Source organism: Zea mays, chromosome 9 (genome assembly GCF_902167145.1).
Source record: "Zea mays cultivar B73 chromosome 9, Zm-B73-REFERENCE-NAM-5.0, whole genome shotgun sequence".
Taxonomy (NCBI): domain Eukaryota; kingdom Viridiplantae; phylum Streptophyta; class Magnoliopsida; order Poales; family Poaceae; genus Zea; species Zea mays.
Window position 1 is genome coordinate 160,179,357 of NC_050104.1, and position 71,382 is coordinate 160,250,738.

General features: G+C 46.1%; 4 protein-coding genes, 1 long non-coding RNA gene and 1 pseudogene across 6 annotated transcripts; 2 read left to right on the forward strand and 4 right to left on the reverse strand.

Moving 5' to 3' along the window:
• Positions 1–21,602: 21,602 nt before the first annotated feature.
• On the forward strand, positions 21,603–40,887 carry LOC542042 (MADS1). The gene is given in 7 exon segments (NM_001111682.1): positions 21,603–22,011; positions 39,210–39,288; positions 39,734–39,795; positions 39,870–39,969; positions 40,111–40,152; positions 40,273–40,314; positions 40,474–40,887. Coding segments are annotated over 7 exon segments (699 nt in total). The 5' UTR covers positions 21,603–21,829; the 3' UTR covers positions 40,666–40,887.
• LOC103639600 (uncharacterized) lies at positions 30,246–39,922 on the reverse strand. The gene is made up of 2 exons (XR_002265039.3): positions 39,835–39,922; positions 30,246–30,479 (listed from the first exon to the last, which is right to left on the reverse strand). It is a non-coding gene; the product is annotated as an uncharacterized lncRNA (long non-coding RNA).
• A 3,897-nt stretch (positions 40,888–44,784) lies between the features above and the next one.
• On the reverse strand, positions 44,785–46,029 carry LOC100280777 (uncharacterized). The gene has a single exon (NM_001366635.1). It carries the CDS (start codon positions 46,005–46,007, stop codon positions 44,964–44,966), a length of 1,044 nt encoding a protein of 347 aa, NP_001353564.1. The 5' UTR covers positions 46,008–46,029; the 3' UTR covers positions 44,785–44,963.
• A 4,663-nt stretch (positions 46,030–50,692) lies between these two features.
• LOC103639602 (bHLH transcription factor pseudogene) lies at positions 50,693–53,331 on the reverse strand (annotated as a pseudogene). The gene is made up of 3 exons (NR_163593.1): positions 52,975–53,331; positions 51,588–52,489; positions 50,693–51,314 (listed from the first exon to the last, which is right to left on the reverse strand). The product of NR_163593.1 is annotated as a bHLH transcription factor pseudogene (transcript).
• Positions 53,332–56,294: 2,963 nt separating this feature from the next.
• LOC100281315 (nascent polypeptide-associated complex alpha subunit-like protein) lies at positions 56,295–57,604 on the reverse strand. The gene is made up of 3 exons (NM_001154233.2): positions 57,201–57,604; positions 56,959–57,083; positions 56,295–56,775 (listed from the first exon to the last, which is right to left on the reverse strand). Exons 1-3 carry the CDS (start codon positions 57,415–57,417, stop codon positions 56,431–56,433), a joined length of 687 nt encoding a protein of 228 aa, NP_001147705.1. The 5' UTR covers positions 57,418–57,604; the 3' UTR covers positions 56,295–56,430.
• Positions 57,605–60,215: 2,611 nt separating this feature from the next.
• LOC100194226 (uncharacterized) lies at positions 60,216–65,810 on the forward strand. The gene is made up of 11 exons (NM_001139267.1): positions 60,216–60,554; positions 60,859–60,949; positions 61,058–61,110; positions 61,195–61,287; positions 61,368–61,439; positions 63,791–63,863; positions 64,625–64,670; positions 65,012–65,075; positions 65,164–65,217; positions 65,296–65,373; positions 65,532–65,810. Exons 1-11 carry the CDS (start codon positions 60,420–60,422, stop codon positions 65,622–65,624), a joined length of 852 nt encoding a protein of 283 aa, NP_001132739.1. The 5' UTR covers positions 60,216–60,419; the 3' UTR covers positions 65,625–65,810.
• Positions 65,811–71,382: the final 5,572 nt, after the last annotated feature.

Consider the following 71,382-nt stretch of genomic DNA (forward strand, 5'->3'; position numbering starts at 1 on the left):
CAAGCAAGACCAAATCCAAGGGGAAGCGCTCATGCTTCAAATGCGGTAAGCTTGGTCATTTTATTGCTAACTGTCCCGACAATGATAGTGATCAGGATCAAGGGAACAAGAGGGAGAAAAAGAAGAACTATAAGAAGGCAAAGGGCGAGGCTCATCTTGGCAAGGAGTGGGATTCGGACTGCTCTTCGTCCGACTCCGACAATGAAGGACTCGCCGCCACCGCCTTCAACAAGTCATCCCTCTTCCCCAACGAGCGTCACACTTGCCTCATGGCAAGGGAGAAGAAAGTAAGCACTCATAACACTAGTACTTATGCTTCTTCAAGTGAGGATGAGTCTAGTGATGATGATGAGATAGATTACTCATGCTTATTCAAGGGATTAGATAGAACCAAGGTAGACAAAATTAATGAATTAATTGATGCCTTGAATGATAGGAATATACTCTTAGAAAAGCAAGAGGATTTGTTGTATGAAGAGCATGATAAATTTGTAGAAGCTCAGAAATCTCTTGCTCTAGAAATTAAGAGGAATGAAATGCTCTCCAGTGAATTATCTTCTTGTCATGAAACTATTGCTAAGTTAAAAGGTTTTAATGATGATTTAAATGCTAAACTAGAAGTAGCCTGTAAATCTAATTCTTGTGTAGAGATTGTTGAAACTTGCAATAGGTGTGAAGATTTTGACATTGATGCTTGTAGTGAACACCTAGTTTCAATTTCCAAACTTAATGATGAATTAGCTAGTCTTAATGCCCAACTTAAGACTAGCAAAAGCGAATTTGATAAATTAAAATTTGCAAGGGATGCCTACACAATTGGTAGACACCCCTCAATTAAGGATGGACTTGGCTACAAGAGGGAAGCCAAGAACTTGACAAGCCATAAGGCTCCTATCTCCGCCAAGGAGAAAGGGAAGGCTCCTATGGTTAGTAGTGCTAAAAAGAACCATGCTTTTATGTACCATGATAGGAGACAAACTAGAAATGCTTATAGGAGTTATAATGCTTATGATGATTTTGATTCTCATGCTATGTTTGCTTCTAGTTCTTCCTATATGCATGATAGAAATATTGGTAGGAGAAATGTTGTTCATAATATGTCTAGGAAAAATGCTGTCAATGTTCCTAGAAAAGTTATGAATGGTCCCTCTACAATTTATCGTGCCTTAAATGCTTCCTTTGCTATTTGTAGAAAGGATAGGAAAATAGTTGCTAGAAAATTAGGGGCAAGATGCAAGGGAGACAAAACTTGCATTTGGGTCCCTAAGGATATTTGTGCTAACCTTGTAGGACCCAACATGAGTTGGGTACCTAAGACCCAAGCCTAAATTTGCCTTGCAGGTTTATGCATCCGGGGGTTCAAGCTGGATTATCGACAGCGGATGCACAAACCATATGACGGGGGAGAAGAAGATGTTCACCTCCTATGTCAAGAATAAAGATTCCCAAGATTCAATTATATTCGGTGATGGGAATCAAGGCAAGGTAAAAGGGCTAGGTAAAATTGCAATCTCCAATGAGCACTTTATCTCCAATGTGTTTTTAGTAGAGTCTCTTGGATATAACTTGCTATCTGTTAGTCAGTTATGTAATATGGGATATAACTGCTTATTTACAAATGTAGATGTGTCTGTCTTTAGAAGATGTGATGGTTCATTAGCTTTTAAGGGTGTACTAGACGACAAGCTTTACTTAGTTGATTTTGCAAAAGAAGAGGCCGGTCTAGATGCATGCTTAATGGCTAAGACTTGCATGGGCTGGCTGTGGCATCGCCGCTTAGCACATGTGGGGATGAAGAACCTTCACAAGCTTCTAAAGGGAGAACACGTGATAGGACTAACCAATGTTCATTTCGAAAAAGATAGACCTTGTGCAGCTTGTCAAGCAGGGAAACAAGTGGGAGGCTCTCATCACACCAAAAATGTGATGACAACATCAAGACCCCTGGAGCTGCTACATATGGACCTCTTCGGACCCGTCGCCTATCTGAGCATAGGAGGAAGTAAGTATGGTCTAGTTATTGCTGATGACTTTTCCCGCTTCACTTGGGTGTTCTTTTTGCAGGATAAGTCTGAGACCCAAGGAACCCTCAAGCGCTTCCTAAGGAGAGCTCAAAATGAGTTTGAGCTCAAAGTGAAGAAGATCAGGAGCGACAACGGGTCCTAGTTCAAGAACCTTCAAGTGGAGGAGTTTCTTGAGGAGGAGGGGATCAAGCACGAGTTCTCCGCTCCCTACACACCACAGCAAAATGGTGTGGTAGAGAGGAAGAACAGGACACTCATTGATATGGCGAGGATGATGCTTGGAGAGTTCAAGACCCCCGAGTGCTTTTGGTCGGAAGCCGTGAACACGGCTTGTCACACCATCAACAGGGTCTACCTTCACCGCCTCCTCAAGAAGACGTCGTATGAGCTTCTAACCGGTAACAAACCCAATGTATCTTACTTTCGTGTATTTGGGAGCAAATGCTACATTCTAGTGAAGAAAGGTAGAAATTCTAAGTTTGCTCCCAAAGCTGTAGAAGGGTTTTTGTTAGGTTATGACTCAAATACAAAGGCGTATAAAGTCTTCAACAAATCATCGGGTTTGGTTGAAGTCTCTAGCGACGTTGTATTTGATGAGACTAATGGCTCTCCAAGAGAGCAAGTTGTTGATTGTGATGATGTAGATGAAGAAGATGTTCCGACGGCCGCTATACGAACCATGGCGATTGGAGAAGTGCGGCCACAGGAACAAGATGAACGAGATCAACCTTCTTCCTCAACAACGGTGCATCCCCCAACTCAAGACGATAAACAGGTTCATCAACAGGAGGCGTGTGATCAAGGGGGAGCACAAGATGATCATGTGATGGGGGAAGAAGCGCAACCGGCACCTCCAACCCAAGTTCGAGCGATGATTCAAAGGAATCATCCCGTCGATCAAATTCTGGGTGATATTAGCAAGGGAGTAACAACTCGATCTCGATTAGTTAATTTTTGTGAGCATTACTCCTTTGTCTCTTCTACTGAGCCTTTCAGGGTAGAAGAGGCCTTGCTAGATCCGGACTGGGTGTTAGCCATGCAAGAGGAGCTCAACAACTTCAAGAGAAATGAAGTTTGGACGCTGGTACCTCGTCCTAAGCAAAATGTTGTGGGAACCAAGTGGGTGTTCCGCAACAAACAGGACGAGCACGGGGTGGTGACGAGGAACAAGGCTCGACTTGTGGCAAAAGGTTATGCCCAAGTCGCAGGTTTGGACTTTGAGGAGACTTTTGCTCCTGTGGCTAGGCTAGAATCAATTCGTATCTTGCTAGCATATGCCGCTCACCATTCTTTCAGGTTGTACCAAATGGATGTGAAGAGCGCGTTCCTCAACGGGCCGATCAAAGAGGAGGTGTACGTAGAGCAACCCCCTGGCTTCGAGGATGAACGGTACCCCGACCACGTGTGTAAGCTCTCTAAGGCGCTCTATGGACTTAAGCAAGCCCCAAGAGCATGGTATGAATGCCTTAGAGACTTTCTAATTGTTAATGCTTTCAAGGTTGGGAAAGCCGATCCAACTCTCTTTACTAAGACATGTGATGGTGATCTGTTTGTGTGCCAAATTTATGTCGATGACATAATATTTGGTTCTACTAACCAAAAGTCTTGTGAAGAGTTTAGCAGGGTAATGACGCAGAAATTCGAGATGTCGATGATGGGCGAGTTGAACTACTTCCTTGGGTTCCAAGTGAAGCAACTCAAGGACGACACCTTCATCTCCCAAACAAAGTACACGCAAGATCTGCTAAAGCGGTTTGGGATGAAGGACGCCAAGCCCGCAAAGACGCCGATGGGAACCGACGGACACACCGACCTCAACAAAGGAGGTAAGTCTGTTGATCAAAAAGCATACCGGTCAATGATAGGGTCTTTACTTTATTTATGTGCTAGTAGACCGGATATTATGCTTAGCGTATGCATGTGTGCTAGATTTCAATCCGATCCTAAGGAGTGTCACTTAGTGGCGGTGAAGCGAATTCTAAGATATTTGGTTGCTACGCCTTGCTTCGGGCTCTGGTATCCAAAAGGGTCTACCTTTGACTTGGTTGGATACTCAGATTCCGACTATGCTGGATGTAAGGTCGATAGGAAGAGTACATCAGGGACGTGCCAATTCTTAGGAAGGTCCCTGGTGTCGTGGAACTCTAAGAAACAAACCTCCGTTGCCCTATCCACCGCTGAGGCCGAGTATGTTGCCGCAGGACAGTGTTGCGCGCAACTACTTTGGATGAGGCAAACCCTCCGGGACTTTGGCTACAATCTGAGTAAAGTCCCACTCCTATGTGATAATGAGAGTGCTATCCGCATGGCGGAAAATCCTGCTGAACACAGCCGCACAAAGCACATAGACATCCGACATCACTTTTTGAGAGACCACCAGCAAAAGGGAGATATCGAAGTGTTTCATGTTAGCACCGAGAACCAGCTAGCCGATATCTTTACCAAGCCTCTAGATGAGAAGACCTTTTGCAGGCTGCGTAGTGAGCTAAATGTCTTAGATTCGCGGAACTTGGATTGAATTGTAGCATACATATGTTTATGCCTTTGATCATGTTCATTCTGCATTTTGTTGCTTATTGTGGTGCTCAAGTTGTACAAACATTCTCTGGACCTCACAAGTCCTTGTGTAAGTGATGCACATATTTAGGGGGAGTTGTGTTACAACTTGACCCTTTGAGACTAACCATATGCTTGAGTTTACTTGATTTAGTCTCGAAGGAGAATTGAAAGGGAAAAGGTGGACTTGGACCATGAAAGACTTCCACTGCACTCCGATGAGAGGGTAACTTATTCCAAGTTCATCTCATGAACTCTCATTGCCATTTGCTCTTAATTGAAGATTTTGGTGAGGCAATGGGGTTATGGGGCCAAGATTGATCCCGTTTTGGTGCTTGATGCCAAAGGGGGAGAAAATAAAGGCCAAAGCAATAAATGGATCAGCTACCACTTGAGAAATTTTGAAAATAGTAGAATAGAGCTTTTGGTTTGTCAAAACTCTTGCATTGTCTCTTTTGTCAAAAGTTGGCCTCTTGTGGGGAGAAGTGTTGATTATGGGAAATAGGGGGAGTTTTTGAAATCTTTGATCAATCTCTTTTGGAATGACTCTCTTTATGCTTCAACATGTGTGTTTGACTTAGAGATAGAGATTTGAGTTTGATTTGCAAAAACAAACCAAGTGGTGGCAAAGGATGATCCATATATGCCAAAAATGAATCAAAATAAATTTGAGTTTTATTCGAAGTGATTTTGCACTTATTCTAGTTGCTTTATGTTGTGTTGGCATAAATCACCAAAAAGGGGGAGATTGAAAGGGAAATGTGCCCTTGGGCCATTTCTAAGTATTTTGGTGATTGAGTGCCAACACAAGTGCTTAAATGTGAATTCATGCTTATGGATGGACAAAGTGCAAAACAAGAGCAAAGGTATGTTTCTAAGTCTTGGTACATTGGTTTTGTGTACTAATATACTTGTCTAAGTATTAGAAACAGAAAGAAAAAGAAAAGAGAAGAGTTGGCTGTGTACAGCCAAAAGGCTGTTTCGGTCTGGGGCACCGGACTGTCCGGTGGTGCACCGGACAGTGTCCGGTGCGCCAGGCTGCCTCGAGCGAAGTGGCCGCTCTCAGGAATTCGCCGACGGCGTACGTCTATAATTCACCGGACTGTCCGGTGTACACCGGACTGTCCGGTGAGCCAACGGTCGGCCGGGCCAACGGTCGGCCGCGCGATCTGCGCGGGACACGTGGCCGAGCCAACGGCTAGAAGGGGGCACCGGACTGTCCGGTGTGCACTGAAAGGGAATTAGGCTTACACCTAGTCCCTAAATAATTTTGGTGGTTGAATTGCCCAACACAAATCTTTGGACTAACTAGTTTGCTCTAAGTGTATAAATTATACAGGTGCAAAAGGTTCACACTTAGCCAATAAAATGACCAAGAGTTGGGTTCAACAAAAGGGCAAAGGAGCAACCAAAGGCTCCTCTGGTCTGGCGCACCGGACTGTCCGGTGTGCCACCGAACAGTGTCCGGTGCACCAGAGGACTTCAGCTCAAACTCGTCGCCCTCGGGAATTTCCAGAGGCCACTCCGCTAAAATTCACCGGACTGTCCGGTGTACACCGGACAGTGTCCGGTGCTCCAAGGGAGGTCGTCCTCATGAACTCGCCAGCCTCGGGTTTTCACTCCAGCCGCTCCGCTATAATTCACCGGACTGTCCGGTGTGCACCGGACTGTCCGGTGCATCTGCGGAGCAACGACTACTTCAGGCGCCAACGGCTACCTGCAGCGCATTTATTGCGCGCCAGCGCGCGCAGAAGTCAGAGACGCCCATGCCGGCGCACCGGACAGTGAACAGTGCATGTCCGGTGCGCCACCGGACATCAAGGCGGGCCCAGAAGTCAGAACTCCAACGGTCAATTTCCAACGGCACTGGTGACGTGGCTGGGGCACCAGACTGTCCGGTGTGCACCGGACTGTCCGGTGTGCCATCGAACAGACATCCTCCACCAACGGTCAAGTTTGGTGGTTGGGGCTATAAATACCCCAACCACCCCACCATTCATTGCATCCAAGTTTTCCACTTCTCAACCACCTACAAGAGCTAGGCATTCAATTCTAGACACACCCAAAGAGATCAAATCCTCTCCAATTCCATACAAAGCCTAAGTGACTAGTGAGAGTGATTTGCCGTGTTCATTTGAGCTCTTGCACTTGGATTGCTTTCTCTCTTTCATTCTTTCTTGTGATCAATACTCACTTGTAACCAAGGCAAGAGACACCAATTGTGTGGTGGTCCTTGCGGGGAGGTTTTGCTCCCGGTTGATTTGAGAAGAGAAAGCTCACTCGGTCCGAGGGACCGTTTGAGAGAGGGAAGGGTTGAAAGAGACCCGGCCTTTGTGGCCTCCTCAACGGGGAGTAGGTTTGAGAGAACCGAACCTCGGTAAAACAAATCCGCTTGTCTCACTTCATTATTCGCTTGCGATTTGTTTTGTGCCCTCTCTCACGGACTCTATTACATTTCTAACGCTAACCCGGCTTGTAGTTGTGATTATTTTGAGAATTTCAGTTTTGCCCTATTCACCCCCCCTCTAGGCGACTTTCAATTGGTATCAGAGGTCGGTGCTTTATTAGAGCCTAACCGCTCGAAGTGATGTCGGGAGATCACGCCAAGAAGGAGATGGAGACCGGCGAAAAGCCCACTACAAGCCACGGGAGCACATCATCGGAAGAGTCCCGCACCAAGAGGAAGGAGAAGAAGAAGGACTCCTCCAAACGGAAGGAGAAAAAGTCTTCCTCTTCTCACCACAAAGATAAGAAAGAAAAATCTTCTTCCCACAAGCCGCATCGGAAAAGCGACAAGCACAAGAGGATGAGGAAAGTGGTCTACTACGAGACCGACACTTCATCAACATCGACCTCCGACTCCGATGCGCCCTCCGTCACTTCTAAGCGCCAAGAGCGCAAGAAGTATAGTAAGATCCCCCTACGCTACCCTCGCATTTCCAAACATACACCTTTACTTTCCGTCCCATTAGGCAAACCACCAACTTTTGATGGTGAAGATTACGCTAGGTGGAGCGATTTAATGCGATTTCATCTAACCTCGCTCCACAAAGGTATATGGGATGTTGTTGAGTTTGGTGCACAGGTACCGTCGGTAGGGGATGAGAACTATGATGAGGATGAGGTGGCCCAAATCGAGCACTTCAACTCTCAAGCAACAACAATACTCCTCGCCTCTCTAAGTAGAGAGGAGTATAACAAAGTACAAGGGTTGAAGAGCGCCAAGGAGATTTGGGATGTGCTCAAAACCGCGCACGAGGGAGACGAGCTCACTAAGATCACCAAGCGGGAAACGATCGAGGGGGAGCTCGGTCGGTTCCGGCTTCGCAAAGGGGAGGAGCCACAACACATGTACAACCGGCTCAAGACCTTGGTGAATCAAGTGCGCAACCTCGGGAGCGTAAAGTGGGATGACCACGAGATGGTTAAGGTTATTCTAAGATCTCTTATTTTCCTTAATCCTACTCAAGTTCAATTGATCCGTGGTAATCCTAGATATACTAAAATGACCCCCGAGGAAGTTATCGGGAATTTTGTGAGTTTTGAGTGCATGATCGAAGGCTCGAGGAAGATCAACGAGCTTGATGATGCCACCACATCCGAAGCTCAACCCGTTGCATTCAAGGCAACGGAGGAGAAGAAGGAGGAGTCTACACCAAGTCGACAACCAATAGACGCCTCCAAGCTCGACAATGAGGAAATGGCGCTCATCATCAAGAGCTTCCGCCAAATCCTCAAGCAAAGGAGGGGGAAGGATTACAAGTCCCGCTCCAAGAAGGTTTGCTACAAGTGTGGTAAGCCCGGTCATTTTATTGCTAAATGTCCTATATCTAGTGACAGTGACCGAGGTGACGACAAGAAGGGGAGGCGAAAGGAGAAGAAGAGGTACTACAAGAAGAAGGGTGGTGATGCCCATGTTTGTCGGGAGTGGGACTCCGACGAAAGCTCAAGCGACTCCTCCGACGACGAGGATGCCGCCAACATCGCCGTTACCAAGGGACTCCTCTTCCCCAACGTCGGTCACAAGTGCCTCATGGCAAAGGACGGCAAAAAGAAGAAGGTTAAATCCAACTCCTCCACTAAATATGAGTCTTCCAGTGATGATAATGCTAGTGATGAGGAAGATAATTTGCGTACTCTTTTTGCCAACCTTAACATGGAACAAAAGGAGAAATTAAATGAACTAATTAGTGCCATCCATGAGAAGGATGATCTCTTGGACTCCCAAGAGGACTTCCTAATCAAGGAAAATAAAAAACATGTTAAGGTTAAAAATGCTTACGCTCTACAAGTTGAAAAATGTGAAAAATTGTCTAGTGAGCTAAGCACTTGCCGTGAGATGATTGACAACCTTAGAAATGAAAATGCTAGTTTAAATGCTAAGGTTGATTCTCATGTTTGTAATGTTTCAATTCCCAATCCTAGAGATAATAATGATGATTTGCTTGCTAAGATTGAAGAATTAAACATTTCTCTTGCTAGCCTTAGATTAGAGAATGAAAATTTGATTGATAAGGCTAAAGATTTTGATGTTTGCAAAGTTACAATTGCCGATCTTAGAGATAAAAATGATATACTTCGTGCTAAGATTGTTGAACTTAATTCTTGCAAACCATCTACATCTACCATTGAGCATGTCACTATTTGTACTAGATGTAGAAATGTTGATATTGATGCTATTCATGATCATATGGCTTTAATTAAACAACAAAATGATCATATAGCAAAATTAGATGCTAAAATTGCCGAGCATAACTTAGAGAATGAAAAATTTAAATTTGCTAGAAGTATGCTCTATAATGGGAGACGCCCGGGCATCAAGGATGGCATTGGCTTCCAAAGGGGAGACAATGTCAAACTTAATGCCCCCCTAAGAACTTGTCTAACTTTGTTAAGGGCAAGGCTCCCATGCCTCAAGATAACGAGGGTTACATTTTATACCCTGCCGGTTATCCTGAGAGCAAGATTAGGAAAATTCATTCTAGGAAGTCTCACTCTGGCCCTAATCATGCTTTTATGTATAAGGGTGAGACATCTAGCTCTAGGCAACCAACCCGTGCTAAGTTGCCTAGAAAGAAAACTCCAAATGCATCAAATGAACATAGCATTTCATTTAAAACTTTTGATGCATCCTATGTTTTGACTAACAAATCCGGCAAGGTCGTTGCCAAGTTTGTTGGGGGCAAACACAAGGGCTCCAAGACTTGTGTTTGGGTACCCAAAGTTCTTGTTTCTAATGCCAAAGGACCCAAAACCGTTTGGGTACCTAAAGTCAAGAACTAAAATTGTTTTGTAGGTTTATGTATCCGGGGGCTCAAGTTGGATACTCGACAGCGGGTGCACAAACCACATGACAGGGGAGAAAAGGATGTTCTCCTCATATGAGAAAAACCAAGATCCCCAACGAGCTATCACATTCGGGGATGGAAATCAAGGTTTGGTCAAAGGATTGGGTAAAAATGCTATATCTCCTGACCATTTCATTTCAAATGTTTTTCTTGTTGATTCACTAGATTACAATTTGCTTTCCGTATCCCAATTATGTCAAATGGGCTACAACTGTCTATTTACTGATGTAGGTGTTACTGTCTTTAGAAGAAGTGATGATTCAATAGCATTTAAGGGAGTGTTAGAGGGGCAGCTATACTTGGTAGATTTTGATAGAGCTGAACTCGACACTTGCTTAGTTGCTAAGACTAACTTGGGTTGGCTCTGGCACCGCCGACTAGCCCATGTTGGAATGAAGAATCTTCATAAGCTTCTAAAGGGGGAACACATTTTAGGACTAACCAATGTTCATTTTGAGAAAGACAGGATTTGTAGCGCATGCCAAGCCGGTAGGGCTGGGCATTTGGTTTTTTTCTAAACTTCGGTTCGGTTTTTCGGTTTTAAAAAACTTTGGTTTTTCAAACATTAGAAACCGTTCGGTTTTCTAGAAAATGAAAAACCGAAAAGTTCGGTTTCGGTTTTTTACTTCGGTTTTTCGGTAAAAACCGAATACCAAACTTATAATCAAGACAATACATACAACAAGTTTACATGATAGGTTACATATAATTTTAAAAAGTAAAAATTATATAGGTACAAATATTTAGATATACATCATACATCTCATACAAATAAGTGAATAACAATTTAATTATATCACACAATTAGTTCACATAATCGAATAGTCAAATTTGAGAATTGATAAAGTTTGGTATTCGGTTTTTTCGGTTCGGTATACAGTGAAAACCGATTACGATACCGAAAACCGAACTTCTTAGATACAAAAACCGAAACCGAACCGAACTACCAAAAAAACCGAAATTTCGGTTCGGTTCGGTACGGTTCGGTTCGGTTTTCGGTTTATGGTAAAAATGTGCCCACCCCTACAAGCCGGGAAGCAAGTTGGCACCCATCATCCACACAAGAACATCATGACTAGTGACAGGCCACTGGAACTCCTTCACATGGATCTATTCGGCCCGATCGCTTACATAAGCATCGGCGGGAGTAAGTACTGTCTAGTTATTGTGGATGATTATTCTCGCTTCACTTGGGTGTTCTTTTTGCAGGACAAATCTCATACCCAAGAAACCTTAAAGGGATTCTTGAGACGGGCTCAAAATGAGTTCGGCTTAAGGATCAAGAAAATTAGAAGCGATAACGGGACGGAGTTCAAGAACTCTCAAATTGAAGGCTTCCTTGAGGAGGAGGGCATCAAGCATGAGTTCTCTTCTCCCTACACTCCACAACAAAATGATGTAGTGGAGAGGAAGAATCGAACTCTATTGGACATGGCAAGGACCATGCTTGATGAGTACAAGACACCGGACCGGTTTTGGGCCGAGGCGGTCAACACCGCCTGCTACGCCATCAATCGATTATATCTTCACCGAATCCTCAAGAAGACATCCTATGAACTCCTAACCGGTAAAAAGCCCAATATTTCATATTTTAGAGTTTTTGGTAGCAAATGCTTTATTCTTGTTAAGAGAGGTAGAAAATCTAAATTTGCACCTAAAACTGTAGAAGGCTTTTTACTAGGTTATGACTCAAACACAAGGGCATATAGAGTCTTTAACAAGTCCTCAGGACTTGTTGAAGTTTCTTGTGACGTTGTGTTTGATGAGACTAACGGCTCTCAAGTAGAGCAAGTTGATCTTGATGAGATAGGTGAAGAACAGGCTCCATACATAACGCTAAGGAACATGTCCATTGGGGATGTGTGTCCTAAGGAATCCGAAGAGCCTCCACATGCACAAGATCAACCATCCTCCTCCATGCAAGCATCTCCACCAACTCAAATTGAGGATGAGGCTCAGGATGTTGAACAAGAAGATCAAGAAGATGAGCCACCTCAAAATGACGGCAACGATCAAGGGGGAGATGCAAATGATGAAGACAAGGAGGATGAACAACCAAGGCCGCCACACCCAAGAGTCCACCAAGCAATCCAACGAGATCACCCCGTCGACACCATCCTCGGCAACATTCATAAGGGGGTAACTACTCGATCTCGGGTTGCACATTTTTGTGAGCATTACTCTTTTGTCTCCTCTATTGAGCCGCACAGGGTAGAGGAAGCACTCCAAGATGCAGATTGGGTGATGGCGATGCAAGAGGAGCTCAACAATTTCACAAGGAATGAGGTATGGCATTTAGTTCCACGTCCTAATCAAAATGTTGTAGGAACCAAGTGGGTCTTCCGCAACAAGCAAGACGAGCATGGTGTGGTGACAAGGAACAAAGCTCGACTCGTGGCCAAGGGGTATTCACAAGTCGAAGGTTTGGATTTTGGTGAAACCTATGCACCCGTAGCTAGGCTTGAGTCAATTCGCATATTATTAGCCTATGCTACTTACCATGGCTTCAAGCTTTATCAAATGGACGTGAAGAGTGCCTTCCTCAATGGACCAATCAAGGAGGAGGTCTATGTTGAGCAACCTCCCGGCTTTGAAGACAGCGAGTATCCTAACCATGTCTATAGGCTCTCTAAGGCGCTTTATGGGCTCAAGCAAGCCCCAAGAGCATGGTATGAATGCCTTAGAGATTTTCTTATTGCTAATGGCTTCAAAGTCGGAAAAGCCGATCCTACACTCTTTACTAAAACTCTTGAAAATGACTTGTTTGTATGCCAAATTTATGTTGATGATATTATATTTGGGTCTACTAACGAGTCTACATGTGAAGAGTTTAGTAGGATCATGACACAGAAATTCGAGATGTCTATGATGGGGGAGTTGAAGTATTTCTTAGGATTCCAAGTAAAGCAACTCCAAGAGGGCACCTTCATTAGCCAAACGAAGTACACTCAAGACATTCTAAACAAGTTTGGGATGAAGGATGCCAAGCCCATCAAGACACCCATGGGAACCAATGGGCATCTCGACCTCGACACGGGAGGTAAGTCCGTGGATCAAAAGGTATACCGGTCGATGATTGGTTCATTGCTCTACATATGTGCATCTCGACCGGACATTATGCTTTCCGTATGCATGTGTGCAAGATTCCAAGCCGACCCTAAGGAATCACACCTTACGGCCGTAAAACGAATCTTGAGATATTTAGCTTATACACCTAAGTTTGGGCTTTGGTACCCTCGGGGATCCACTTTTGATTTGATTGGTTATTCGGATGCCGATTGGGCGGGGTGCAAGATTAATAGAAAGAGCACATCGGGGACTTGCCAGTTCTTGGGAAGATCCTTGGTGTCTTGGGCTTCAAAGAAGTAAAATTCGGTCGCTCTTTCTACCGCAGAAGCCGAGTACATTGCCGCAGGCCATTGTTGCGCGCAATTGCTTTGGATGAGGCAAACCCTGCGGGACTACGGTTACAAACTAACCAAAGTTCCTCTTCTATGTGATAATGAGAGTGCAATCCGCATGGCGGATAATCCCGTTGAGCATAGCCGCACTAAACACATAGCCATTCAGTATCATTTTCTTCGGGATCACCAACAAAAGGGGGATATCGAGATTTCATACATTAACACTAAAGATCAATTAGCCGATATCTTTACCAAGCCACTCGATGAACAATCTTTTACCAGACTTAGGCATGAGCTTAATATTCTTGATTCTAGGAATTTCTTTTGCTAAACTTGCACACATGGCTCATTAAATGTACCTTTGATCATGTCTCTTTCATATATGCTATGACTAATGTGTTTTCAAGTGTATTTCAAACCAAGTCATAGGTATATTGAAAGGGAATTGGAGTCTTCGGCGAAGACAAGGCTTCCACTCCACTCTACTACTCATCCTTCGCCGTCACTCCGCTCCACTCTCCGTCTTTGGTATAATCCTCACTCATATGTTTCATTTGCCAAAGGGGAGAAAATAGTCATCTATAGGGCTCTAATGATTCCGTTTTTGGCGATTCATGCCAAAGGGGGAGAAAATATGAGCCCAAAGCAAAAGGACCGCACCACCACCCTAATTTTAACATATGTTTTTCAATTGGTTGAAAATTTCAAAATTGGTATCTCTTTGTGTTCTAAAGGGGGAGCAAGTAGTATTTTCAAAACTTAATACCTTAAAACCCTCTTGAACACTAAGAGGAGAATTTATTTGAGGGGGAGTTTTTGTTTAGTCAAAGGAAAGGCAATTGAAACAGGGGGAGAAAATTTCAAAACTTGAAAATGCCTTGCAAACTCTTATTCTTTTACCTTTGACTATTTGCAAAAAGAACTTTGAAAAGATTTAATAAAGATTTTTGCAAAAACAAAACATAAGGTGCAAATGTGGTCCAATATGTCAAAAACAAAGGAACAATCCATGAGCATCATGTAAGTATTCATATTGGCTCAATTCCAAGCAACCTTTGCACTTACATTATGCAAACTAGTTCTTTTATGCACTACTATATTTGCTTTGGTTTGTGTTGGCATCAATCACCAAAAAGGGGGAGATTGAAAGGGAATTAGGCTTACACCTAGTCCTTAAATAATTTTGGTGGTTGAATTGCCCAACACAAATCTTTGGACTAACTAGTTTGCTCTAAGTGTATAAATTATACAGGTGCAAAAGGTTCACACTTAGCCAATAAAATGACCAAGAGTTGGGTTCAACAAAAGGGCAAAGGAGCAACCAAAGGCTCCTCTGGTCTGGCGCACCGGACTGTCCGGTGTGCCACCGGACAGTGTCCGGTGCACCAGAGGACTTCAGCTCAAACTCGTCGCCCTCGGGAATTTCCAGAGGCCACTCCGCTAAAATTCACCGGACTGTCCGGTGTACACCGGACAGTGTCCGGTGCTCCAAGGGAGGTCGTCCTCATGAACTCGCCAGCCTCGGGTTTTCACTCCAGCCGCTCCGCTATAATTCACCGGACTGTTCGGTGTGCACCGGACTGTCCGGTGCATCTGCGGAGCAACGACTACTTCAGGCGCCAACGGCTACCTGCAGCGCATTTATTGCGCGCCAGCGCGCGCAGAAGTCAGAGACGCCCATGCCGGCGCACCGGACAGTGAACAGTGCATGTCCGGTGCGCCACCGGACATCAAGGCGGGCCCAGAAGTCAGAACTCCAACGGTCAATTTCCAACGGCACTGGTGACGTGGCTGGGGCACCGGACTGTCCGGTGTGCACCGGACTGTTCGGTGTGCACCGGACTGTCCGGTGTGCCATCGAACAGACAGCCTCCACCAACGGTCAAGTTTGGTGGTTGGGGCTATAAATACCCCAACCACCCCACCATTCATTGCATCCAAGTTTTCCACTTCTCAACCACCTACAAGAGCTAGGCATTCAATTCTAGACACACCCAAAGAGATCAAATCCTCTCCAATTCCATACAAAGCCTAAGTGACTAGTGAGAGTGATTTGCCGTGTTCATTTGAGCTCTTGCACTTGGATTGCTTTCTCTCTTTCATTCTTTCTTGTGATCAATACTCACTTGTAACCAAGGCAAGAGACACCAATTGTGTGGTGGTCCTTGCGGGGAGGTTTTGCTCCCGGTTGATTTGAGAAGAGAAAGCTCACTCGGTCCGAGGGACCGTTTGAGAGAGGGAAGGGTTGAAAGAGACCCGGCCTTTGTGGCCTCCTCAACGGGGAGTAGGTTTGAGAGAACCGAACCTCGGTAAAACAAATCCGCTTGTCTCACTTCATTATTCGCTTGTGATTTGTTTTGTGCCCTCTCTCGCGGACTCTATTACATTTCTAACGCTAACCCGGCTTGTAGTTGTGATTATTTTGAGAATTTCAGTTTCGCCCTATTCACCCCCCCTCTAGGCGACTTTCATGCACCGGACATGTCCGGTGCGCCAACGGCTCCAAGTCTGCCAACGGTCGGCTTCGCTATTTAAGGAAGGAAATCGGGCACCGGACAGTGTCCGGTGTGCACCGGACTGTCCGGTGCACCCGACGACAGAAGGCAAGAAAGGCCTTCCAGATTTGCTCTCAATGGCTCCTAGCTGCCTTGGGGCTATAAAAGGGACCCCTAGGCGCATGGAGGACAACACCAAGCAACCTTAGAGCATTCTTGATCATCCACACTCAGTCTTTGCGCATTCGTTTGTCATTCGCAGTGATTCGAGCTCCGTTCTAGTGAGAACTTTGAGATAGTCTTTTGAGCTCGATTCTTGGCCGTGTGTGTGCGCATTTTGCTGTGGATTTGTGTGTGTTGCTTCCCTCCCTTACTCCGTATTTCTTTGTGAATCTCAATTGTAAGGGCGAGAGACTCCAAGTTGTGGAGATTCCTCGCAAACGGGATATTGAAAGGCAAAGCAAAACACCGTGGTATTCGAGTTGGTCTTTGGACCGCTTGAGAGGGGTTGATTGCAACCCTCGTCCGTTGGGACGCCACAACGTGGAGTAGGCAAGCGTTGGTCTTGGCCGAACCACGGGATAAACCAATGTGTCACCTCTGTGTTTGATCTCTTGTGGTATTGTGTTTTGTTGAGACTCCTCTCTAGCCACTTGGCGATTATTGTGCTAACACTTAACAAGTTTTTGTGGCTACAAGTTTAAGTTTTTCCAGGATCACCTATTCACCCCCCCTCTAGGTGCTCTCAGTCCCCTAGCGGTGCCTTCTTGCGTACGCGACCACTCACACGCGCGGTTGGAAACAACAGCTTTCGCTCCCGTTGGCTTCGACGGTACTGAGGCGTCACAGAGAACTCTGACCATCTCCCGAAGTCGTGGCCCTCGGAAGGTCGATTCGGAGCCGTTACTCGTCCCCAGCAACGAAGTCGTGGCCAATGGGTTGTCGGTGTCAAAGCAGGTTTCAATCGAAGTTCTTGTTCCATTTGTGTGTACACCAGTTGTGAAGAACCAAATCTAAGCTCTTGTACACTCTTTTGGTATATAGATCTGGTTCCCCACTCTTGCGAGGTACATCTGCTTTCATATTTTTTGTGCACACTTTTGCTAATAGGCATCGTTGTAAGTAGTAGAGCAAATTAGGTTTTAGGGATTATATACCATCAGTGAACAACCAAATCCAAGCACTCGTGCTTAGTTTTGCATGGTAGATCTAGATTTCCCTCTTCAATCTTCACCGTGTACCAATTTAGTAATTTGTATCGGTTCCTATTAGTTTCTTTGAAGTCGTGTATTTCGTTGAGGTAGTTAAGCTAACTGGCTTCATTACAAGTAGCTGTTCTCTTTGTTTATGATTTCATTAAGCAGAATACGACACTAACTATTCCCATTTTTACAATACCTTTTAGCATACTGTCATCCAACTTTAGACATCGGCAAAGCCATGTTCATATATTTTCATTTCAATGTTATGTGTGCAATTACATTTGTTCATCTACTCATTCTTCCATGCATATTTATATAGTAAATCTGAACTAGTGTTCATATCAACTTAGCTTAGGAACATACATGAATTATTTGTACTACAAGCCGAACTATAGGTTGTATATACTTTCATGTCTATACCATTAGTGAGGGAAGTAATAAACATATTGCGAATCTCACATTCCTCCACTTCAATTGTAGGAGGAATGACTAACGATGATGTGAAGCTGCTTAGAACCAGGTTGTGTAACCTATGTTCCTCGATCGAGCATGGTGTTTGTAAAATTCGTTGGTTGGTTTACTATGCGTTTAATCATTTCAGCAACGACCTGACCCTTATTATGACTTTAGGAGCTATTCTCGAACAGTTGGCTGTCATTGAGCAACCTGCCCTGGTGTTGAAGGACAAGACTAGCCTAGAGCTGGAAAGGTTGGAAGAAGAAATTGAAAGCCTTGAAAAGGTGCCTCCAAGCCTCGCACACCTACTACGAACCCTCTAACTCACTGATCCTAAAGATGATGATTTTTTACCCTGAGATATATTCAGCTTTTGATGACGACTTGTTCTACGATTCCGACATGGAAACCAGATACAACATCTGGCGCTAGACGTACTATGTGGACCTAGGAACATGTCATCGTCCTGACTGCTTTTGTGCAAGTCGTTGTTCTACCGTTCAAATAATTTGTAATTGTCCTAGTCGAACTTCAAACTTTGTTGTCCACCACTTCAAACTTTCTAAGTTGAAGTTATGTATTGTGTCCACCTAAGTTTGGACTCATTTGTGTCCTGTATGTTGAATTTGAATGAATCTGATACAATATTTGCATGTTTAATTATTACTTCATGTGTTACTTGTTCTCCTCGTTGCCATCTTAATAATGTGTTCTATCTTGTTTGCACATATTGAAGCATGGACACATCAAACCTCCCAAACCAGGCTCAAACTAGGAGACATTCTAGTTACAACTAATCCTCAACATGTGCACCGTCCTATTTGGTCTTCTCCTTTGTTCTAGCATCAATGTGTGGACTCAAACCTGCGTGGTACTATGCCTTTTCAAGTGAATCCCCTCTGATAGTTCTCAATCACACTCCACAAATGTTTTGGACCCCTTACGGTGGTACGAGGACTAATCCATATGGTAGCCCAACAACAAGCATGCTTCATGGGGATGTTGGCCCTTCTAGCACTAGTACCCCACTACAAGGTTCGAATAGCCAACTTGGTAAACATGTTAACCTGGATTCCAATTCTGAGCATAATGTCCAACAAATTGATAGCCCTAGCAAAATTGCACCAACAACTACAAGAATCAAGGAGGCTAAAGAGCAGAATTTCACAGCTAGTGAGGATATTCTTTTGTGCAAAACATGGTTACCAACTAGTAGTGATCCAGTTGTCCACACTGGTCAGAGAAGGGAAGGACTTTGGGCAAGAATATAAATGAGGTACAATTCAAAGGGGGATGACTACCCTACCAGAATGAATCGAGCACTCAGTAGCTGATGGGAAAAATGTGAGTGTGGCAAATTCGTGGGGTACTTTGCTAGAGTACTTTGAGACAACCAAAGTGGTGTCACTAACCATGACAAGGTATTCCTCCTAGTGTACTTTATCATTCTTAGTTATCCCTCCTATCTATATTATTCTTGTGTTTAAACTTGTATGTATTTGTTGTGGATTGGCAGGCAATTCGAGCAACAACCATGTATGCCATCGAATAAAACAAACCATTACGGTTAATGCGTTGTTGGGATATACTAAAAAATGAGCCAAAGTGGGAATCCATAGCACACGATAATTATTTAGAGGTGTCCATGTGGGTGCACAAGGTGGCGGCTTAGGGCCATCTTTCAAAGTTGATCAACTGGACAGTTCTAGTCATGTTCTTATTTCAAAGAGACCATTGGGGAGAGATTCATCCAAATCTAAAAAGACGAAACGAGTTTCAGCTTCTTCAGATGCTAGTGACTACTTGAGCAAGCTCCACGACATTGCTACTGCAAAATTTGAGCAGAACCTAGCCAAGGAAGAGAAGATGGAAATCTAGCAAGACAAAGAAAGAGAAATTGAGTTAAAGAGGTTGGATATAGAAGCGGAGAAACTGGAAATTCGAGTAAAGGAGTTGGAGCTTGAAGAGAAAAAGGTAGCGCAAGAAAAGTTGAACAAGATAGTTGCAACTAGATTGGATGATGTTGATGACGATGTGAGCCACATCCTACTAGAGAGGAGGAAGTAGTTGATGGGGTTCCTTTTCAAAGTCGGTTAGTTGTTGGCGAGCCACACTTACCTACTATGTATTGTGGCATTTTAGAGTACTCTCAAGTTTGTTTTGAACATCATTATCAGGTTTCATGCTTTGTCGTGTCATGCTAGACATGGAATAAGTTGTATTCTTCGAACACGTAATGCATGTTGATTTGTGCTAGTCGATATGAACCTGTTATCAGAATGCATTGTGCTTCAGCCTCAATTGTTTTGACTAGCATAAGACATTTTAGTAGAACATCTAAGACATCATAAAACGACATAACATACTGTAGTACAAGATCTTAGACAACCAAAGACACTGGAGTAGGCCACCTTACATAACATAAGTCAATACATTATATCTGTCAACTAAACATACTAATAGTACCACATCATCACTCGAGACTAATTTTATTTAGCTGACTCCGTCGTGGACGCGAAATGTCCTACCCCATAGCGCCACGACGTGCCCATAGATGTTTGACAAGATCATGTTGTAAACCGCAATAGGTATCCCGGTTAGTGATTTCCTGGTGTTGGATAAGCCAGTCCATGTCCTAGATACAGTTAGGGAGTTGTTGTGGTATAACAATATCACCGAATTGGACATCAGCTGCATCTTTTCCTTCATCTTTGACAATCATATTGTGCATCATAATACATGCAGTGACGATTTATGCAAGACGGTTCTGATCCCAACCGTAAGCGGGCCCTCGGAGCACTGTCCAACGTGCTTGTAAAACACGAAACACACGTCTGATATATTTGCGACACTTTCTCGCATCTGCGTGAAATATATCTTCTTCTCATCCCATGGTCATCTAACGACTTTGACAAATGTTGGCTAGTTTAGGTAAATGCCATCAGCTAGATAATACCCAAATCTATGTGTTTTCTTTCACTGTGTACTAAACAAGAGGCATCCAACCAGCTGTCAACGGGTCGAAAACAGGGGATCTGTGAAGGACATTGTTATCGTTGTTCATCCCCGACATTCTAAATAATGCATGCTAGACCATAAGTCATATGTAGCTACAACCTCGAGGATCATACTAGGACATGAGTTCCTCCCACAAAATGACATCTTCACGCGGCGGGACAATTCCTGCACTCCCAATGCATGCAATCAATAGATCCTAGCATACATGAGTTCCTCCCACACAAAAAAGTAGTTGATGGTAGCTGAAAAGAAATATATATTTTATATGTATAGTCGATAGTGGAAGATAGGAGAATGTTTAGAGGAGCCGTTACAGAAGGAGTGAATATAGAAAGGAAATCTTGATAATGTGGCTGCATAATAAGATATATAGTAGAAATTTAGGGTTGAGAACAGTCTTAATGACGCACTCCCTTCTGCAAATAGGCAGACAGTGCGTGCGCACCCGACCAATGGCGGCTGGGGTAGGAGAATGTTTAGAGGAGCCGTTACAGAAGGAGTGAATATAGAAAGGAAATCTTGATAATGTGGCTGCATAATAAGATATATAGTAGAAATTTAGGGTTGAGAACAGTCTTAATGACACACTCCCTTTTGCAAATAGGCAGACAGTGCGTGCGCACCCGACCAATGGCGGCTGGGGTCGATATTTTTTCATCGGATGGGAAATTCCAGGCTTCACTTTCCTCCCTCCCCAACCAACCACCCCCGGCCACCCCTGACCCCTCCCGCGCTCTTTTCTTTTACTCTCCCTATTTTTTTAGGTGGTGGTTCGTCTCCGCCCCGTCCAGCACCGCCCGCAGCCGGAAACGGCACCCCTACCGAATCCGCCCTCCTCTTTCCGTTCGTTCCGCCTCGTCGCTCTCGCTCTCGCTGCACCGCCCGGCCCCAGCCTGCCTTGTTCACGGCAACACCGGCAGGGACGGAAAAGGAAAGCCCAGGTGTGCAAGGCAGGCACACATAGCCACAGGCCACGGCACAGGCAGCGCGGCGCTGGCTACGGCCAAAAACCCTACGCGGCCCCTCGGCCCAGCTGCTTCCCCCTCCCTCTTCTCTCTCCCACCAACCAACGCCCTTTCCCTTGCCATTTTTGGTGAGTGCGCCCTTTCCCTTCCTCCCCAGATCCCCGTCCCCGTTTTCCACTTTTGCCTCCGCCCCAATTCGGATAACAAACCCCTCCGCCTCGTCGCGTCTCCTCCCAGCCGAGCCGATCCGGTAGAGAGAGGGAGAGGGAGGGACTGAGGGAGGAGGAGCTGGGTTCCGGTCCCGGCCGCCCGGCCGGCTGCGCGATTCGATTGCAGCTCTCGTCCCCGGGCGGCGTCCAGGATGGTGCGGGGCAAGACGCAGATGAAGCGGATAGAGAACCCGACCAGCCGCCAGGTCACCTTCTCCAAGCGCCGCAACGGCCTGCTCAAGAAGGCGTTCGAGCTCTCCGTCCTCTGCGACGCCGAGGTCGCCCTCGTCGTCTTCTCCCCGCGCGGCAAGCTCTACGAATTCGCCAGCGGAAGGTACCACCAATCCCCTTCCCCCAACCCGTCTTCCCTTCGAGTTCGAGAATACCTCGTTTTTTATGGTCTTTCTTTAGGCCTTAGCTATCCTTTTTTTTGCATGGGGGTATTCCTGGGAGTATAATCCTTGGCTGCGGGTGTGTCGATTGGTAAATGAGCTGATTCGAGACTCGGATTACTTCATTGTTCTCCGTTGGGGGCTGATATGGGAGTAATTCTTGCGCGCTCCCTGCGCAAAGCCCTGCAGCAACCGCGTGGCCTCGCCTCTCTCGTCCTTTTGAGTTTTTGGGGACGAACACATCTCTTCCGGTGAATATAAAAGATACCACGCACCCCACTCCCTCCCTTCTCCCCCTCTCCCGTGAACAGATCGGTTTGAAGATTTTGCGCCCCGAAGATCTTTACATCAACTTTACCGTGGTTTCAGGCGGAAAGGACAGTTAGTACATGTACGCAGTTCATTTCTCCTATAAAAAAAACTAGTGCAGCCGTCGAGCCAATAGGAAAATTCGACCTGATAACATGGCAAAATATATGTTCACGTACGGCGATCTACGGATCAGGCAGGCTACGACCTACGAGTGGTCACGCTAAATGCACTGCAGAAGGTTGTTCAGCTATCTTTTCTTTAGTGATTCCTTCAAATTCTTTCTTTGTGTCAGCTAAATCCGTTTTAAGTTAAACCCGTTTTATTTAAACCATGGAGCGATCTGGAGGTCCGTTTCTACTTCTGCATCGGTCTTCTTTGTAGTACGGCTGGCACCATCTGAGGAAGTTCTTGTTTTGCTGTTCAGACACAAAAACCGATGCATGCGATATTGTGTACTATGCCTTCCACTGTGCATATATTGTTTTTATTTTTTCGGCTTTTATTGCCACATAGTTAACACAAAGAAGGGATTTCTCACTCTTACCACACACTGCGGCGCCCTTTATAAAGCTACTGCTGACTGCAGTTAATCTCATCCACGTTTCATTAGATTTTGGGGCTCACCCCCGTTTCTTGCGTGCCTTGTGCAAGTAAAGAAATGGATTCTAAACACGGCTACCATCTCTAACAGAGATGAATGAATGACATAAGAAATCACATGCAAATATGACGAGAAGCACTGTAGGTTACCCATCACTCCTTGAGATACATCTTTAGCTGTGGTTTTGCCAAGTAAACTGTCACTGAAAATAGGTGATTTCTAGGGATGGTTTTATTAAGTACACCCTTCCTAGAAATCAATTTTCAAGGCCAGTTGACTAAGTCAACCACCCTTAAAATAGCCACAGTACAAATAGATTCATTTTTTCCAAATAGATTGAGTTTATATCAAAATTGTAGAGTTCAATAAGATCTAAAACTTTGTGGTTGATAGTTTTTTTTATTTGAGGTTGCTCTATGTCAAAGTTGCAATTCTCGATGAGATCTAAAAGTTTCTAAGATTCTTACAAAGAACAGTATCATATGTATAGTCATGGGTGACAGTCTGTGTGTTGGTAGGAGGTGGTATGCATGAGTTCTAGTTCCCTGCGGCTGCACTTGTGCAAAACAAGCAGGCCAAAATAAGTTTTTCTTGTTTTTTGTAACTTCTACATGGTTTTTTTTAAAAGCCAAAAAAACATTTTTTAATGGTGGTTGTCTTGAGGGAACTAACCTCCTATTAAAATTAACTTCTAGGAATGGTTTCAAAACTGCCCATTAAAATGATTTCTTTTAATTTTACGATAGATAGCATCGCAGCAGTATTTCAAGATAAAAACTCGGCCGAGAGGGAAAGACTGCCCTCCCAGTATTATATTAAGAAGAGACCGAAACATAGTCCTGGCCGAGAAAATCCCCGAACTCTGGCCCCTATCACTAGCGGGCCGTCACCGCCCATTCTGCAACGACCCATCCGAAGGGTAGCGCGCAGGACGTAACCCGGGAGTGGGCGGGGCACAACGAGGGGACTTTTTTTTAATCAAGCCAGAAATTCGCCCCCGAGGGGGATCAAACCTAGGACCTGGAGGTGCTACTCGAAAGCCTTAAACAAGATCGTTTTCACCGTTAGCAAAAACTATGTCTGTACTAGTGGTGATGGCTTCATAGATTTGGTTTATGTGCTAGATCTATTATAGTAATACAACCTGTTGATTTTTTTGCAACATAGTTAACCTAGAAGTTAATTTTGTATTCAAACCACATTGTGGCCTTCGTCAGTTTGATGGCCAGTGGTGCTCTCTTGTTTACCGCTGGCCGTAGTTTCATCAACGTTTCATTAGATTTGGGCCTCACCCATCTTCTCTTGCCTTGTGATGGCTTCATAGATTTGGTTATGTGCTGGATCTACAAGTAATATAGTCTGTTGTTTTCCCCACATAGTTAAACCAAAAAGGAATCTTCTACTCAGATCACATTGTGACCTTTGTTAGGACGATGATAGTGGTGCTTTCTTGTTTACTGCTGGCTGTAGTTTCATCCACCCATCTATCTGCCTTGTGATGGTTTAAGAGATGTGGTTATGATCTACTAGTAGAATAAGGTCTTATTTGGAACCTTTATAGCTAATAGTTACCTGCTAAAGTTAGATATAGAGGTTTCAAACACACCTACCTAATACCCCAGCTAATTGTTAGCTAAGTAATAGTTAATAATTAGTTCATTAGCTGGTTTAACCCAGCTAATAATTTGTTAGCTGGCTAACTACTAGCTTTAGGGGTTCCAACTTCCAAATAGGACCTAAACTGTTTGCATAGTTAAGTTTTCTGCCCTAAGCCCCTAACAGCCCAGACCATGGTGCAAAAAAAAAAATATATAGTTGATGCCCAGTAGGGTTCAAGCATGTTAAGCCTTTGGAAACCTAGGGGACTAGACACAGAAAATAAATATACTTGTTTCGGATTATAATTGTTGAGAGAATTGTGTCATGCTACCATAGCCAAATTGATCTAACTTCCATTCATACTGCTCAGCTTTCTGTTAAGGTGATACCAAGGACTGATTCATTTCTTTTAGATGCGATTAAGTTACCAGATATAATCGAGATAAACAATTCAATGAGTATAATTTCAAATAAAGAAAAATGTAGTGACAATGTTTGAAATTTTGAGGTATACTGTTTTATTGACCTAGACACTTGATGACCATCCAAATGGAGAAAATATTTGAACTATAAGTTGAATTCTAAGATAAGAAATTGGGTCTTTCAAAGACCTGTTTTCAAAATCATAGTTTCTTAATTTGCTTTATTTATTCATTCATGTGTAGCAAGAAACAAATTCTTTAAATCTGGTATTTCTATAATTGCTCTCTTATAGCAAGCTTTCCCAACTCATAGTTAGCTTTGCAAAAAATGCTCTCTACATAATTAGTGTTGTCAACGATGTTACAATTGATTGTTCTCTTAAATTGCTCTTACTTAAATATCATGGTGCCTAACCTATGTTTTAGTTAGACATTTATCTATCTATTTAAAATATGTCAATAACTTAATCCTAATTATGAGATCAATATTAAAAATAGGTTGTAGGACAAATATATATTTACTTCTAGCCATGTGATAATATCAATATATCATTGTATAGTCCACTTCATCTCCCCATGTGACATACAAATACATTGGCATGTTAAGTAAGTCACAAATGTAATCATGAGACCTATGACTACCATCACATAAGTCCTATTAGTACAATGCATGTGCGTTACAACGGTACATCAATCATGTTTGGTGGTATAGTGCAACTGTTGTACAACACTCGAGAGTCTAGTGGCAACACAGTGTGATGGACCCTCCAAAATAAATTTAAAAATAAAGTAGACCTTCCCAAAAAAAAAAAATTAAAGTGGACATATGGTCCATATACCCGATATTTTTTTTCTCTCGAAAAACGCAGGTGAGCTGCGCATCTTTATATTAAGAAGAAGGGAAATTAAGGTCCAAGAGGACCAGTACAAAAAACCACCCTATGGTGGCCAGCAAGAAGCATAAATAAAACTGTCCATAGGACAAAGATACAAAGAGACGACCAATGAAAAATTAAGTCGAGCTTGTTGCGCCTAGAGCAGCAGCAAGATCAAGGCTTCCGAGGTGTTTGGCACCAGCCAACACCCATAACGATAGCTCATCGATGAAGCTTCTATGCACCTTGTCAATGGTTGTCGAATCTTCATCGAAGATAATTCTGTTTCTATGCAACCAAAGGCACCATGCTCCCAAAATAATGGCACTGTTGACTCCCTTTCTATAATTTCTGTGCACCTGAAAGGTCACTTTTCCCCACCAATCAGCAAAAATAGTATCCTGTGGCCCTGGAGTTAGGTGGCCCATACCAAAGGGGGAGAGAATGCTATGCCAAAACTGTCTGGCGAAGACACAACTAGTCAACAGATGCTGAACTGTTTCTTGCTCTTGTTCACAGAAAGGGCATGCTTCCGGATGGGAAGACCTCTTTTTTGTAGCCTGTCATCTGTCCAACACTTATTCTGCATGGCTAACCATAAAAATGTCTTACACTTAGGAGGAGCCCGAGATTTCCAAAGTCTTTTCTAAGGTTCGAAGGTGATGGAGCCTACTAGATATTGAACTGTAGATACTGCACTCTATCTCAGCAAAAAGATTGAGAAAGGTATGAGTTAAAAAGGAGATTTGTCCCTTTTATAGCTCGCTCGTCGTCCTTCATCTAGAGAAGTGGTACTATCCGGGAGAGTTGCGCTACCTGTGGCTTTGTGTCATGTTGGGCTTGGTATTTTCTCACGTCCCATCTAAGGTGTAAAGGTGGTTGTTAGGCGAGACATGGGGGAGAAAAACATGTCTACTCTACATGTTTCGCGTTTGACGCACGACACATGAAACTTGTGCTTTAAAGGAGTATTTTATGTGATTGTTGCACTCCACCACAAAGAATCCACTTTTTAAGTGATTTCAAAGAGGTTTAGGTTTGGTTACTAAAATTTATGCTTGAATATAGAGTATAAAACACAAAGACACATGTTCTTTGTTGGCTAGGCGGGTGTGAATGTGAGTTTAGAACCAACAACCATGGTTTGAATCCTCAACCATATAACCGTGGACACTGGTGCTTTATACAGTAGAGAAAAAATTGCCACTGGGCCCATCCAACAGCCACCCGCTCTTCATGTCCCACATGCTGGTACCTTTTTCCTTTTTTTTAAAAAATATCCGTGTGTTGTGACAGTATACTAATCAAGTTTGATAGTATAATACAACAGTTGTACGACACTCAAGGGTCCAATGGCAAGCCAGTGTGATGAACCCTCCCTGCAAAAATTAAATTTAAAATTAAAGTATACCCTCCCCAAAAAATTAAAATTAAAGTCGACATTTGTTCTATGTACCAGAAATTAAATTGTAGATATTGTACTTTATCTTATCCAAAAGAACGAGAAAGATATGTGTTGCAAATGAGACATATCCCTTTTCATAGCTCGCTCGGTCGTTTGTCCTTCTTCAGCTAGTCAGGTGGTACTATAAGAGAGTGTTGCATTGCGTGTAGCTTCGTGTCATATTGTGCTTGCGTGTTTCTCACGGTCCATCTAGGAGGTAACAACTTGGTTGTTAGGATGTGCAGGAGAAAAAACACAAGTGCGTGACGTACAACACATGAAACTCGTGCTTTAAAGGAGTAGAGTAGATAATAGTGGATTGTTTAATGTATCAACTACTTTGCTTGATCCTAATATAAAAAAGGATGAAACATAATTCTAATTTATATGATGTTTCATCCTTTTTTAACTAATCTTAATAATTATTTTTAAACAGTTCCATAACTTATTTCTATCATAAAAAATATCTTCTATATTTAAGCAATAAAGACCCGCACGTGTCGGATATAGAAAGGATATCACTAAACTGCATGAATACAAATGTGAGCCAAAAAATGAGTGGGGGGGGGGAGGGGCGATTTGCATGTAATCATTACTCGATTGTTGTAATGTCTTGGTTTTAAATGTAGAAACATCAAAATTTGATCCAACAACAAAAATATTATTTAGGTATATGCTTATATGTTACAAGGAAGGCCAATGTAAATGCTAGTAACCTTAAAGGAAATACTAGAGAAACATTGTCATACTCCAATCATTGTTCTATTGATAATTTTTCAAAGTTACAACATGATTTCACATCTTGAAGGCTAATCAACCATTTTAGGTGTATGTGCTCCCTAAGAGACAAACTATGAGCTAACTCTCCAAATTACCATTTGTAATGGTTTTTTGTCAGTAGACCATGACTTGCTAGATCTCTTGAACTTTTTTGGACCCACATATCAAGCGCTCTTGACTAAATGACGTCCTCTTAGAATAACACATTTGGCCATCTCCTTGGCTAGGGGAGTGCTGAATGAATTACTTGTATACAAAGTATTTTGCATGCTCTTGATTCTCAAGGCAAAAGATGTATATTTTCACTTTGTTATGAATAGCACTTGTATTAAATATGAGGTCCTAATGCTAATATATATACACATGTACAACATAGAGTCCTATCCATATAACATAGAGAAATAGAGTCACAATAGGAAAACAGAGTCCTATCTAACACCCTCTCAAACTCAAGGTGGATCAACCACACCGGGTTTGGACATAGAGTCGATGCTAAGCTCTAGTCTACGCCTTGGTGAAGAAATCACTCAACTAAAGCACTAAAGACACATAGTGAAGATCAATAATATCATCATGAACATGTGGTCATGTATAATAAGTATCAACACCAATATGCTTACTAAGCTCATGCTTTACTAGATAACGAGCAATACTAATAACACATGTACTGTCACACCAAAGGGGAGTTAGTATAGACGTAGAAACACCAAAATAAGTAAGCAACCATTGTAGTTAAGTCACCTTTATTGTCACAAGAGCCATAGCACGCAACTCATCATCTGTACTTGAACGGTAAACTACTAACTGCTTCTTAGTGTTCCAAGCAATGAGGGATCCACCAAGAACAACACAATAGATAGAAAGAGATCGACGATCTGAGGAATCACTAGCCCAAGTCGCATCATAGTAGACATGGAGCTGCAAGCAGCTAGAGCGAGGAAAGAATAGACGACAAGAGATAGTCCCATGAAGATAACGTCGAACACCAAGAATATGACTATAATGAAGTTGAGTGGGCGTAGAAACAAACTGACTTATAATATACACATGGTACGAAATATCATGGTGAGTTACACCAAGATAGACCAGAATACCTACAATGTGATGATAGCGAGTAGGATCTGAAAGAGGCTCACCATCAATGACATGAAGACAAATGTTGAGCTCTATGGGAGTGTAAACAGTGCGGTGATCAGTAAGGGAAGCCTGATCAAGAAGCCCATGAATGTATTTCTCAGGAGAAAGGGATAGAAACCCTCCAGAGTAGAGGAAACCTCAATCTTAAGAAGAAATCGAAGAGGACCAAGGTCAAAGATAAGAATCTACTCACTTAAGAAGTGCCTTCACAAAGGTAATAAATTGAGTCATCCACTGTAAAAACCATGTCATCAACATAAAGCATAAGAGTCCTACCATGAGATGACATGTGCACCAACAAAGCAGGATCATGAATATTGGTAGAGAAACTAGTAGAAGTGACCACAGAAGCGAAACACACGCGAAGACAAAGATTAGACCCTCACAAAAGCCGTGCCTGAGGACTAGGGAAACCTCAAGCCGCGCCTGCCTGAGCGCTGCCGTGCGAGCGCCTGGGTGCCTTCTTCGAAAGAACGACGACAGATGCAACAACGAGGAAGCTCGTCTCGATGGTGGTTGTCGATGTAGGGTTCGGGCGAGCCACACCTGCGTTCGATTTGGGGGCGAGATGGGTTGTAGTGCATGGACCTTGAGACATGTTCCCTAGAGCCTTATACATGTATTTGAGTATTTATGTTCATGAAATTTTCTTAGCGATATGTTTTACTATATAATTAATTAATAATTTTCATGGTTTCTACAAAACCTTTGAATGAATAGGTTATGTTAATTCCAATATAGCTTTCTATAGCTTCAGGTGAATGTTTGTAGACCTTTATTTTTTTATGATACTTTTTGAAGATATTATGCACCATTAGATCATTTCTCCATAGAGGGCACGGTCGAATTTGAACAAAGTAACAAAATCACAAATTTTTAAGCCCATGTCAACATTCATGACAAGCTTACCAACTACTAAGATTTCTTAGAAAGAACATAGCACAAGTTGATCTATTACAACCACAACTAAAATAAGGTTAAGAAACGATACAGACCACACAATATATCTCACAAAACGTCGAATGTCTAACAACGATTACAAAACCAAGACCAAAGTACACATATATAAAGGAACGATGTTTTTCTAGTTTTGAAGACAAAGAACAAGATAGTTTACCACCAAGCCATCTAACACGATCGATGCTGTCTTTTGATCATGTTCTTCATGGCGATGGTAATGCAATGTGGTCTCTTCTAATGCCCCTCATCTTCATTCTTTAGGAACTTTGGTTCTTCCAACCTAATACAATGGAAAAGAACAATGCCAAAAAAAAAGAATTTCAGTTGGATATTTAACCCTTAATTTTTTAAAACAACCATTCATTTAGATAAATACAACTATGTGGATTTTTTTTCTATTTTATTAATGTTTGCCTTAATCCATAAGATCAAAAGTCTAGGATACATATGGCACTAAACATGTGTTAGGCAACAACCAAACTCCATGCTAATTCTATCATAATAACTTGTTCTACAATATTTTTTGTATGAAAAGACAACCTCATTACTCGATTATCCTCTCTCAGTCATGTTAGAATAGCATTTAAAAATCACATGAAAATCTTGATTTTAAGAGGTATCCTAGATTCCCATTTTTCTTATGTCACACCATTATCATTACTATATTGGTGGTTGTACTTCAACTTAAGAGAGAAAATTATGCATTTCTACAAATTCATTTTGGTTTATCAAGCCAATTTTTGTAGCTTGAAAATGTATTAGCACTCGTGCCAAGGATGATCAATGACAATCCAATAGGTATAAGTGTTTATACCCAATGTTTTGAACTAATGTATTAGCAAGGAGTCAGGGTTTCTCACTTCCTTTGTTGGGTCAAGCCAAGAAATTTAGGTATGGCACGAGCCATAGCGGGTCATAATGGGCCTCCACCACTGTCATCCTACAACACTACTCTCTTGACGATCACGTCCTCATTGATGTTGTTCGCCTGACGATCCCGTCTTTGCACGGGTGAACAATGTACTCTTCTAGATCCTTAGCACAATCATAGTCGAGTTGCAGGACATCGTCCACAATTGTGACAATGCTACTCACTAGGCCTAGGTTGCTATCGAGGAACAGTTCCTTGGCAACCATGAGGTCGGTGCCCTCCACCTAAATATTGGCTTCCGTAACTTCGTTTAAGGGGACCTCTCCATCACTAAGTACTGCCACCTAATGATGGGCATGGTGGACTTCCTACATGACCTCAGCGAGCCTATTTTGGATTGTACCCCATCCTTAATCTCCTTTGCGGCCTCAATGAGCTACAATCACCTATAGACTTGGATCACACGATCCATGTCGTTTTTTCATTCCACACTGTTTGCAACTATCTCATCCTTGAGGAGCTCACCAAGGGGGGCCATGTCCCCCTCCGACACCGCCATGGCCTTCGACAACTCCACCTCTAGTAAGCAACCATAGTGCTCCACTCCTACTATTAGTGGTCTGTCCTTGTGCTTGCATGCACCATCAACGTCAACAACCCCTTGTCCCCCTAACAACTCTGGTGGTGGTAGCCTCGGTAGCAGAGGGATGGCCACGGTGGTGGTAGTAGGAAGGGTGACGCACCCTAGCTATCACTCTATAACCCATGGACCGACACATTTCTTTATGGCTCGACCCAACGATGGTTGGTTCGTCGCCATGCCCATCGCAATTGCAGTCAATCCTCCTCATTATGCCCACCTTTGGTAGCCTCGAGTGCCTCCTAGATCTCCCCTCGCAAGGATACCCACTTCAGGGCCAAGCTGTTTGTCGGGTAACTCCGTAGATACCCTTGATACTTTCCCATGTGCAAGTGGATCTTTAGAATAGCCTCTCCTAGACCGCTCCTCGACGTCTTCACTATTGAGTTTTTTTTTCCAAAATATCATGGGCCTCGTTATCTCCAGTACATGAAGGTAGCCATACCATAAAGACAATTGGTGTGATCTCGCAATACTAGAAGCATAACGTTGAGCTCCACAGGAGTGTCAACAATGTGATGATCATTAAGAGAAGTACGGTCAAGAAGCCCATGAATATATTTCTCCTAAGGAAGGTAGAAGCCCTCCGGAGTGGACAAAACCTCAATCCTAAGAAAATACCGAAGAGGACCAAGATTAGACATAAGAAATTAGTCACTAAGACATGCCTTCACAAAGGTAATAAATTGAGTTATTCCCTGTAATAATCATGTTATCAACATAAAGAAGAATAGTCCTACCATAAGATGACATGTGCATGAACAAAATAGGATCATGAGTACTAGCAAAGAAACCAGTAACCAGTAGTATTGACCACAGAAGCGAAAACTGAAATACGCACGAAATCCGCGCCTAAGGACCACGCCTGAGGACCAGCCGACCAGGAAGTCTCTCCTGCTAGACTGAGACTTGATCAGCAATACCATGACCCGCACACGAAGACCGAGACTAGACCTGCACGAAAGCCACGCCTGAGGATTATCCTCAACCTTTTCTTTTTTAATAATATAATTTGTTTTCTAAAATACATGTCATGTACGGGAACACATATGCCAGGCGCAGGAGAGCCCACGACGTGCGCCGGGCGGCTGAGTGAGCAGCAAGGGCGCAGGAGCAGCAGACAATCAGCTAGGATGGAAAGTACCTAACTGATTAGTCATTTCCCTATTTTGGTTTAGCTGGGATGGAAAGTACCTAGCTGATTAGTCATTTCCCTATTTTGATTAGTCCTACAATCAAGGAGAACCTTCTCCATTTTGTAAGGCCACCGGCCATATAACCCTGTACGGAGGCACCTTGAGGGGAAGCAATAATCATTACTGTCCAGCCCTCTCTCTCTCTCTCTCTAAGCCGGCGACTGGAAGGTTCACCCAGTCGACGTTGAAGCTCGACGTGGGGGCATAACCCTGCCGGCAACCATGGACCAAGGCTACGAGCTACGTAGCTGAGGTCCTCCTGCCTTAGGCACTAATGCCCATGACAGCCTGGTATCGCGAAGCCGACGATCCTCGTCTTCTTCTCAACCACCCACATCCACCCCAGCAGCCACCAATCAGCCCTCCCCACCACCCTCGCCCTCAACCTCCACCGCATCCTCGGGCCACGCTACCAACATGTCCGACCCAACCATGGTCGACCTCATGGAGCTGATGAGATCCTGGAAAACGGAGATCACGACGGAGATCAGGGAGATGAAGGACGAGATGGCCTCCATAAAGGCGAAGTCGGCCTCGTCATCTGACCTGGGAGGCGGCGGTTGCATGGAGCCTCCTCGTGAGCAGGATCGGCGCCCAGGTTCCAGACGTTGGACTTTCCCCGTTTCAATGGCAAGTCTGATCTGAGGCTCTTTATCAACAAATGTGAGTCATGTTTTCGTCAACAGCGCACCATGGCCGAGGAGCGCGTTTGGATGGCGGCCTACAACCTCAAAGGCATCGCACAAGAATGGTTCATGCAACTCTAGGAGGACGACGACACGCCGTCGTGGGGGCGATTCAAAGATCTCCTTGATCTGCGATTCGGACCGGCGCGGCGCTCGGTGCCCCTCTTCGAGCTGACGGAGTGTCGACGCACCGACACCGTGGAGGAGTACTCCAACCACTTCTAGAGTCTCCTCTTTCGCGCTGGGCGGCTCGACGAATCCCAACGAGTCCAGCTGTTCACAGACAGTCTGCTTCCACCTCTCAGCCACGCCGTCCGGCTCCACAGTCCGGAGACGCTGGCCGCGGCTATGGGAGCCTCGCCCGACAAGTGGAGTTGATGGAACTCGACAAGCTGGCGGCGGCCCTGGCCAAGCCGGCGCATCGCGCGCCCCCGACCGCCCCGACACAACACCGGGCGTTGGCAGCACCACAGGCGCCCCCGCTGCTCGCGCTATCGGCACCGCCGGCGAATGCTGCACCAGCCGCGCGAGAGCGGCAACCTGGTTACCGTCTATCCAAGGAAGAACATGAGGAACGCCACCGGCTCGGGCTGTGTTTCAACTGTGATGAGGCATACTTCCGCAGCCACAACTGCACCTGTCGCCGCATCTTCTACGTCGAAGGTGTTGCGCTAGAGACAGACGACGATGTCATAGGCGCTGCTGGTCCAGCGGGGGAGCCCCCCATCTACTCCCTACATGCAGTGGCCGGGGTACCTACCTTCGACACGCTGTGGGTTCGGGCGCTCCTCGGGACAGCAGAGCTAGTCGCCCTCGACACGGGATCGACGCACAACTTCATAGGCGAGCGCGCAGCGTACCGCTCCGGGCTGCACATCCAGCCGCGCCCACGGCTCGCCGCCACTGTGGCCAACAGGCGAGCGCATCATCTGCCCGGGGGTCATCCGCGACGCGCTAATCAAGGTGCATGGTGAGACGTTCCACATCGACCTTTTCGTCATGCCTTTGGCAGGTTTCAACCTCGTCCTCGGCACGCAGTGGTTGGGTACCCTCGGGCCCATCGTCTGGGACGTCGCTGTGCGGACTATGCAGTTCCAGCGCGCGGGACACGCAGTCTGCTGGACCGGCCTTGCCTCTTCTGATAGGCCGGCCCTCTGCGCGGCCACGGCGACTCCGACGTCGATGCAGCCCCAACTGGGCCGGGAGGCCCTCCTCGACGCCCTTCTTTACTCCCTCGGCAACGTCTTCACCGAGCCCCGCGGCCTCCCACCCAAGTGTACCCGTGACCACTGCATCACCCTCAAGCCGGGAGCGCTGCCGATGGCGGCCCGTCCGTACCGGTACCCGACAGCACACAAGGACGAGCTCGAGCGGCAGTGCACCGCCATGATCGAGCAGGGCATTGTCCGCCGCAGCGACTCGACGTTCTCCTCACCGGTACTCCTCATTAAGAAGCCGGACGGCTCCTGGCATTTCTGCGTCGACTATAGGGCGCTGAACGCGCTCACCGTCAAGGACGCCTTCCCAATCCTGGTGGTGGACGAGCGGCTGGACGAGCTCCACGGCGCGAAATTCTTCACCAAGCTCGACATGCGATCGGGCTACCACCAGGTCCGGATGCGCCCGGAGGACATCCACATGACGGCCTTCCGCACCCACGACGGCCTATACGAGTTCCTGGTGATGCCGTTCGGGCTGTGCACGCCTCGGTGACGTTCCAGGCTTTGATGAATGATGTGCTGCGACCGTTTCTTTGCCGGTTTGTTCTGGTCTTCTTGACGACATTTTGATCTACAGTAAGAGCTGGGGAGAACACCTTCGTCACATCCGCGCCGTCCTCGAAGAACTTCAGCGCCATCAGCTGTTCCTCAAGCGCACCAAGTGTGTGTTCGGCGCAACGTTGATCGGCTACCTCGGCCACGTCATCTCCGAGGCGGGCGTCGCCATGGACCCGGCTAAGGTCTAGGCTATCCGGGACTGGCCCACGCCTCGATCAGCATGGGCGGTACGAGGCTTCCTCGGCCTGGCGGGCTACTACCGGAAGTTCGTCCACCACTACCGTACCGTAGCCACGCCATTAACAACCTTGTTGAAGAAGGACGGGTTCTCGTGGAGCGAGAAAGTCGCAGCGGCATTTGCAGCACTCAAGGACCGGTCACCTCGGCTCCCTTCCTCGCCATGCCATACTTCTCCAAGCTGTTCGTCGTCGCGTGCGATGTGTCGTCCCACGGTTTCGGTGCAGTGATGGTCAGGACGGCCACCCCATCGCTTTTTTCAGTCGGGCTATCACACCCCGACATCAGGCGCTGGCGGCCTACGAACGGGAGCCCATTGGGCTCATCATGGCGGTCCGGCACTGGAGGCCATACCTTTGGGGACGCTGGTTCGTCGTTAAAACCGACCACTACAGCCTCAAGTACCTGCTGGATCAGTGGCTCGCGACGATTCCACAACATCACTGGGTCGACAAGCTCCTAGGCTTCGATTTCTCCGTCGAGTATAAGCCCAAGTCGACCAATGTGGTGGCAGATGCGCTCTCCCGCCATGACACGCCAGACGATGGCCGATGGGGCTCTCCTGGCCCTCTCAGACCCGCGCTTCGACATCGTGGATCGACTTCGTTAGGCGCAGCTCACCGACTCCGCCCTCGTTGTCATGCATGACGAGGTGCAGGCCGGCATCAGGCGCGCGCCTTGGGCGGTGGTCGATGGGATGGTCCAGTACGTCAGCCGACCCTACTTACCGCCATCTTCACCGCTGCTTCAGGAGCTGCTGGCAGTTGTGCACGCCAAAGGCCACGAGGGGTCCAGCGCACGCTGCACCGCCTTCGACGCGACTTTCACTTTCCTAACATGAAGCAGGTGGTCCAAGAATATGTACGAGAGTGCCCTACCTGCCAGCGCCACAAGTTCGAGCATCTACACCCGGCCGGGCTCCTACTTCCTCTCCCGATTCCACAGGGAGTCTGGACGGACGTGGCGCTGGACTTCGTCGAAGCCCTGCCCCGAGTACGCAGCAAGTTCGTCATCTTGACAGTGGTGGACAGGTTCAGCAAGTACTTTCACTTTATTCCGCTGGCACACCCATATTTGGCGGAGTCCGTGGCTCAGGCGTTCTTCGCGAAAATTGTCCGCCTCCATGGTGTGTCGTAGTCCATGGTGTCGGACCGCGACATCGTGTTCACCTCCAAGTTCTGGCGGGAGCTCATGCGACTGATGGGGACCAATCTCCACATGACATCGGCCTTCCACCCTCAGTCGGACGGCCAATCCGAGTCGGCGAACAGAGTCATCACCATGTACCTGAGGTGCCTCACGGGTGATCGACCACGACAATGGCTGTAGTGGCTCTCGTGGGCAGAATACCTCTTCAACACCACCTACCAGAGCTCCCTCCGTGACACGCCATTCCGGATCGTCTACGTCTACGGACGCGATCCTCCATCCATGCGATCCTATGAGCGGGGGACACACGTGTTGCTGCTGTGGCCAGAACCATGGAGGAACGCGAGGAGTTCCTCGCTGATGTGTGCCATCGTCTGGAGCAGGCCCACGTCGTCCAGAAAAAGTATTATGACCAGGGACACCGCGTCGTCACATATCAGGTGGGCAAGTGGGTGCTGCTCCGCCTCCGCCACCGGTCCCCTGCCTCCCTCAACACCGACACCACCAGCAAGCTAAAGCCTAGGTTCTATGGGCCGTACAGAGTGCTGGAGATCATCAACGAGGTCGCTGTCCGCCTCAAGCTACCGGCACGAGCCCATATCCACGATGTGTTTCATGTGGGCGTCCTCAAGAAGTACCACGACACACCTCCACAAGCTACGTCGCCACTGCCCCCGCTTCACCATGGGGCCGTCACCTTGGAGCCAGCCCGCACCGACAACACCAAGCTCGCCCGTGGAGTGCGCCAGGTACTTATTCAGTGGAAGGACCAGTCCCCAGCATCAGCGACTTGGGAGGACGTCGACACCTTCAGCGCCAAGTTCCCCACATTCCAGCTCGAGGACGAGTTGCCTCTCGAGGAGAGGAGAGATGTCATGTACGACACACATATGCCAGGCACAGGAGAGCCCGCGACGTGCGACGGGCGGCAGAGCGAGCAGCAAGGGCACAGGAGCAGCAGGCAATCAGCTATGATGGAAAGTACCTATCTGATTAGTCATTTCGCTATTTTGAATTGGCTAGGATGGTGCAGCGGTATAGCCTACCGTCTGTATCCGGAAGGTCTTGGGTTCGAGCCCCAGCCTCTGCATATTATGCGGGTAAGGCTTGGCGCTTAAAGATACCCTTCCCCAGACCCCGCACAGTGCGGGAAGCCTACGACACTGGGTACGTCCTTTTTAGGATGGAAAGTACCTAGCTGATTAGTCATTTCCCTATTTTAGTTTAGCTAGGATGGAAAGTACCTAGCTGATTAGTCATTTCCCTATTTTGATTAGTCCTACAATCATGGAGAACCTTCTCCATTTTGTAAGGCCACCGGCCATATAACCCTGTACGGAGGCACTTTGAGGGGAAGCGATAATCATTACTGTCCAGCCCTCTCTCTCTCTAAGCCGGCGACTGGAAGTTTCACCCAGTCATCGTTGAAGCTCGACGTGGGGGTATAACCCTGCCGGTAACCACGGACCAAGGCTACGAGCTACGTAGCCGAGGTCCTCCTGCCTTGGACACTAACGCACTTGACAATACATGATTTAGGATTTAATTGTTGGAGCTCAATTTTTTTAGTGCTCTCAATACTATAATGTAGTATTTTGATTTTTGGGGCACTATTTTAATGAACCTTGTTGGAGATGCTAGCCACGCATGCAGTCAGCTGCCATGCAGGTTTCTCATCTCAGTCACGCATGCAGCAGAGGCGCAATCACATATTGGAGAAGCTTCAGTCAAGTCTATAATTTAGGATATTTCTATCTAGTTGTTAGTGGCCAGGAGCCATTTTATCCACTCGCACTCGGTTTGGATTAAGCAAAAGAGTTTACTCTCCAATCTCCCTTCTTTCTAATCTCCCCCATTCATCATAGGGCGTCAAGGGAAGCTGCCCCCATACTCTGACGTCCTTGACACTGCAAAAATATATATAACACAATTTAGCACATATTCCCTCTGTTCCGAAATAAAATGTGTTTTAGAGAATTAGTGGATTCATATAATATTTAATGTATATTTTTTGTACATATATATAGATTCATCATCATCCATTTGAATGTAGACATAAAAAACAAAAACAAAAACGACTACTACTTTAGGATGAAGAGAGTATTTTTTTTGTTTAGAATACTAATTATGTGATCAAAACATAGTAAAAAAGGATGCAAAAATTTATAAATGTTTAGAGTGTGTACCTAGATGGGCTGGCACCACTGTTTCGCTGCCGGCCCATATGCAATACAACAAGCCTTTCGTTAAATTCTAATTTCAATTTATCGCATCCAATCTATTTGATGCATTTTGTGATCTATCATCGATCCATGTTTTAAAATGAGAAAATTACAAGTTTTTGAATATGCATAGATATAGGTTAAGAATTTGTGTGTTTCACAATAAATGAGCAGTATACTAAGTTCTGACATAATTCTAATAAAGTTTATTTATTTGTCTCGTTTTTTCAGTGCGCAGAAAACGATTGAACGTTATAGAACATACACAAAGGATAATGTCAGCAACAAGACAGTGCAGCAGGATATTGAGGTAACTTGGTTATATTTCCTGTTACCAATTTCAATTCTTGAATGTCGATTTTATCAAGAGATTGTGTCTATCCTGTGGATATATATTCCTTAAGATAACTAGCATTGATGGGCCTATGTTGCCAACAGTATGATAAAATTTCTAGTGGATGTCCATCATTTCCCAGCTGATGATTCTTGTACTGAAATCTGAAGCATAAAACTATACTGGAGAGAGGCTTTGGCAGGGTACAACTGATGTAGAGCTGAATATTTTAAAAGGACATGTGACGTCGATATATACAGCTGAATATTTTAAAAGGACATGCAACGGTAGATTTTTTTAGAAGCTTCGTTCATTTCAAAACTTAAAGAAAAATATGTGAATGTATAGGTGATATACCATTTGGTAGTTTTGATGTAGTAGTAGTGATACTAAGATTGTCTGGTCCGGACCTAAACTGCAGCGAGTAAAAGCTGATGCGGATGGCCTGTCAAAGAGACTCGAAGCACTTGAAGCTTACAAAAGGCAATTACCTAGCTATCAAATACTGATATCCTTATGTACCTGCCCACGGACTAATCTGCGTTGAGGCGGTGCAGGAAACTTTTGGGTGAGAGGTTGGAAGACTGCTCCATTGAAGAGCTGCACAGTTTGGAAGTCAAGCTTGAGAAGAGCCTGCATTGCATCAGGGGAAGAAAGGTTAGCTATTTTCTCCTGGTGGTCGTTTTTAATTTTACAGCCTATAATGGGGTTTTTAACATAACAAATGAATTAAAGCTGCATCCATATGCGCATGCACAAGCAGCTCACGACTTCATATCTTCTGATCTTGCATGGCAGACTGAGCTGCTGGAGGAGCAAGTCCGTAAGCTGAAGCAGAAGGTAAGCACCAGCTTCCTGTCCATACACCTAGCGACATAGCTAGAAGCATCAGAAATACACGGTTCCTAACTTGTGCTTCGTTTTATGTTCACATCTGTGTGTCGCGTCAACGTCAAACAGGAGATGAGTCTGCGCAAGAGCAACGAAGATTTGCGTGAAAAGGTAATGGTGCCGAAACATCTTACAGCCATGAGGACCACAAGACGCTGCACGCTTTGATTATACTGCTTACCTCGACATCTTATGTGCATATACAGTCATGCATGGATTTCTCTCACCAATTCGCGTGCTGCGTGCATCTGATGGAAACCATGTCTGCAGTGCAAGAAGCAGCCGCCTGTGCCGATGGCTTCGGCGCCGCCTCGTGCGCCGGCAGTCGACAACGTGGAGGACGGTCACCGGGAGCCGAAGGACGACGGGATGGACGTGGAGACGGAGCTGTACATAGGATTGCCCGGCAGAGACTACCGCTCAAGCAAAGACAAGGCTGCAGTGGCGGTCAGGTCAGGCTAGCAGCTACCTCAGCCACGCACAGGCCCAATCAACGCAAGCTAGCTAGCTGAGAATAATCTTTTAGATCTCTGGTAGTGTGGAGATCGAGATGCAAGCCAAGCAATGTGATATCGCGTTGTGTGTTACCAACCTGTCAGTCTGTGTATCATCCCGTCCCGTCCGTCAGAGTCTCAGAGAACGAACACTTCTTCTCCCTGTAGCTAGCTGCTCCTGCTTGTGTCCAGATCTTCTGTTCGATCGGTTTTGGGAGTAGCTAGGGAGTGGGTGTCGTGTCCATTGGGCGACGCTTCGGCCTTCTGCAAGGAGGCTTCTCGAGATCTCTGGTGGTGGTCCCCGCACGGCGCCTGAAATTCCATGCTGACACGTGCATGCATCGGACCGGAGGCAGAGTCACGATCTCTTCGCCTTCGGAAGCGATGGGCTTATAACCGTCCCTGGGCTGAAAGGTAAAAGGCCCTCTACTTCCTTTGTAGGCGATGGGCTGTTGTTGCAATAGTTCTATGTAGGTAAGGGAGAGTTGTCCCGTGGGTTGGTATCCTCTACCGCAAAATAAACCGATCTTTAGAATCACCTCACGAAGTCAATATTTTATAGAAAAACTATAATATCTATAACACCAAATAAATAAAATATATAAATATAGATCTATATATATATATATATATATAATATCTATTTAATAATATTAATTTGGTGTTGGTTGGGGACAAGTCTATGGCCGAAGGATCTATGGTGCCGTTTGGTTCACGAAATATAACGTAAATGACAACGATAATGATTCACACTCGAGTACTATCGATAATAAGTTTGAATAGGTCGGTATCAGTTTTCTAATGTGTTATCTCATTACGATTTGACTTAAACAAACATGATTTAACATTATTGGTTATACATTATGTTACAAATATGTGAGCCAAACAACACTTATATTCATAAAATTAATGTTTAGATATTTTCTTAGGGTAAGATTCTTAATCAAGGCTGAACAACATGTTTAGATCTTAGAGTCGAGCATTGTTGGCCAGCATTGTAGAACTGTTAGGATCTACCGGTGTCATAGATTGATCGGGCGATTTCTAGTGACTACAACCCTATATAGGAGATTGAGTCCTTTTTGTTTTGTGGCGGCTAGGATTTAATGGAAATGTTGGGAATGCAGATTACGCTCATCAGTTTCGTTGGATTGTTTGTTACTGAGCAACATGTGTTTGTACTTTGTATGTATATTACCTTTTCGCCATCGTTACTATGATCCTTGAAGTAAGGAGATACCTTTGATGTGTAAATCTGTAAAAAATAATCAATAGAAATGTTTCACCTGGAAGGCTATATGTGTGCATGATCATTTTTCTTGATCAAGATGCTAGTGTATTTTGAGTGTGTCTTGCTAGGTCATGCACAAAAAAGAAAGGTAGAAAAACAGATGGCACGATGGTCATTTCATCATTTGTGTGTTCGTCATAACGTCCTTGTGTAAGGCTATCTCTAGCATGTCTTCTATTATACCTTCTATTTTAAACTCCACTCGATAAACGATGTATGCAGCGCAAAACACTGATTTACACGATCATATGCAGGATCTAGAAACAACCTAACATCAATTTTCTCAAGGGGTTTATGTGCCCAGTTTAGAGAAGGGTTAAACTCCTCGCTCGAGAAGTCCGGTTTCTCACTATATTTCTTGTTTCGGTCCTATACTAGATACGAAAACCGCTGCAAGTTTTTGTATACCCGGTTTAAAATACACTAGCATAAACACATGTCTTAGAGTATACATTTTCCTTACTCTTGAGAAGGTGTGTCCATGAAGGAAGATTAGATAGGAGGCATGGAGCAGAGGGAAGAATACCTTTTTGGTGTTATGTATCTTCTGCTCCCCGTTCACCCTAGTACAATGCGATGAACACATGTCTACCATTATCCTGTCACTCCAAGGCCGCCCTTCCCATGCCCCCGAAGGAAGCTCTCCTCCCCGTTCCTCGGTGCCCCCGCCTCCTTCCTTCGCCTGATGGTGCCGACGCCAATGTGCCACCCAAGGTGGGAGTAGGTATGGCAATTTAACCCGCAAATATAAACAAATATAAATTTGATACGTATCCGACCCGATAGGTGTCAGTACGGGTAAAGATTTTGGCTCACATGTGCAACCTGTATCTGACCTGAAGTTTCGCGGGTGTGGATGCAGAATTCTATATCAACCCGTGGGTGACCCACATCCGATCCAAAATTTGGTTTATTTTTTATTTTGCGTAAAAATGATTAAGATACGATAGTGATTGTTTTGAATATGTAATTTGGTTAATGATTCATGAAATATTTTGTTACTGCTCAACATAAAAAAAAAACTTAAAATTCATAGATATAATTAGTTATTCACGGTACTTATTTTTTATAGCTGAATATTTAAAACCCGCTTATAGATTTGTTTTTGTGGCTGGTCAGATATAAGAAGATTCTGACAAAAGATAATCTGTTTAAAAGACACTAGCAAAGGAACCTTGACTGTATTTTTTGTGGACTTCTGGAGTCCATAGACCATTTATTTTTTCATTGCCCAGTGGCCAGGTTTGTTTGGAGAATTTTCCAAATTGCCTTTAATCTGATCTCTACTCCCAAAGATACTGCTGATCTTTTTGTCCCTGGATTAACAGTTTCTGTAAAACTGGAAAAAAAAACTGGTTCTTTTTGGGTGTGGTGCTGCCCTTTGGGCAATTTGGCGAACTCGAAATGATTGTTGCTTCAATGCTAATCTGATCGATGATCCATCTAATGTGGTTTTTTCTTGTTGCTACTGGATTGACGCATGGTCTATTCGACACACAAAGAAGGGAAAAAACCTGGCGGAGCAAGGAAGTCGCAGAATCCGAAAGATAATAAGTGACATCTACAGCAAAGCCCATGGTTGGAAGCCGGTCGAGAGGCGCCTTCAGTGACATTTTGGCTGCTGTTACATCTTTCGAAGTTCTGTCTTGTTTGATGTAATCAGCTTATCTTTATAGTTAGATAAAAACTTAGCTATGGTCGTCGCTGCTGGTGGCTGGTCCAGGTTGCTTTTGGTTGTCTCTAGTTTGTCTCTCTGGCTATTATTCAGTCACTTAGAGTCTGTTCTAAAAATGTTTCTGGACTGCTGCGTTTGCATATTTGGGTTTATCCCTTACGTAGCTGATAATTGTGTTAGTTTTGTCGGCTTTCGGTTGTTGGTAAAGGTTGTGGCCTTGTATAAACCTTTGTCCTGTTACTATTTCTTAAATGAAATAGGGGGTGTTTCCCTCTGTCAAAAAAAGATTTGTTTTGCTCAATATGAAAAGGCTTAAGGTCATCTTGTAGATTTGTTTTTGCTGGCGAGCAAACGCAGGTCGTCGTCGCCCTACCAATGGCCATTTCGTAGATTATGTGCTTTCCCTTTTTTGCTGACGGGAACTTCGTGACGTGACGAGCGCTCGCACTGTGGCTGCTAACGGAATGGACAACAAATGCATTGATGTTTGACAAATATAAGATAATAATTATTAAAGTACAACGCATATCTCTATCTCAATCTTCATCTCTATCTTTATCTCTATCACTACTACAATAAAACATTAGTTTTCCTAATTCACAGTTTCCACTTTCCAACATCATCATATCCTCAACATTCAAATTGTAAAAATATTAAAATTATATAAATAGGATTCGAACCATGGTTTGGCTCTAAACCAACGTTCACACCATCTAACTAAGTAACTAACAGAACATATATATATTTATTTTCTATAATTAGTACGGGCACTTTGCTAGCTATCTCTTCAAAGGGTTGTTTGGATTGGACTTTTTTTGAAGAAATTTTAAAATATATTTAGTGGATAAAGATTTTTTGGCTTAGAATTTGATATTGGACAATTTCTAAAGTTTTAGATATATGCATATCTTAAATATAGAGTGATAAGAAAATTGCTCATTGAAACCATCATATGTTTTTACTCCCACCTCATGCCGTCATGCGGTTTGATTGGTTTGTGTATCGTACGTTTCCTTTATAAAAAAAAAGATATTTTGCTGTTCAGCGAGAATATTTTAATCAACTTGCATTGCATTTGCATCTCTCCCAAATCCCAACTATCATATCATTCCTATCATCCGGATCTGAAAGACAATGTATTCAATTACGGATAGTTGTCAATCACAGTCACAGCCCATCACGAAAGAAACAGTATAGTATCCACCAACCCCACCACTACATCCGTCAGATCTAAATCCTGCGGTGCAGATAACGTCAAGCAGCAGAGACAGCCAGCTTGCAACATGCTGTTTGCTCAAATTCACATGGTTGACGAGACGAGATCTGTGGCGCCGGCGAGCCGCCGGGCGGCCTGCTCCATGAGCACCACCATGCCCTGGCACTCCCGCAGAACCATCTCGTCAAGGCCGCCCTTTACCATTGCCGGTAAGAAGAGCCAGAACCCCGTCCCGGCCACGAAGGCCAGCGTGAGCGGCACGGCGGCCGGGCGCGGCGGGCGCCACCAGCCGGCATGCGACGCCCACCACCCCTCCGCGGCCGCGCACGCCCCGTGCAGGAGGAAGAAGGCGGTCACCTCGCCGCTGGGCGCGCTCCGCATGATGTAGTAGAACATGAGCTCGTGCATGAGGCCGGACACGAGGAACGTCGCATGGACGCCGGCCGCGTTGCCGAGGCGCGCGCGGACGGGGCGGAACACCGACGGCCGCAGGATGGAGGGCACCATGAGGTTCCACCGCCGGCCCCAGAAGTCGCGCAGCGACGACGCCAGGTAGGGGCGGTCCACCTGCGGCTCCATCTCCATCCCGAGCAGGTCGTGGATCACGGTGTGGACGGTGGCCAGGAGGAGATCCAGCGAGAAGTAGATGTGCACGGAGTAGAGCGCGAGGAGCTGGTACCTGCCCATCGAGCTCTTGAACTGGTACGCGTAGATGACGCCCGGGATGACGGCGCCGGAGAGGAGTATCCTCGCCGGACCACGGGCGGGGGCTTGGCTCTTCTCTTTGGACTGCCGCCGGAGCTTCACGGGTAGGGTGGCCGAGCAGACGAAGTGGGAGAGGCGGAGGGAAGGGTCGAGGGGCCCAATGCCGGCGCCGAGGAGGAGCAGCTTGAAGGAGCCGAGCCAGGCGAGGAAGAAGCCCGAGGTGCCGCGGAACGTGGACGTCGAGAAGGCGAAGGGGATCGCGCAGAGGAGCGCGACGACGGGCAGCAGCGCCAGGAGGCGAAGCGCGCCTGGGCGGAGACGCGCCGCGGCGAGGCGGGCGTAGGACATCGCCACCCAAACAGCCGCGGAGACCTTGATGAGAGCACCGACCTCGCCGTCCGTTAACACCATCGCCATGCCCATGTGGATGGTTGGAGGCGGAGACGCGGCTCCTGCTGCTGAGGTTCTTGCTTTTGTGCTGTGCTGCCTTCCTCGGTGGTGTCTGTGACGTCGCACCGCCGTTTCTTTTGTCCGTTTCTCTTTCTTCTTTGCTCGTATAAAACGATATACTTGACGTCAGTGGGGGCTTCTTCTACCATTTCTGTAGTTTGTTAGCACTACGCATGCTCCTTGCTAGACTTCAATAAGATATCACTGCCGCATCTCGTTGATGCCGCCAGTAAACCAAACTATAGATAAAACAATGGAAATTTTAGACCTTATTTGAATCACTTTGAATTGTTATAACCTGGATTGTAACTTATGATTACATTACAGTAATCTAGATTATGGATTATAAAAGTAAAAATTGTTTGCAAACTTGGATTATAGGTGTTTGTTTATTACTGGTTGAACTCCGGTCAGTAGACTAGAAGCGGATTATAGAATTATTATTATCCACCAGTTGGTATTATAGTTTAGTTCATAATCTGAACTGTTTCGATTAGCTAGAGTTTTTTTAACAGGTTTAAATAGTGTATAGTCCAAGTGATCCGCCTTAAGTCTTGCAAAAAAAATTAACAAGACAAACATGCGCTAGTTTTCTATCACGAAAGCTTTTTTCCCCTAACATCTTGCAAGCGTAAGCAAAGTTTTCTCATGATTTAGTTTTCCCAGTGCTAACTCAAGATTTAATTTCAAATGTAGCTGGTTGTATTCATTGTTAGTTCTGTTCTCTCAAGCAGCACGAGTAACTTCACATCGAGATTTTTTTTAAAAAAAAAACGTCGATGCTCCGTCTTATAAAAATGATTTGCTTGAGCAACATTGTTTGGGTCAGGATGGCAAAATTGGGAGACTTGCGTCAACCGAAGTAATGGTGGCAAGTAAATGTCTTAACTGAGCCTAATAATATAGCCAAAGCATCACTGCAAATCCATAGGGTCTGCGCTGAACAACAGATGACCAGAGTAAAATGAAGCAGCTGTACACTCGGATTCTATCTCATCTGGCGGGCTCCAGAGCCTTCATCGTCTGTTTGATTTCTTGAAGGATTTCGGTCTTTTAGAATGAGAATGATTTTCCACCTCTTCGTCATCATCTCCCACTTTTCCCCGCTTCTTGTGACCACCGGACTCCTTCAACTTCTACGAGGTGAGATAAGTAGCATCACTGTAAGCCAGCAGATAGCCATCCTTTTGCACAGATTTGCTACCAGCAAGAATGGCAAAAACCAAAAAAAAAAAAAAAAAAACACAGAATCGACACTGATGTCAAAGGAGGACGTACAGTAAGTGCAATTCTCTTTGCATCGGATATAGGCCCTTTAAGTATCATGACTTCATCTCTGTCCACCTTACGATGGTCAATTTTCTTGCCTGCAAATCGTAAGAGGCAGGCTTTGTAAAAATTGCATCTCAGCTGTCAAATGGTCAATTGCCAAGGGGGAAAAGGGAGGTGAAATGAAAAGCTGTAACTACCAAGGAGCTTCTCGATCAGCACAAACCACTGGGCTTCATATTGATTCACCAAAGATACAGCATATCCTGACCGCCCTGCACGTGCGGTCCTACCCACCCGATGAACATAATCCTACAGGTCACACGGCCTAAAATGTGAGGCCACAACAAATCCAATTTGAACATCGAACTGTAAGCAGTTAAAATAAAATCACAATGGCCCAAGACAGGTACTCAATCAGACAGAAAGAGACCTTAGAATTCATTGGAATATCATAATTGATGACCATATCAACTCCTTGAATGTCAAGGCCACAACTTGCTACATCAGTGCCAATAAGGATATTGCAATCTTTCGCTTTGAACCTGTTCAAAGCACCTAATCTCTTGTCCTGGTAATAAAGAAAATAGATGAGAATCATTATTAAAGGGAAGATATAAACTAGACAAATCCACTTCACACAATAAGGATTAACCTACTGGATGAAATAGTCATATAATTATCTCTGTGTCTGACATTTTAAGTCAAAGAAAGTAAACCTGACTCATCTGCCCACTAAGGGCTTGTTCGGTTATTCCCAATACAAATGGATTGGATGGGATTAGAAAAAAATTAAGAAGAAGTTTGACTTGTTTGGGATTTAAACTCATTCAATCCCACTCAATCCACATGTATTGAGAGCTAACCGAAAAGCCCTAATAGACATAGCTTTTAAACCAAGATTCCTCAGCATAAGGGCAAGGAGCCTAGTAGATTCACAGGTGCGCACAAAGATCATTATCATGCTATCGTGCCTCTCGTTCAGAACATGAAGAAGATAGCAATCCTGAAATTCACATAAAAAGGTAGATCAGAAACAATTTATAGAAAAGGGTACTCTGCTGTGAGGGACTGATGGTAACCAATATAGAATTCGATTAATTAGTCTGCCCATAACACATGTTGAATTAGGTTACAATCATTAGGTTGGTTCCTCACTTATGTATCAAAATATTGAAATCATGTTGTTGTAGCAGAGTGAGAAAATATGTTATTGTGAAAGTACTACCGAAATGGTAGAGCCTCGTGCATTTGTTTTCTTTAGGCTGGCAATGGGATAGGTGCTAGTTCTATAACCAGGCAGAGTGAATAACAAAGAACTTGAAGCAAATTGTAGATCCACCACTAGAAAGCAAGTTGACATGCATGTAAGCATTTACCAAAATAGAACTTCCCAAAATATAAACATTTCCAGGTTTGTCCTAACTCATACATTAAATCAAGATTTGACCAAGTTTATATAAAAGAACAATAATATTTACTATATCAAAGAACCATCGTTATATCCATCGTGACATATTTTTGTAGTTTCCTTCTTTGCTTTGATGTGGTAGACGTTAATAATCTTCTCAGTAAACTTAGTGGAACACTCGAAAAACCTAGCGTGAGGGCTGTGAACGCTGGTGGCGGGCGGTACGGGGTTTATGGTCGGGCGGGCTAGCGCGGGCTGCGCGGCGGAGGACGACGCAGAAAACTTGACGGCCACGTGACTGACCCACGTCCGCGATGACACAAAAAAAAAAAAAAAAACGAGCGTCTGCAAGCAACTAGATTGGGCTGGTGCCGGAATGGGGTGGGCAAACTGGCCAGCACGTGCGCCATTCCAGCTGGGCGAGATTGGGCCTCCGCGTGCACGTGACCTATTGCGGCGGAAGGAGGACAGGGACCGGTTTACGGCCCAGCCCATGTTACCGTTGTCTCGTCTGGGCGACCATTTACCTGCACGATCCCCGGCGAAGCTGTGTATGCACTCTGCAAAGGGTGCTTCACGAGTAACGACGACCTGCCAGCCGTACGACCTCGTCGTCTCCATCTAGAGCAAACGCCTCTCGACGATCGGGCGGCCCCCAGCGAGTGGTATGCGCCCGAGCCGAAGGGCGAAGGTTCATCTGCCGCTGCCAGCGTCAGCCGTCAGAGGTCAAATATCGTATCGGCCGTGCACGGTGCACCTGTGCCGAAGGAGGCGCAGGCGCAGGCGCAGCAGCCGGCCAGCGACAGCGAGTCGGCCGGCCGGCTCCTTGCAAGCAGTGCAGTGCTAGTAAGAAAACAAGTCAATCCCGAAGCGCGCGCCCTTGTTTTCCTTGCACGCACGCACGAGAAAGAGAAAGAAAAAGGAGCTGAAAAGGTCTCGACGAGTGGTGGTGTGGACTCTGAAGCACGGCGCCAGGTCATTAATGGCGGGCACATGAGGAAGCAGGCGCTGCTGGACACAACACACATGGACATGGGTGACACACGCACGTACAGTACTGAACTGTACGCCGAATCACACAGGCAGCGATCGGCGATCGGGCCGGCCCCCGTGTCGTGTCATGCTCACGCGCGCGTACCCGCGGCCGCATTTAATAACGAACGGCCCGCGCTCCGTTCTGTTTCGAGACTCGTCTCGCCCACCCGACGCCACCGGTGACCGAGAGAGCGACAGCGATGATGCGAAAGGACCGGAGGCACGGCGTACACACAGTGCCCAGGCCGCGCGCAACAGGCTACGCGGCCGCTACGCATGGCAGACTTTGGTTCGGCTGCCTCTGCCTGCCCTGCCTGCGGGCTGCGGTGCGGGGCAGCATGCCAAGAATGATTCTTCGATCGACGCGGAACACGCGGAGCGGCAAGGCACGGCACGTCCACGCTCGGCTTCGACTCGGCGCGGAAGCAGAGGAGGATGAACGGCGGATCGGGGCAAAAAGCTTTTCCTTCGTTCGCCCTTCGCACGCAGTCGCATGGCTACCGTAGTCCTGTGGCGGCAGTACTAGTGTGGCGTGGCCTGCGCTGTGCGCTGCTCCGTCTGTAGTCTGTACATGGCAGCGAACAGCACCCGACGTCCGAGTCCGACGAGGCGAAGCCTGTCCGTCCCCCCGTCGTCCTCATCCCGTAGACGAGACGACGACAGCAGAGGACATGCACGGCGACGCAGTCGTCATGCAGACGCACGCAGCGCAGAGATGATGGGGCTTGCAGTTGCAGTGGAGAGATCAGACATCAGAGGCCGACGCTGCAGCAAGAGCCAGCAGGAACCGCGCAACTGCTGGCAGGAAGCAGCAGTGCTGAACTACACACACACGATACTGTGCGTGGTCTTATTATATACGAGTAATAACTAATAACAAATAAAGTAAAGCATGCAAAACACAGTGATGCGTGCGTGGGCGTGGCTCTCCAAAGGCAAGGGAGAAAAAACTACATAGATATATAGCCATGCTATTCAAACACTGCTACTGTACTGTACTGTACCACGCTCTCTTCAGCCTTCAGTCCAGTCCAGCTACAGTCGTCAGTACCCTTCACCACCGGAGTACTGGTCCTGCCAGCCACCCAGCCAAGTAAGTAAACACTAGTCAAGTTACAGTAGATGGTCTCCTGCTCCTCTCCACCCGGCGCTGCGCTGCGCTGGACCACGGCACGCAGTGCAGCCGTTGCCATGGCATGGCACCGCAAGCACATCACTTGCCATGGTTGCTTGCTTGGTCCCCGGCCTAGCGCTGCCGCTGATCCACGCCTCTGCGTACGCATGCCCTTCTCTCTTGGTGGCCCGGGCCGGCCGGCCGTACGTCGTCCTCTCCGCCTCTGCGCGCGCGTTCGTCGTCGTGTTTCGTGTACATGCCGTCATGTCCGCCCGCCTCTGCGGCTTTGACTTACCGTCCCCGTCCCGTGCTCCACGGCCGCTGGCGTCGGCGCGCGGGGCGCAGTCAGTCGTCGTCGTCAGCAGCATGCGCCGGCGGCGGAGTAGGCGAAGATCTGGTGCACCACCGTCGCCACCTCGTCCGCCGTCGCCACCTCGCACCCTTCCTCCATCTGCACGTAGTACACAGATATATGCACACCATTATTTAGCTTTATTCGAACACTTCAATTCAAGCCTGCCCAACAGAATAGGTTCGAGGCGTCGAGACCCATGCACTGCCACTGCGGTTGGAAAGAACCCACACGCAGTGCAATACGCTTTACGCTTATACGCTCCAGGAGGAATGCAAGTGCGTGGGAGGAAGAGACGACGGGGGCATGCATGCATGCATGCATGCGTGAGCACGACAACAAGTACAAAAATCGACGTGACACTTGGCTGACCTTGAGGTTGAAGCAGCACACGACGGCGTCACGCCCGACGGAGGTGACGGCGAGGTGCAAGACCGCGAGGCGGAGGCCCTCCAGCGCGGCGACGGCGCGCACGAGCCGGCCGGGCCACCACCGCCTCCCCGCGACGCGCACGCGCACGTGCCCGCCCACCGCGCCCGTCGCCTCCACGTCCACGCCGAGCCCGCCGCCGCCGCGCGACCCCGAGTAGCTCGCGTACTGCGGGGACACGAGGAACACGCCGTCGTCCGACACGACACTGCTGCCGCGCCGCGCGCCCGCGGCCGCCTGCAGCGCCACTAGCTGCTGCTCCAGCTGCTTCACGTAGTCGATCGCACCGCCCACCACCGTAGCCTGGTCGCCCTGCATTGCATTGCATGTAACCGTTGCGTCGTCAGATCGAAACGGAACGCAGCATGCATGCATGGGCTTTGCATTGCATGGCTCACGCGGGGGATATAGCTGGAGGGGATGAGTGAGCGGAGCGAGGCCAGGTGGTCGTTCATGAGGCGCCGCCGGTTGCGCTCCACGGCGATGTGCGTCATCCGCTGGCTCTCGGCCTCCTCGGGCTTCCTGCGCTTCTCCGGCGGTGGCGCGGCTCGCGCGCGGGTCCTCGGCCGCTTCATCCGCCTCTCGGTCGTCCTGCTGGCCACTGGCGCACACGCCGCCGCCGCGGGAGCCGCCGCCTGCGTGAGACAGCTCTCGAGCAGGTCGAGTTTGGAGACGGCGCGCGCCAAGGCCTGCCGCTTGCGCCCGTCGTGCTCGTGCTCGTACTGCTGCTGCTCCGTCTCCGCCCCCTCCACCACGACGCCTGCGCCCTGGAGCAACGCCAGGAAGGGCATCTGCGCCGCCATTGCGGCGCTGGTGCTGGCCACCACCTGCTGTTTGTCCGTCCACTGTTCCATTATCGCCACCGTTGTCGCCACGCCATCGCCGGAAGGGGAGAAAGAAAAGCGCACCATAATTTTTGAAAAGAAAGGAAGAAAGCACATCATCAGCTAAAACTAAAAGTCGATCGAGAAAATGGGAGCAGCAAGGACGACAGTAATGCATTAAAAGAAACTCCTAGTCGATCTCCTATCTAGGAAGCGCAGCGAATACAGTGACGCGCGCATTGAATGGTGCGTGCGTGGGTGCCGGCACGAGCCGACGACATTAACGGAAGGAACAAAGAAGAACAAATAAAGAAGAAGAGAGGGCAGGGCAGGGAAAGGAAGCGGCAGGCGAGAGCATACAGTAGCTGGAGAATTAACTCCATTGCATTTACTGTAGGAGCTTCGTCCTCAAGTTAGAAGCTGCCACCGGAAATGGAAGCTGCTTGCTCCATAAATTCCATCGCCTGCCCTCCCTGGGACTGGGTGGCTGGGTGTGTAGGACTTACCAGCGAAGAGGCGATGGGCCCTTGCAGTTGCATCCTCTCCATCAGAGCTTAGCAAATGGCAAGACGTCTCGGTCTCTACGTATACAGTAGCGGTAGCAATAACTGCAGCACGCAATGAGGCAGCTGCTGCTGAAGCAGTGCAACACTGCAAGTTGCAACTTGCGAGCCTGCAACAGGAACCACCCTCCTCCGTCCACGCAGCAGCAGCTGGAGCTACGACTACGAGCAGCGTCGAGCCGAGGACTCCGACTAGTAGTCGAAAGGTTAAGGATTAGCAGCAGCTGCAGCACTGTGCGATGGAACAGGAAGGAGGAGGAAGGGGATAGGCGGCCATAGGCGAGGCCTGGGATCCTAGAGATAGCGGGAAAGTGGGAGGAGGGGGAGAAAGGGCTGGGCAAAGGAGGAAGAGGAGGGAAGGTTTGGATTTGGAAGGGGGTGGATTTGTGCAAGACGTGAATTATTGCGGGTGTCCGGCCGTGACATGCATGAGTGGCGCGCGCGGGCTGGCGGATTTGTCGGCACACCGATGGCGGCCGTCCGCGTGGGGTGAGTCTCGATCGGCCAGTCGGCCTCCGCCCGCTTTGCGTCGCCGACGCCGGCCGACCTGCCGTCGCTCCGATCCCCTTCCTCTTCCCCTGCCGCCAGGGGCGGTTGTAGAATTTTTTACTAATGATGTCACAGTACAATTGATGTGTAAAAAATGTTCCAATTTCAATTCAATATGTACTACCATATAATATAACATTAAGTCAAAATAACATTATTTAAACAAAGTCAAGTATTTACCTCTCATATAACATTACTTAAACAAACAAATCAGAGGCCGGATTGATGTCCAACTACACTACAGGCTACTGTCATCTATGGTGAATACTAACAAATATTATGGACTTCTGTTAAAAGCATTGCTGTCCATGGACAGCACTTGGACCAACGTGGCACGCCCCTGCCTGCCGCCTCCGCGCCGCGCTCGATGTCGCTGGTTTTTCTCCCCTGTCTGCTAGAGCCTAGCCTGCTGCAGGGAGGTCTGCCCGGCTGGGGCTCTCCTCGGACACCGTGCGGGCAGGGGGTGGACCGGGTTGGCCATGCGATCGATCAGGATTAGGATTAGGATCAGGATCAGGCAGGTATGTTTCAATTTCAAAGCTCGGCGAAAGGACGTTCAGGTTTGCATGCAAGGTATATGTCTATACATTGATATGCATCCGCAGGTATCCAATCGGTTTTATGTCAAGTTTAATAATATAGCTGATCACCTAAGAATCTTTACATCTAGAGTCGGAGACACGATTCCGACACAAGGAGTACCCACCAATAGGGATTAAGATTCTGTGTCCCTATTTTTGTACCTGTCTCAAGTCAAGAGAACATATGAAGGTATATGATTACGAATGTCTTTGCATACTTAAATTTCTCCAACAGTTCACTAATTTAAATTTCCTGATAAAAACGAAGTGTTCCGAAAAAACATTACAAACCTGCCGGGAAATATGGTTTCTTTGCCGATTTTACCGGTTCACCAGCAAGAAGAAAAAAAAACGAAATTTGTTTTTTTAAAACCGGTCGAGAAATCCAAATTTCGGGCAAGAAGCTGCTGGTAAAATGCTCCCGGTGGAGGCCAGGATTTCAAACCAAAACGTACGTTTACCTGGTTACACTACCAACCGCCGTGGACGTACGCCATCATGCCTGCAACACAGGGGAAAACATCTGAGAAGGTCAAATTCAACTTTAGGGCACCGGGTATTCCAAACGACGGATGGGACGAAATTGACGTTTCCTTCTGTTGCTTGGCGTCTTGGCGACCTATGACAGCACCGGAATGCAAGCCGCCTGAACTGATGGATGATACGGCGAGATGGAGCCCCCCAGTACGGTTTGCCGCAGGGCGAGCTGAAAACGGAGAAGGGCGAGGAGACTTAGCGGGCGGCGTCACGCTCACGCACGCGCCCGATGATGCCCAGCCACACCTGGGATCGGAAACGAAAATGAAGGAACGACCGTACGTGGCGCACAGCATGCATGTGGCGCCGGTGATCGGTCAGTTTATTTCATTCTTGTTGCCACTATAGATGTCCATAAACTCATAAAGCACGAAAGCTTGGACCGATCTAGCCCGTTTTTATAAGGGACCGGGCGGCCGGTCTGGCACGAATAAACGAACCGAGTCTAAATATGAAACTAAGAACGGTGGGCTGATCCGACATGATCCGTTTACCTATAAGCCTGTCAAACCTGTTCTTTGCAATAAATCGTGCTTACCGGTCCGTTTAGTTTGTTTTTTGTCCGTTTTTTGTGCTTACCGGACCGTACGTCCTGGTCTGTTTAGGCCCGCAGCGGGTCGAGCCAAAAAACGGACCAGGCTTCACCGGGCCCATGTTGGGCCAGACGACCCGTTTAGCCATCTCTAGTTGCCACATTCAAACAAACTCTAGCGAACCTCAATATGCAATGACAACCGGATCTTCACAATCACACAGAGGAGGATCCTCGACATGCCCATGGGTGGCTTTGGTCTTCTCCGTGTCCATCATTGGCTAAGGGTTCGGTGCGAGTTGGAACCCACTGCTTGAACGTTTGTATGACCATCTTCGTATTCACAAGTGGTTGAGAAGGAGCTACCTTAGGTCAACCTTGTCGAGACCATCATTTCGCTGACGCCCCGTTTGAATCATTGGAATTGAATTCCATTCTAGTAATAGTAATTTTAGACATATATCAATTAAGCTAATTCAGTTTTATGCAAAATATATTTATATACTATTATTAGCAAATGTCGGAGATATTTATGTGCTACATATTTACTATAGAAGAGTGAGACGAAGAGTGTCATGTAAGTTACATAGTAGAAACAAATTCTACAAATTCATAAAATCATTTCTCATCATTCACCCCATGAATTTGAGATAGACTTATATCTGAACTTTGTAAAGTGATGGAATGTCAAATTCCAAACTAAATAAGTTAGTTTATTGAATGAATTCCAATTCCTCTAAAATAAAGGGATCCAAACGCCCTGTGAACGAAAAGGTGCCATTCATGGTCCTAAAAAAGTTGATGTCAGCAACTTATCAATAATTTAATAACAAATTATCGAGGAACAATGAAGGAAAACGTTTACAAATAATTACTTAAATTAGAATGGTTGTATGTGCACAAGCAATAGATAATGTGTTTGGATGTCTCTATTGGAACACGTGGCTTACCTTAACAACTTAAGCCAATTAAATGTGCAAATGAGAATCAAATAATCATAACAACTTAAGGAGTGGCAATAATAATAATCCGGAAACTGACATGATGCAACAACGTTCATATGGTGAACAAACAGTACATCTCTTATTCAAAGCTCGTCTTGTATGCAAATCCCAAAAATGAACAGCGACGCTGAGCGAAGCAGACTGCAATAACGAGGAAGAAACGGCCGTACGGCCGGCATGCACTGGCATATCATGATCAGGCCGTGAGCTCCATGATGGCGCTGACGATGTCGCCGTCGTGCGCCTTGAGAGCCTTGACGGCCTTGGCGCGGGTGACGCTGGCCTGCGTCATGACGAGGTCGATGTCGCGGGGCTCTATCCCGGCCTCGTCGACCTCCTCCTCCTCGTCGGCCGGCGCCGCCGCGGCGGCGGCCGCGTCCTGCTTGGCCATCACCTTGCTGAGGTCCTGCATCCTGAACTGCTGCGCCGCCTGCGCCTGCAGCTGTGAGCTCAGGTCCTCTATCTTGGCCTCGCCGAATATCACGTACGTCTCCGACGTCGGGCTCTTGAAGACGTCCGGCTTCGACACCACGAACAGTATCTGAAGGAAGGGAGACAGACACGCATGACAGTAATATGAGAAGGCAAGAGCTAACTAAAAATTGCACGGGCATCTATCTACTATCTTGTTTGTAAAATTGTATACACGGAGCATAAAAAGTTAGCTATCTATCGTGTTCCTTCCTTGTGGCAATAATTGGCATATATATATAGATATACGTACGTTCTTGGCTCTTTTGATGGTTATCCTGGTGACGCCGGTGACGGGTTTCATTCCGAGCTTCATCATGGCCTTGCGGCTCTTCTTCTCGCTCCGGCTCTGCTTGGTGCCCTCGGTTGCGCCGGCGCCTACACGCCCAGAGCGAGACACCGCAGCTCAAATCAGTCCACGTCTGGCACGTGCAAATTAAATCTGTCTGCGTGCTGAACGCAGAAGGGAACAGATAACACACACGTCGTCGTTACCTCCATCGGCGTCATCATCGTCAGCGTCGTCGTCGTCCTCGTCGTCGTCATCCTCGTCCTCGTCTTCCTTGACGTCCTCGACGACCGGCGCCTCGTCATCCTGTTGCTCCTCCGCCTTGGGCGCGGCCGCCTCCTCGCTCTCCACGGGCACCTCCGCCGCCGCCTCGCTGCCCTCCACCACCACCTCCGCCGCAGGAGCTTGTTGCTCGCTAACCATTCTGGCTCGGCCGCGACCGGGTGAGAGGAGGAGGCTACGGTGGTGGTGCAGCGACGCACGGGAACGGTGGCGGGGAGCGGGGACTGAAGAGTTTTCCGGAGTCCGGATAAGGGGGTGCCGGGTGCGCCAAGACGGAGAGCGCGGCAGCAAGGCAACGCAACGGCCTTATCTATTCGGCGCAACCATCGCCCGCAAGCCGCAGCATCTGGGCTTTGTGTACTCGAGTTGGGCTTGGCTTCTTCCAACCCGTCCCAGTGTGGGCTTCGCGGACCCGAACGCGAACGCAGGCCCGTCCGCGAACTCTGCCAACCGATCGACCGCCTACGTCGTCCCTGTTCTCGTGCTCTCTGCACTCTGCTTGAGAGAGCTGAGGATTTCCGAATCTGAATTTCTCGTCCTAAACGTTAACAATCCCTAATGTTATATGGACTAATAACAAACATATTCTAAGAGAATTTACCTTTTTATATAGCAATGGTTCTACGACAACACCGTATATCGAGACCAAAAAAATCATTTTTAGAAAGTTTGCGGATATAAAAAGGAATGTCGAGGTATTTGCAAGAAAAAGACTAGGAGTACAAGGCAGCAAGGTTTGATGGATCTTTTCCTGTATGGCTGCTAATGACCTCGATAAGGAGGGGTTGTACTTGGTCCATCTTTGGACCTAAATCTTTTGTTATTCTATTATTCTGGATATAATGATACATAGCTCTTCTGTGTGTTCAGGAAAAAATATGAATTAGTTTATGGTTCGCTTATATGATACTATAATAAATATTTGTTAATCATAGATTAATTAGGTTATAAATTTATATCGCCGTTTAGTCTTCACTTATATAATTAGTTTTATAATTCAACTCTATTTCGTATCCGTAATAGGCATTCGAATGTCCAATATAACACATGCTAAATTTTAGTCCTTTGAATCAAACATCTCGAGTATGCATACAAAGTAGAGATACAAGTAATTAATCGGATAGAGGCTTGTTGGGTGTTCGTCCGTTCTACAACAAAATACATTTTTATTTGTAGATATCATATTTGATTGATTATCTTATTTATTTTTCAAATAATAAAACAAAAGGTTATTATTAAGGTATATCTAATAATAAAAAAATACTTTATAAAAAATGCAAATAAGAAAGACAGTGAAAAGGTCAAATAAAACGCAGTGTATTCTGGTACGGACGGTGTATACACCATTACATTAGCCCATTGAATGTCATCATTGATACTGCTGCGTTGAAGTGGCCTAAAACTATTTGCAGCAGTATATCCATAATTTAACTAAAAATATTGTTTTACATTATAGATTGCCTGCATCGTTTAGTGAAGTTTAAATATAAGTATAAGGATGAGTAAAGTTCTGAAAATAACCTATAGCAAGTTGTATCGCATTTAGGTCTTGTTTGTTTGAGCTTTTTTCAGCTTATGATCAGTAGAAGTTGCTACACACCGCCAAACACATAACTTTTCAGTCCGCTTTTATAAAAAATCACTTTAGTTAAAAACGTTCAAAATCAGCATTAACCCATAACTAGCTGAGTCGTTGCTATAGTATAGAACACCACTTTCTACATCATAAACCTTATAGACCTTTTTATTTTCCTCTGTATATAATGATCATGATACTTAGAATCTCCCCATAGCTAAATTCTTTCCACAGTTAGATTCTCCCTACAATTAATTTCTCAAAAAAGCTCATTAAAAAAAGTTGAACCAAACAAATCCGAACCAATATCAAGTTGGCTAGAAATACATGCAATTCTTCCGCACCAAATTTCCTTATCTGGCCAACAATTCAAACTTAGAAACACCAATCCAACGCGCCAAATTTCCGGTTCCATGTCTTAAGCAAAAATACTGCTCATGTCTGGCTTGGTATAGTGGATTGTGCAGTCAGCAGCACAGCTAGAGAATGACATATGTCAAGCTGGACTAGAGATAACAATGGGTTCCCGAAACCCGAATTTATCCCATTAGGGTACGGGTTTGGGTCAATTTTCATACCCATAGGTTTTTAATGGGCATAAATGTATACCCGACGGGTTCATGGGTACGGGTTTTTTCCTATAGTACTCAAACCCATGAACACGTGGGTTTTTTAAATCCGACCAAACCTAGTGCATATTGTCATTTTATTTTATAAATGAACAACAAACTTGTTATCTACCTATTTACTTCCTAATTTTTATCAAATAGTGAATGTATAAGTAGTTGGTGATAGTGTTGCTTGCTTGCTATTATAGCTATTACTAGTGTTATATATGTGGTAGATGTATAACTTAGTGCAAGGTAACTTGATTATACAACTTATTATTTATATTTAATTCTCTGTACTAATATTTTTATACCAAAATCATAAACTCGTTTATTACATAAATTTTGGACCATGATCTCATTAATCATTATGATACTTATTGATTATAAAAAGAATAAGCATATTGGAGATAAAAACCCGCGGGTAACCCGTGGGTACCCGCAAACCCGATGGGTACGGGTTTGGGCAAAATTTCAAACCCGTCATAGGTACGAGTTTTTTAATGGATGTAAATATTTTTCACGGGTATGAGTTTGTGATAGCAAAACCCGGCGGGTTTGTACCCGTTACCGTCTCTAACCAGTAGAAACGCCCGTGAAACCAGCCTCTGCCTTCCACATCCACAGATCCCCTGATGGACGGCTATAGACCCTCGTAAGCCCGTAGACCGGGTCCACGACAGCGCGTCGGGGATTGACCTCGCCTCCTCTTCCTCTCTCACCGGCACCGCCCGGCAACCCGGCTTCCAACGGCCGCGACCGAAACGGGACCCACCAGACGCAATTCCCCAACACGGCAACACGTCCGCCTCGACGAATTTCGATCGATTCCAACTTGGGATTTCCGCCTTCCAATCGCTCCGTTTCCTTCGTATTCTAGAATCTAGCATTTGGTTTGATTCCGCCGCTTGGTCCGGCCCCGAGGAGGAGGCAAGGGAGGGAGCGGTGGCCGCGCGGCCATGGCGGGCTCGTCTACGGCGGCGATGGACGCAGCCGCGGCCTGGTGGGACGACGTGAACAACTCCACGCTGTGGCAGGACCGCACCTTCCACGCCCTCGCCGCGCTATACGGCATCGTCGCAGTCGTAGCCCTAGTAAGCTCTACCCCCTCCCCCAGGCACGAATTTATCCCTCGTTATGCTTAATTGTAGCTTGCAATTGGGGTCCGATTTAGGCTGGAACCACGAGCCTAACGGGTTGACGAGGGTTCATGCATCTGGGCATAGCAGTTTCAGATATTCTCGACCCTGAATCAAGCGTGGAGAATTGAGACTCTTTTTCTGGACCTTGCTAATTGTGCGGGGACCATATATCATAGTGTGTATTCCAAATGTGATTGATAGAAATTGAGATAGTGGTTACCGGTCTCATTAGTTCATTTGACCTGAATTTCATCAGGTCCAACTGATAAGAATCGAGTGCCGGGTTCCTGAGTATGGGTGGACAACGCAGAAGGTGTTCCATTTCCTAAACGTCATTGTCAATGGCGGTGAGTTCATTGCCGTTGTTACCCGATGCTTACTCAGTAGCCGTAGTACATGTACATTCCATATTCTCCATGTCATGATCTGTGGTGAACTGGTGTCTATGTATGCAGTGAGGTCAACCGAGTTTGTACTGCGGCGGGATGTGCAACTTGTACACCCTGAGGTTTGTGTCAGGAGACAAGTTTTATTTCGTTTCTGTAGCTGGTTGGAAACAACTGTAGTAATGTGTATCAATACTTCCTTTTAGATACTTCAACACGTGCTTATTGATTTGCCGGGCCTAGCGTTCTTCACGACCTACGCTCTGCTAGTGCTCTTCTGGGCTGAGATTTACTATCAGGTTAGGTTTCAGTTCAACAGTTTTTTGACATGGTTCTGTGAATGCTGCTGTGCTCATTGTTGTATGCTGATGTTTGCTAGGCACGTGCAGTGTCGACTGATGGGCTCCGGCCAGCTTTCTACACAATCAATGGAATGATATATGTCATTCAGGTAATTTACGTATTTGGATTTCTCACTGATGAGCTTATAAGAGCATGTACTAGCCAAAGAACAGGCCTTTTTTCACCATGTCAATGGTTCTTAAAAGGTTGATAAGATGTTTTAAGTTTGCACCGGCGCTTAAGAGCAACTCCAATAGCTCCTAAGAACTCTGACCCATCCAATAGATACCCAAGTGTCATCCCCAGCTTCCCGCGGGCGAATATTGACCCATCCACTGCGCAAACATTCGCAAGGGCACAAGCTCCCAATTCGCCTGGTTTCTCCGTTCCCGCGCCTGGATTTCGTTTCGTGCCTTCGTCAGTTCTCCCCACCGCTCGGTTTCGCTCGCGAGAGAGCACCGAATCTCTGCTATATGCAAGCAACGAAGGACACGGTAGGACGTATGTGCGCAGCTTTCTATGGAGCACCCAATATTGTGGCTCCTGTGCTACTCGCCTACTCCGTCCAGAACCATAGCAGGACGTTTGCTTTCTGTGCAGCACCTGCACCTGCTATCGTGGCTTCGTCTACTCCGTCCAGCACCTGTGCAGCCCCGGCTCCCTCTGCGCACGAGCTAGTGTGACGGTCATGACAACCGATTTCAAAGGCTTTTAAAGAAATTATAGGGAGCTGTTGGAGCATTATCTCTTTTTTTGGATCTATTACTTTTAAGGAGATCCCAATTTTCTTATTTGGGGAGCTATAATCTTGGGAATTGTTGGAGTTGCTCTAATGTGTGTTAACAGGGACAAGGTAGACAGTAGTTAAGCCTATTTAAACAACAGTTTGCATTGTAGGAATTAACTTCTATTTTGGTGCTTAAGGCTCTCTCCAACCATTCTCCCCTTATCTGTACTTTCTAATTTATTTTACAACCTCCCCTTAAAATATTTCCCCCCTACATACAGTTTGTCTCCAACCATTCCTCCTATACAACTCCCCTATATACTATAACTTAGGTAATTAACACGTGTTTATCAAATTTTTTTAAATTTTAAAAAATCACACAATATTTGTAGTACCCTAATACAAACGACCGAGGAGCGTGGAGACGACTATGCCTTGATCTTCATGGAGACAATCTCGACACTACGAACACAAACGGCCCAGGAGCATGGCATCCCTCCATAGGGGAGACTGGATAGTGGCAGAGCTCGACGCAGTCACGGAGAACCGGGTTCATGGCCCGGTCAAATGCCATGAACGTGCCCTAGAGAAGCTGTCCGTCGTGCCCTAGAGAAGTTGTCCGTCGTGAAGGGAGACACAGGGTAGAAAGGCACATGGACTGCGGCAGGGGGAAGGACGAGCGTCAAGGGAGTAGGCGTAGGGAGGGAGAGTCCGGCACCCACAGATCACCCTCCGGGAGAAGCGTAATGGGCCGAGACAGAGCATGACGAGCCCGAGGAGGTCGCGGTGGCTGGTGGACGATCCTGCGCGGTGGGGTTGGCCGCTGCGGCAGTGGAGGGCCTGGCGGGGGTGGCGGTGATTGCCGCCATGGAGGGCGCGCATCCGTGGCGAGGGCATTGAGAGCGGCGCCAGCGGGCGTGGGGAGGAGCTTGGCTATGTCCGCAGGGGAGTGTAGTGCTGCTGCGGGCGCAAGGGTGGGAAGCCCGGCCCATGCATCATGCTGGGGAGGCTGACTGCAGCCGGTTGTGGAGTGGGCGGCGAGGCACGTGCCTATGCGGGGAAGGTAACGTTGGCGCCAGAGGAGCCGATCAGCGTAGGTAGAAGAGGGAGCGTGTCGGTAGGCGCGGCCGGGCCCTACCCCTGTGTGCAAGGGAGGGCACCGGCAAGCGCAGGGGGGGAGGGTGGGGAATTGCGCGCCCGCAAGGAGCGGCGCTGGCGCGCGCGGTGGGGCGCAGCCCGGCTTAAGAACGCCATAGGAGGAGGGCCACGACTGGTGGAGAAGGAAGTGCTCGCGACAGGCGTGAGAAGTAGGTGGAGGACGAGCACTTGACACAACTTCTTTGAAGTCTTCTTGGCGGAGTCCTGGCAGATTACCTTCTTGGGGTACTGGGTGAGGCCGGTGACAAGCAGTGGCCTTTGGGGCGGTCGCGGGTGCCCTCCTTGAACAGGTGCACAATGTGACATACGCACATATGTCTAGCGGTAACGCCAATGATAAGTGTGAGGACCAAGCACTCCTCTTACTTGCCTGATTGTCTGATTTGATACTTGCTGTAAGTATTGGATGAATGCCCTGGTAAATAGTACATCATATTCATTTCATTGCTTGTTATACTTTAGCTTGTGAAATGGCACTTTTTTCTAGAGTATTTCTAAAGAGGTATTTCAAAATCGAGGAATTGTTATGAGATGTCACTTATCATTTCTTTTGTAATCGACCTGTAAAACTCCAGATACTACTGTGGCTGCTCATGTGGTGGAAACCAGTTCAAGCCGTGGTAATTTTGTCAAAGATGTTCTTTGCAGGTATTCTCCCTGTTTTTTTGGCTTCGCCTGCAGGTTGCAGCACTATGTTTTGCTCTGTAAGAGCAATGAATATTTACAACATGAAATCGTATGACATTTTTTATTGTTCATGGTTCGTTGGAAGTATATTAGCCATATTAGTTAATGCAAACATTCATGAAATTTTATAGAAATGATACTCGTACCTGAATTCCAGAAATAGGGATGAAAATGATAATCTGAACTGTTAGAATAAATTTAATATTTTAAAATAGATATGTATAAAATTTGATGGTGATCTTGTGTTATGTTCTCAAGCACATTATTATAAATAAGAATAAAATATTACATAAATTATTTTATGTATTATTTGCTCCCTACAACAAAAAAAGTTAAAAATTTTACCGAATTTATTTTCGAATCCATACCGAATTTTATATCTATCATTTAAGAAAATATACGATGAATTTGAGGATTAACTTTTATGAATCTTTACAAGCTCAATGTTATAAACAAGAATACATGTATAGTGCATTATATATCCTATTTATTCGCAATCAAAGAAAAACGACCAAAAAACTGATTACCGAATAAATAACGTTTCCGACCGTTTTCATCCCTATCCAGAAACTACAGTTGTAACCTTAGCTTCTTGTATCCACCATTTGACAGGAAAAATAAATTGTGTGTTAAGTTATTTAGAACAAATTATGCTGCAGCCTATGATTTTTATTTTGTGTACTTATTTATTTCTTCTACACTAAAATAGTGCTACTTTTCAGCTACATCCTTGTTCGCTGCCTTTGGTTTCCTTCTCTATGGAGGGAGGTAATGACTTAATCCTTGATATATCATTGTTTAACAAGCGATGACTATGCTATTTGCCATTGGTTGAAACTACCGTATTATGTTGCACTGCTACTACAGAAAACAAGAACTCAGCATTCCCACTAGTATTAAGAGCAAGAGATGTTATGTGTACTTTGCCCCTTGATTTTTGCAATGTGAGGTTGTTTGAGAAGTAAATATTCCCCATGCACTAAATATGTGCATAAACTGAGGCCATGCAAACATCATGTAGTCTTATGTTATCTTGAAACCTTGTGCTGATCCTTTTGAGTTTTGGTAATAGTAGCGTTAGTTATAATAATGTGGGTATCCTTGTATAGGTTATTCCTGATGTTGCAGCGTTTCCCTGTTGAGTCAAAAGGCCGCCGGAAAAAATTGAATGAGGTACTTTGCTACCTGTTGTCATCCACTATAGAAATATATCTGATGACGTGTTTGTTTAACATTAAATACATTATCCCCTTTTACGCAGGTTGGCTATGTGACCACCATTTGCTTTGGTTGCTTCTTGATCAGATGCATAATGGTAAATCCTCCTATGTAATGCCAATTTGGTTCTGAAATAATTCCAGTAATAGACTGACTTAGCGTCTTTATCTTGCAGATGTGCTTGAGTGCTTTTAACAAAGATGCTGATCTTGATGTTCTGAACCATCCAATCCTGAACTTCTTTTACTACCTGGTATGTTTTTTATTCAAATAAATTGTTTGTGCAGGTTTAGAGTTAATAGTGTGCGTCTTTGGACTTACTTTGTGGTACCAATTAGATCTCTTATATATGGTCGGTCGTTGCACTTGCTCATATTCTTTTCTGTTGGTGCTCCCTTGTGACCTGTGCAGCTGGCCGAGATTGCACCCTCATCTTTGGTGCTGTTCATCTTAAGGAAACTGCCGCCAAGGCGTGGGATTGCACAATACCATCCAATCCATTAGTTTGTCTTCAACAACATCCTCTATATCCTTTTTTTTTACAGTTTCTTCTAAAAAAATCACTTCATTCTCTGTAGCAGCGTCCTCTATACTTAAATACCTATATTAGAGACATATTTTGCTCTAGATTTTGTATGTATGTATGTATTTGTTATACTCAAGTATTTTATACATATTTTAGTTTTATTTAATATGTTGTTTAAAATATTAAAATAGATAGAGAAGATGAGAGAATCTATGTAAAGAGGACGAGGAAACATCCTATATTTAGAGAACGCTTTAGAGCAACTGCTGAAGGTATATGGGAGATAGTTGTTTATAGCTTCTTGCGGGAGATAGTATGTCTGGCAAATATAACTTGTTAAAAATGTAACCTCAGGGTTTGTTGTAATCTTAACTGTCACCAATATAACATGTTTCACGAATTGATTTTTGCGGCTGTAAAGTTAAGACCCCAGAAGGCGTTGTTCCACTTTTTGTGTGTGTTGGGGGGGAGGGGGGAGGGGGGGGGGGGGGGGGGGGGGGGGGGGGGGGGGGGGGGACAAAAATGACCCTGCGTATGAGAGATTTTTACAAGGTGGGAACAAAAATAACCATCCGTACCTAGATCGGGATCTGGGCACGACGTTTCTAGATGAAGGGTCGCTATCATTGTACCGTTTCTTGTGACTGGTTAGATTCGTAGGGACCAGGACGGAGCCCATTCCTCGTTCCTCGTACACCCGCCCCACAAACTTCTCTCCATCAAATTAGTCTATTGATATGTCAAAATTATACTTAAAAACTTAATACATAGCCTATTATAAGTACCAAACTAAACTCTAAAATATATGTCTCTTGTCATTTTGAATTTTGTTTGTTTAATTTATATTGATTTGATATAATCAATTTGAATTTGCCTCTATTTATTGTATTTCCTAATGAGGACGGATTCCTTGCGGGGATAAAATCATCGACATGGATGGGGATGGGAGAAAAATCTCTCTCGTTAGCGTTCACAGGGACAAAAAGGGAATTTTTTTCTCTCCGCGGGGACGAGCATGGGGAGCCATTCCCTGCAGGGAATTTTCTGTTGTCATCCCTACTTCAGAGACGTGTAAGAACAAATAGATCGTTGAGGGGAACAAAGAGGATTTGAAAGCTCACCCTCGCTCTGATCTCTCACTATGTGTTGGAAGCATTGAGAGCACCTAGAGGGGGGTGAATAGGTGATCCTGTAAAACTTAAACTTATAGCCACAAAACTTTGGTTAAGTGTTAGCACAGTTTATGCCAAGTGGCTAGAGGGGAGTCAAAACACAATAACCACAAGAATTCAATCACAGAGATGACACGGTGGTTATCCCGTGGTTCGGCCAAGTACAAAACTTGCCTACTCCACGTTGTGGCGTCCCAACGGACGAGAGTTGCACTCAACTCCTCTCAAGTGATCCAATGATCAACTTGAATACCACGGTGTTCTTGCTTTTCTTTTCTCAATCCCGTTTGCGAGGAATCTCCACAGCTTGGAGCCTCTCGCCCTTACAAAAGATGTTCACAAAGAATCACGGAGCAAGGGAGGGATTAGCAACTCACACACGACACAAAGATCACAGCGAATACGCACACACAAGACCCAGACTTGAGCTCGAAAGACTAGCACACTAGAACGGAGCTCAAATCACTAGAATGTCGAACAAGTGCGTAAGATTGATGTGTGAGTGATCAAGAGTGCTCAAGGAATGCTTGGTGTCCTCCTCCATGCGCCTAGGGGTCCCTTTTATAGCCCCAAGGCAGCTAGGAGCCGTTGAGAACAAATCTGGAAGGCCATCCTTGCCTTCTGTCGTCGGGTGCACCGGACAGTCCGGTGCACACCGGACACTGTCCGGTGCCCGATTTCTTTCCTTAACAGGCGCAGCCGACCGTTGCCGACCGTTGCAGATCTGGCGCACCGGACAGTCCGGTGCACACCGGACAGTCCGGTGCACACCGGACAGTCCGGTGCCTCCTTCCGACCGTTGGCCAGACCACGTGTCGCGCGCAGATTCCGCGGCCGACCGTTGGCTCGGCCGACCGTTGGCTCACCGGACAGTCCGGTGCACACCGGACAGTCCGGTGAATTTTAGCCGTACGCCGTCGGCAAATTCCCGAGAGCGGCGTCTTCGGGTCGAGGCAGCCTGGCGCACCGGACACTGTCCGGTGCACCACCGGACAGTCCGGTGCCCCAGACCGAAGCAGTCTTTTGGCTGTACACAGCCAACTCTTCTCTTCTTTTCTTCTTTCTGTTTCTAACACTTAGACAAGTATATTAGTACACAAAACCAATGTACTAAGGCTTAGAAACATACCTTTACTTGTGATTTGCACTTTGTTCATCCATGGGCATAGATTCACACTAAAGCACTTGTGTTTGCACTTAATCACCAAAATACTTAGAAATGGCCCAAGGGCACATTTCCCTTTCAATCTCCCCCTTTTTGGTGATTTATGCCAACACAACATAAAGCAACTAGAACAAGTGCAAAAACACTTCAAATAGAACTCAAATCTATTTTGATTCATTTTTGGCATATATGGATCATCCTTTGCCACCACTTGGTTTGTTTTTGTAAATCAACCTCAAATCTCTATCTCTAAGTCAAACACACATGTTGAAGCATAAAGAGAGTCATTCCAAAAGAGATTGATCAGAAACTCCCCCTATTTCCCATAATCAATACTTCTCCCCACAAGAAGCCAACTTTTGACGAAAGAAACAATGCAAGAGTTTTGAATAAACCAAAAGCTCTATTCTACTATTTTCAAAGTTTCTCAAGTGGTAGCTGATCCATCTATTGCTTTGGCCTTTATTTTCTCCCCCTTTGGCATCAAGCACCAAAACGGGATCAACTTTGGCCCTTTAACCCCATTGCCTCACCAAAAATCTTCAATTAAGAGCAAATGGCAATAAGAGTTCATGAGATGGACGTGGAATAAGTTACCCTCTCATCGGAGTGCAGTGGAAGTCTTTCATGGTCCAAGTCCACCTTTTCCCTTTCAATTTTCCTTCGAGACTAAATCATGCAAACTCAAGCATATAGTTAGTCTCAAAGGGTCAAGTTGTAACACATCTCCCCCTAAACATGTGCATCACTTTGCAACGGACTTGTGAGGTCCAGGGAGTGTTTGTACAGCTTGAGCACCACAATAAGCAACAAAATGCAGAATGAACATGATCAAAGGCATAAACACATGTATGCTACAATTCAATCCAAGTTCCGCGAATCTAAGACATTTAGCTCACTACGCAGCCTGCAAAAGGTCTTCTCATCTAGAGGCTTGGTAAAGATATCGGCTAGCTGGTTCTCGGTGCTAACATGAAACACTTCGATATCCCCCTTTTGCTGGTGGTCTCTCAAAAAGTGATGTCGGATGTCTATGTGCTTTGTGCGGCTGTGCTCAACAGGATTTTCCGCCATGCGGATAGCACTCTCATTATCACATAGGAGTGGGACTTTGCTCAGATTGTAGCCAAAGTCCCTGAGGGTTTGCCTCATCCAAAGTAGTTGCGCGCAACACTGTCCTGCGGCAACATACTCGGCCTCAGCAGTGGATAGGGCAACGGAGGTTTATTTCTTAGAGTTCCATGACACCAGGGACCTTCCTAAGAATTGGCACGTCCCCGATGTGCTCTTCCTATCGACATTACATCCAGCATAGTCGGAATCTGAGTATCCAACCAAGTCAAAGGTAGACCCCTTTGGATACCAGAGCCCAAAGCAAGGCGTAGCAACTAAATATCTAAGGATTCGCTTCACCGCCACTAAGTGACATTCCTTAGGATCGGATTGAAATCTAGCACACATGCATACACTAAGCATAATATCCGGTCTACTAGCACATAAGTAAAGTAATGAACCTATCATGGACCGGTATGCTTTTTGATCAACGGACTTACCTCCTTTGGTGAGGTCGGTGTGCCCGTCGGTTCCCATCGGAGTCTTTGCGGGCTTGGCGTCGTTCATCCCAAACCGCTTCAGCAGATCTTGCGTGTACTTCGTTTGAGAGATGAAGGTGCCGTCCTTGAGTTGCTTCACTTGGAACCCAAGGAAGTAGTTCAACTCGCCCATCATCGACATCTCGAATTTCTGCGTCATCACCCTGCTAAACTCTTCACAAGACTTTTGGTTAGTAGAACCAAATATTATGTCATCGACATAAATTTGGCACACAAACAAATCACCATCACATGTCTTTGTAAACAGAGTTGGATCGGCTTTCCCAACCTTGAAAGCATTAACAATTAAAAAGTCTCTAAGGCATTCATACCATGCTCTTGGGGCTTGCTTAAGTCCATAGAGCGCCTTAGAGAGCTTACACACATGGTCGGGGTACCGATCATCCTCGAAGCCAGGGGGTTGCTCCACGTACACCTCCTCCTTGATTGGCCCGTTGAGGAAGGCGCTCTTCACATCCATTTGGTACAGCCTGAAAGAATGATGAGCGACATATGCTAGCAAGATACGAATTGATTCTAGCCTAGCCACAGGAGCAAAAGTCTCCTCGAAATCCAAACCTGCGACTTGGGCATAACCTTTTGCCACAAGTCGAGCCTTGTTTCTCGTCACCACCCCGTGCTCGTCCTGTTTGTTGCGGAACACCCACTTGGTTCTCACAACATTTTGCTTCGGACGAGGCACCAATGTCCAAACTTCATTCCTCTTGAAGTTGTTGAGCTCCTCCTGCATGGCCAACACCCAGTTCGGATCTAGCAAAGCCTCTTCTACCCTGAAAGGCTCAATAGAAGAGACAAAGGAGTAATGTTCGCAAAAATTAACTAATCGAGACCGAGTAGTTACTCCCTTGCTAATGTCACCCAGAATTTGGTCGACGGGATGATCCCTTTGAATCATCGCTCGAACTTGGGTTGGAGGTGTGATAGTCGCCTAGAGGGGGGGGTGAATAGGGCGAAACTGAAATTTACAAAAATAATCACAACTACAAGCCGGGGTTAGCGTTAGTAATAATAAACGAGTCCGCGAGAGAGGGTGCAAAACAAATCGCAAGCAAATAAGGAGAGTGACACGCGGATTTGATTTACCGAGGTTCGGTTCTCGCAAACCTACTCCCCGTTGAGGAGGCCACAAAGGCCGGGTCTCTTTCAACCCTTCCCTCTCTCAAACGGTCCCTCGGACCGAGTGAGCTTTCCTTCTTCTCAATCAACCGGGAACAAAACTTCCCCGCAAGGGCCACCACACAATCGGTGCCTCTTGCCTTGGTTACAATTGAGTGTTGATCACAAGAGCACAAGAGAAAGAAAGAATGCGATCCAAGCGCAAGAGCTCAAAAGAACACGGCAAATCTCTCTCTCTAGTCACTAGGGTTTTGTGTGAAATTGGAGAGGATTTGATCTCTTTGAATGTGTCTAGAATTGAATGCCTAGCTCTTGTAAGGGGTTGAGAAGTGGGAAAACTTGGATGGCTATGAATGTGGGGTGGTTGGGGTATTTATAGCCCCAACCACCAAACTTGACCGTTGGCTGGAGGCTTCTGTTCGATGGCGCACCGGACAGTCCGGTGCACACCGGACAGTCCGGTGCCCCTGCCACGTCATCACTGCCGTTGGATTCTAGCCGTTGGAGCTTCTGACTTGTGGGCCCGCCTGGGTGTCCGGTGCACACCGGACATGCACTGTTTGATGTCCGGTGCACCGGTGTGGGCAGCCCTGACGTCTGCGCGCGCTGCGCGCGCATTTAATGCACCGCAGGGAGCCGTTGGCGCCGCAGGGAGCCGTTGCTCCGCTGG

Bases quoted from the DNA above. Each gene is read 5' to 3' on its own strand.
- LOC100194226 (NM_001139267.1), top strand. From the start codon at position 60,420: ATGGCGGGCTCGTCTACGGCGGCGATGGACGCAGCCGCGGCCTGGTGG. The intron at 61,111-61,194 runs GTTTGTGTCAGG...ACTTCCTTTTAG, and splicing joins TGCAACTTGTACACCCTGAG to ATACTTCAACACGTGCTTAT. The intron at 65,374-65,531 runs GTATGTTTTTTA...TGACCTGTGCAG, and splicing joins TGAACTTCTTTTACTACCTG to CTGGCCGAGATTGCACCCTC.
- LOC100281315 (NM_001154233.2), bottom strand. From the start codon at position 57,417: ATGGTTAGCGAGCAACAAGCTCCTGCGGCGGAGGTGGTGGTGGAGGGC. The intron at 57,084-57,200 runs GTAACGACGACG...CTGGGCGTGTAG, and splicing joins CGATGATGACGCCGATGGAG to GCGCCGGCGCAACCGAGGGC. The intron at 56,776-56,958 runs GTACGTATATCT...CCCTTCCTTCAG, and splicing joins CCATCAAAAGAGCCAAGAAC to ATACTGTTCGTGGTGTCGAA.
- LOC100280777 (NM_001366635.1), bottom strand. From the start codon at position 46,007: ATGGGCATGGCGATGGTGTTAACGGACGGCGAGGTCGGTGCTCTCATC.